General features: G+C 40.8%; 1 protein-coding gene, 1 long non-coding RNA gene and 1 pseudogene across 2 annotated transcripts; 1 reads left to right on the top strand and 2 right to left on the bottom strand.

Annotated features, from left to right (window-relative positions):
* Positions 1 to 1,276: 1,276 nt before the first annotated feature.
* On the top strand, positions 1,277 to 9,001 carry LOC131901725 (uncharacterized). The gene is made up of 6 exons (XR_009376855.1): positions 1,277 to 2,028; positions 2,348 to 2,616; positions 5,620 to 5,697; positions 6,017 to 6,370; positions 7,195 to 7,249; positions 8,909 to 9,001. It is a non-coding gene; the product is annotated as an uncharacterized LOC131901725 (long non-coding RNA).
* Positions 9,002 to 17,468: 8,467 nt separating this feature from the next.
* On the bottom strand, positions 17,469 to 18,297 carry LOC131901723 (14-3-3 protein epsilon-like; annotated as a pseudogene).
* Positions 18,298 to 46,985: 28,688 nt separating this feature from the next.
* Positions 46,986 to 47,959, bottom strand: LOC131901721 (periphilin-1-like). Its single transcript, XM_059252814.1, has one exon. The coding sequence runs from the start codon at positions 47,802 to 47,804 to the stop codon at positions 47,082 to 47,084; it is 723 nt and encodes a 240-aa protein (XP_059108797.1). The 5' UTR covers positions 47,805 to 47,959; the 3' UTR covers positions 46,986 to 47,081.
* Positions 47,960 to 65,320: the final 17,361 nt, after the last annotated feature.

Raw genomic sequence — 65,320 nt, 5'->3', positions numbered from 1 at the left:
GGCTCCTCCCCTATAGTCCAGATTGGCATGTGGTTTGTGGAGGATTCCCTTAGGGTCTGGTGCAGGCTCTAAAGAGCTTCTATGCCCACATCCACACACTCCCCACTTGGCCCCCTCCATCACACCGTCCACCACCCGCCCCCTCTCCAGGTACCACGTGATACCCTCAGGGGGGGCCTTCATGGGCTGCCATGTGCCCAAAGCCCAGTGTCTCAGGGCAGTGCAGGGCATGCAGGAACCTGTTAAGGTCGGTAACCTCCATTGCCCACCACACCCCCACTCACTGAACACCCTGGGATCCCTAGCAGCAGCCCTAGAGCCTCATGTCTGTCCAGTCCTGGTCTACATGGTTGGCCTCCATCTTGGAGCTTGGCAGGAGAATGCTGACTTTTTTTTTTAAATTTTTTAATTTTTGTTTGCTTTGCGAAGGGCAGAGGGAGAGCACCCTTCGCCCTTGGCCTTTGGCATTCTCGGTGCACTGCTGCCATCACGCGGATTCAGTTTGCCAATTCCGCCAGCAGGTCCCTGTGCTTCCCTGGAAATGGAGTCGGGCTGGCTAGGGAAGGGCTCCCGCCTGGGTCCCCCAGGACCAAAGCGGTTCTCTGGCCCACTCCATGACCCAGGAGAGCTGGAGGAGGAAGCAGGGTTCAGGTGACCAGCTCCAGGCAGGCGACACGAGGCTTGGCTTGCGGGTCACTGAAGCACAGCCTCCCGGATCCTACTGCCGCCATGTCTGGCAGCCTCAGAGGACCTCTCCGCAGGGGATTGTGCAGCCTGGGCTGCATTGGTGTCCTTGTGGGGAAATTTAGCCCCAGAGTGCCAACCCACCTGCCCTTACCTTGGTGCACAAGACCACCCAGGGAACCCCTAACTTTTTTTAGCCTCCCTAGCAGTATCCACAGCTCACTTCCGGAGACCACACAAACTCTGCCCTGCGCCTTTGGGAGGTTTTCAGGGTCTCAGGCCTGGTTGCTGGTAGCCACTGTGGCCAAATGTCTGTCATCCATTTAACTCCTCCTGCCATCCCCTCTCCTCTCTGGCTGCCAGGCCTTCTCTCTGGCTTGCCTTTTGTTCCTTTTACAAATGGCCTTCCACTTGAGGTGTGCTACAGGTGGAATTCAGGGACTGGGACCTGTCAGAAAAGGTTCCTGCTCCAGAGCCACATCCCCAGAATCCAACGATTGGTCTGGGACCCCCCCCCATCATCATCCTATGCAAGCTGGCAGTGTGTACCCAGTGATCCAGAGCTTAAGGCAGTGTGGTGGCTCAGGGTGAATCCCAGTAGAAGCATCCAGAGCAGGGTTTGGTCTCAGGGGTGCTCACAAACAGGCCAGGCAGGACTTAGGTACCATGGAGGCCAGGTTTCACGGCCCTTGCCTCCCCTGAGAAGCTTCTTCTCTGTCATGCAGGACACACATGCAGGCCGAATACTCCTTCCTGTGTTCTCCTGCTTAGCTCACCTTTGCCTTAAACCAGGTAGAACCCCCAGGATCAAAGGTCGAAAAGCCCCTTGTCCTGCACTGCCCTGTCCAGACACCATCTCAACAGGAAGAATACTTGGAGAAGGCTCTGAAATTAACAGAGGGCAGTATGTGGAGTCCTAGACCTGCTGTGTGTGTGTGTGTGTGTGTGTGTGTGTGTGTGTGTGTGTGTATTGGGTGTTTGTGAGTGCCTGGGTTTATTGTGGTGTAGTCCTGTTTGGGTCCATAAGAGGTGTCTGAGAGGCACAGTATATAAGAGTTATTGTGGTCAGGTCCAGGTTGATGGGGAAGGACAGGTTGGCATGTAGGGGAAGCCTTTTAGGGCTCCATCCTTCAGCTCCAGCTCAGGTGAGCACAATGTTTGGAGTGGTGCATTTTGTTTGTGGGTTGGAGCTCAGGGGCGTGCTGGGGTGTGTGTGTGCTGCAGGCATCCTGGTGTTAAGAGTGAGAATTGCTTCTTGTCCCTCAGCTTCTATGTTGCCTGTCCTTGGTCAGCTTGAATCTCTTGAGAGAGCTGAGTCCTGTGTGTGCCTAGGCCCTGCCACAGGTAGGTAGGTGTCCACAGAGGATACAGAGAGTTCCATGCCTGACAGGGTCTTGAGGAAGTTAGAGAACAGAAAGAGAAGTTTCCTGAGTGGTGCCTGGTATTTGGTGTAGGGTAGGGTCGGGAGGTGGGAGGTGAGGGGTGGGAGGTGGATGGCTGTGCAGAGGAGAGAGATTGTGACAGAGGTGGAGGTAGGTCAGAATGGTTGCCTGGTGCTGCCTAGGAGACTGTTAAGGTGGGGGCCTGAGCCCAGGGTTTGGTAAGCAAGAGGGCAGGTGGGTGCAATGTTTCTTCTTTTTATGTTTCCTTGTCCCCACCTCAGGGCCGTGGATGGCCTGCCTGTTGAGGCGAGTTTATGGATGTCCCTGGCCCCCAGTGGTCCCTGCTTTGGATGATTTGGGGCAATTCCATCTGAATGCACATCACTACCAAGTCCAAGGTTTTGGAAGGAAGCCCTTCTCCTCTCCCATCTCAAGATTACACCATGGGACCCTGGAAGAGGGGACTCAGGCCCCTGTCCCTGGATCCTTGACCAGTGCACACTGCTGCCTGCCTTTTCCTTGTGTCCATCCGTGAACAGCCTTCTGCCAGGTGAGAAGCCGGTGCTGGGCCTAGGGTCCCATTGAGTTGGGTGGTCGTCTCCCTTTGTTGTCACACTTCCCCGTGTGCTCTCGGTTCAGGGACTCCACCACTCCACTGCCCTAGCAGGACCGGGTTCAGCCTGGGAGGACCATCTTGTCTGGCCACCTTGACCTGGAAGCTTGGGTCAGCAGACCCAAGGCCATCCTGGCAGCTGTACTGGTCACCCTGGTGGGTGGAGTCATGTAGACAGCCAGTGGATGTGTGTTTGTGTGTGTGTGTGTGTGTGTGTGTGTGTGTGTGTGTGTGTGTGTGTGTGTTTCTGTGTGTTTGTGTGTCTGGGGTGAGGGCGGGGTGAGTCCAGGGATGCAGCTGTGAGAATACCCTGGTTTGCCTGCTAGGGGGAGATGCTCAGCCCCTGGACCCCAAACCCATGAATATGTTTGTGAGGCTCCTCCCCTATAGTTCAGATTGGCATGTGGTTTGTAGAGGACTCCCTTAGGGTCTGGCTCAGGCTCTCCAGTGTGCCTGCTCTCACATCCACACAGTCCCCACTTGGCCCCCTACATGACACCCTCCACCACCTGCCCCCTCTCCCCACACCCCACTATACCCTCAGGTAGGGCCTTCAGGGGCTGGCACAAAGCCAGTGTCTCAGGGCAGTGCAGTGCTTGGAGGAAACAGTGGAGGAACCAGTTAAGGTCCGTGAGCCCCATCTACACACCACATCCCCACCTGCTGAACACCCTCCGATCCCTAGCAGCAGCCCTAGAGCGGCACGTCTGGCCGGTCCTAGCCTACGTGGTTGGCCTCCATCTTGGAGCTTTGTAGACTAGCTTTGGCTTTTTTATTTTTTCTTTAGCTTTGCCAATGGCGGAAGGGGTGCACCCTTCTGCCTTGGCCCTTGGCATTCTCGGTGCACTGCTGCCATCATGCGGATTCAGTTTGCCAATTCCGCCAGCAGGTCCCTGTGCTTCCCTGGAAAGGGAGGCCGGTCGGCTAGGGAAGGGCTCCCGCCTGGGTCCTCCAGGACCAAAGCGGTTCTCTTGCCCGCTCCATGACCCAGGAGAGCTGGAGGAGGAAGCAGAGTCCAGGGGACCAGCTCTGGGCGGGCGCCAAGTAGCTGGCTTGGGGTTCACGGACGCACAGCCTCCCCGGGTCCTGTGGCTGCCATGTCTGGGAGCAGGAGAGGACCTCTCCGCAGGGGATTGTGCAGTCTGGGCTTCATGGGGGTCGTTTTGGGCAAATTTCCTACCCGTGTGCCAGACAGCCTGCCTTTACCGTGGTTCACAAGGCCACCCAGGGACCCCCTAGCTTTTGTCTGAACCTCCCAAGCAGTACCCACAGCTCACTTCCGGAGACCACACAAACTCTGCCCTGCATCTCTGGGAGGTGCTCAGGGTCTCAGGCCTGGTTGCTAGCCACCTTGGCCAAATGTCTGTCATCCATTTAACTCCTCCTGACATCTCTCTCCTCTCTGTCTGCCAGGCCTTCTCTCTGGCTTGCCTTTTGTTCCTTTGACAGGGTTTCCCTTTGAGCTGTGCTACAGGTGGAATTCAGGGACTGGGACCTGTCCAAAAAGGTTCCTGCTGCAGAGCCCCATCCCATGATCCCTACATGTGGTTTGCCAGCCCCGCCCCCCCATCCTCATCCTATGCAAGCTGGTTGTGTGTACCCAGTAAGGCAGTGTGCTGGCTCAAAGTGAATCCCAGTAGAAGCATCGACATTGGTGTGCTCACAAAGAGGCCAGGCAGAACTTAGGTACCATGGTGGCCAGGGTTCATGGTCCCTGCCTCCCCTGACAAGCTTCCTCTGGGTCTCTCAGGACAACCATGCAGACAGCATACTCCTTCCTGTGTTCTCCTGCCTAGCTCACTTTCCTTAAACCACGGAGAACTCCCAGGGTCAGAAGTTGGAAAGCCCTTTGTCCTGCACTTCCCTGTCCAGACATCATCTCAACAGGAAGAGTACTTGGAGAAGGCTCTGAAATTAACAGAGGGTACTATCTGGAGTCTTAGAATTGCTGTGTGTGTGTGTGTGTGTGTGTGTGTGTGTGTGTGTGTGTGTGTGTGTGTGTGTGTCTTTTGAATGTTTCTGAGTGCCTGGGTTAATGTGGTGTAGTCCAGTTTGGATCCATAAGAGGTGGCTGAGAGGCACAGTATATAAGAGTTATGGTGGTCAGATACAGGTTGATGGGGAAGGACAGGTTGGCATGTAGGGAAGCCTTTTAGGGCGCCATCCTTCAGCTCCAGCTCAGGTGAGCACAAGGTTTGGAGTGGTGCATCCTGTGTTAGGTTTGGGTCTCAGGCGCATGTTGTGGCATGGTGGATAAGAGCATTGTGTAGGAATCATCAAAGGTGTCAGGACAGTCCTTTGGAGTGGCGTGGCAAGCATGTATGGGAAGTCAGGGCCTCCACCCAAACCCCCAGCAACAGGAAGCTCCCCTTTTAGCCTCAGGACATGTCTTCAGGAAGCTTTGCAGAGAGGGAGAGTTGGAAGAGCATAGACAGGCTTGTCTCCAGGTGCTAGGGAGGGTGATTTTCTTCTAGGCTCAATGATGGAAGATGTCAGCCATGAACAGGAGGTCCTCTGGAGACTTTCAGTGCTCATGAGAAGGAAGGCTTCCTGTTGGGGAGTGCAAAGCATTTCCCAACTCATCATGGCCTAGCTACCCTGGATACCAGGGTTGGGACTGTACATAGGAGTGAGGCCTAGAGAAAGACAGAGATAGAGGTAGAGGTGGAGGTAGAGGAGGATAGATAAATGAGAGAGAGAGAAAGTGAGGCGAGAACAAATGAGAATCTTTTGTTGTGTTGTTGGTGTTTTTTTCATGCAGGCTGTTGGGAGGACCCACTGTCTATGGACACTTTTTTCTGTTCCATGGATCTGTGCCCCTGGAGGGAATTTTGTGTGATGACACCGGGAATGTTGTGGGAAATCCATAAGGACAGACAGGGTGGGTGTGTGCTGCAGGCATCCTGGTGTTAAGAGTGAGAATTGCTTCTTGTCCCTCAGCTTCTATGTTACCTGTCCTCAGTCCACTTGAATCTCTTGAGAGAGCTGAATCCTGTGTGTGCCTAGGCCCTGCCACAGGTAGATGGGTGTCCACAGAGAATACAGAGAGTTCCATGCCTAATAGGGTCTTGAGGAAATTAGAGAACAGAAAGAGAAGTTTCCTGAGTAGTGCCTGGTATTTGGTGTAGGGTAGGGTCGGGAGGTGGGAGGTTAGGGGTGGGAGGTGGAGGTCTGTGCAGAGCAGAGGGATTGTGACAGAGCTGGAGGTAGGTCAGAATGGTTGCCTGGTGCTGCCTAGGAGACGGTTAAGGTGGGGGCCTGGGCCCAAGGTTTGGTAGGCAAGAGGGCAGGTGAGTGCAATGTTTCTTCTTTTGATGTGTCCTTGTCTCCACCTCAGGGACCTGGACGATCTGCCTTTTGAGACAAGGTTGTTGATGTCCTGTGCCCCCGGTGGACCCTGCTTCTGGTGATGTGGGGCAGCATCCACTTGAATGCTCTTCACCACGAAGCCCAAGATTTTGGAAGGAAGCCCTTCTCCTCTCCTATCTCAATATGAGACCATCAGTCCATGGGCAGTAGTCTCCCCTGGTGTCACAACTTTCTGTGTGCTCTTGGTTCTGGGACACCACCACCCCACTGCTCTAGCAGGTCCGGGGGCAGCCTTGGAGGCCCCTTCTTTGCTCGCCGCCTTGACCTGGAAGCTTGGGTCAGCAGACCTAAGGCCATCCTGGCAGCTGTACTGCTCACCCTGGTAGGTGGAGTCTTGTAGACTGCTGCTGGATCTCTGAAACGTGCTATGTGTGTGTGTGTGTGTGTGTGTGTGTGTGTGTGTGTGTGTGTGTCTGTGTCTGTATGTGTATGTATCTGTGTTTGTGTGCACATGTGTGAAGGACCTCATGTAGAGGTTCAAGGACAACTTTCAAGAGTCAGTTCTGTCCTTCCACCCTGGGACTTGGCGCTTACACTATGGTTGTTGGGCTAGCACAGCAAACTCCTTTACTTGCTAAGCTTTTTGTTGCCTTGTGTTTCTTCATTTTTGTCAGTGTTATGGTTTGTGGGGGTCAGGGGTTTTCAAGAGGGGACATACAGGTCAGGGATCATTTCTGAATTTAGTAATATTTTAAAAGTCCATCCCAAAGGTAAATAACTTAGCATCCTTGGTGTAGTAGACGAATGGAACTAAAGACTCCAATTTTCAGTCAAGGATCAAGTCTCCTTTAGATTAATTTTTATGCAGTGTTATTCTAAGTAAAGTTTCCCCTGGGAACAAGTTAGAATTCTCTACTGCAGACCTACCCAGCAGTTTACATTTGAACATCATTCTTCAGGGATTCATGTACGTACTCAGTATTAAAGTACTGATATCTAATTGTTATAGAATGATAGTTACTGAGGTCACTTAATGGAGAGGAGGGGTACCATAATTGTGACTTTCATTGTGGCTGATCATCTCTTAAAGGAGAAAAACTGCTAAACCTGACTTGTAAACCCAAATACCATTGTTTAGAATAATTGTTACCGATGATAGAAGGCACCATAAGTTAGTATAAATTCTTTTCGTTTTTGTTTATACAGAAAATATTTATACAAAGATCAAGATTGTTATCCATTAAAAGTTCACATTTTAAGTGTAAGTTGATCATTAGATCGTTTCCTAGGATCCATGTAAGGGTGACGGGAAGTTTGGGGAAGAGTTTCTGTGTAAAAACAACAAGGCAGCGCTTAGGGCTGGTGGTGGGACTTGAGGGCCTATGAGGTTAGGGGGCTCTGAGAAATGCAGAGAGCAGGAAGAGAATGAATGTGAGGTCCAAGGGAGCTGATGGTTGGGATGCTTGGCCCATTGCAACTGGGCAACTTTCTCCATAAACTGGCCAAGAACGATGGTCCTCCTAAACCTTACCTAAGCTGGTTTATAAGGAAAAGACTTCATACTGAGAGGTAAAGAGGAGCCAGGGGTCTAGGGTTGACTTTGTCCTGACACTAAAAGGTACAGGTGGGAGAATAATAGACTTCTGCCTCCATCTATAGAGCAGTAATAAGCAATGCCTGCCAATGCTGGGAGTTAGGCTGTTAGAACAGAGAGCTCTATAATGCTTCCTAAGGGGACTAACTATTCTGAAGCAAGAATGAGAAGACTCAAATGCAAGGACCCCATTAAAATGTAGATCTTGCTGGCAAGCAATCAAGAGAAGATTAGCCACAATAGTGCTGGTAGCAAGTGAAAACAATGGATAGTTCCTCTTTACAAACAAGAGCATCAAGCAGCTGAGAAAACCCCTCTTGATGTTAGGAGAAAACCTCAAAGACCGTCTCTGCCTTAGAAAGCATCTGATTGAATTTCACTCTGGGGCTCCTGGTTTCAGAGTCAGCACTCAGACCATGACAGAAAAGACTAGGTAGAACGGTATGGTGGGAGAAGATGTGACAGATGTGTTCCGGGCTTAACATATCAGAAAGCAGAAAGGGGTCCAGAATCTGCGTAGGCTCTATCCTTCAAAACCCACCTCTAGTGATCTATATCCACCAGCTAGGAGACCCTGTCTTCCAAATATTCCACAGCCTCCCAAACAGCAGTACTATATGGGAACCAAGTTCTTAAACATATGAACCTGTCGGAAGCAACTTACATTCAAGTCGCAGCATTCACATTTATTTATATCAGTGTGGATGCATACATATTTATTCTATACTTTGTGTTATCATTCAAAATGTCTATATTCATTTTATTGTGTATATTGCTGCAATTTCATAGAGACTTTTTTTTCTTCCTTTGGCATACCTCCATCCTTGTAGGTGTGTGTGTTGGGGGGGTCAATATTTTGGAGAATAGTATGTCAATGTTTGGCATGGTATGGTGTTGTCACACCATTTCTAAAGTGGCATTCTTATTTTGCATTTCTATTAGAAATGGTTGTGTGTCCCTGTTGCTATGTGTCTTAACAAGCAACTAACACAATATTTTAAAAAAGATGACCATTTCTTTTCATTTTTGTGTCCTAGTACTGGAATTCAAGACCAGACGCTTGTATATGCAAGATATACTGTCTGATTTTTGGTTTTGTTTGTCAAGTTGGGAAGAAGGAACATTTGTTTAAGAACTGTCTTTATTAGCTAGCCTTTGGGCATGTGTGTGGGACATCTTCTTGACTGCTGATTGATAGAGGAAAGGTCTAGCCCACTGTGAGTGGTCCCTTGCTTAGGTAGGTGGACATAGGCTATATAAGAAAGGTAGCATAGTAAGGCAGAGCAGAAGCCAGCAAGCAACATTCATTCATATTCTCTGCTTCAGATTCGGCCTCCAGATTTCTGTCCTCAAACTCCTGCCTTGACTTCCTTCCACAGTGGACTGTCACCTGTAAGCCAAATAAACCCTTTCCCAGAATTGTTTTGGTCTGTGCTTTGTCACAGCAGTAGAGAAACAAGCTGCCACACCAGGGAACCATTTTGCCACTGTTCTCCAGGCTCTGCATTGGCATTTTGTTTTCTTGTTATACATTTTATTCTTTAAGACAATATTTAAATTCATACTTTGATCATGATTTCCCCATCCCACAAGTCCTTCCAAATCCTCTACCCTTCCCTACCCATCCAACTTTAAATGCTTTCTCAAAACAAACAAACAAACAAACAAACAAATAAATAAACAAAAACCAATTCTTAGAAAGTATGTAGTTATACTTGGTTTCAATTTTATGGCTTTACTTTGAGAAGATACTAATTTTAGATTGCCACTTTTTCTAACATACTGTATTTTATCATCATTATTTCCACAAGTATCTTATTTTTAAACTTTTGTTTCAGTAGAGCTAAAGCTTATCAGAAATTTGCTCTTATTTATAAATCCCTTTAATTTGTTAAATGAGTCCTCTTTACATACTTTAAGAAGGAATTGCATTTTAATGAGAGACAGAAAGTGAGTGGATTAGGATGGGATGGAGGTTGGGAGAAAAATGGGAGAAGAAGAGGGTGGGGAAATCTTAATCAGGATATATTATATGAAAAAATGGTTTCAATAAAATAAAGGACGAAAAAAAGGAAGAAAAAAGACAACATACAGATGGGCTGAAACACTGAAGAGGTGATGTTCCTAAAATGAATCCTAATCACTTTATCGTCTGTCTCCAGTACTGTATGGATTCTTAAAAATGGATTGTAGTTGTAAGTTGGCCTTTCCCAGTGGATCCTTCAACATTTAACTACTTCAGAGAAGAAAACAGAGGTACTTGTCTGAAACTGAAGGTCCCTTAGGAAGCTTGAGTTCAAAGTGATTGCTACTGTGATGGCGCTGACATGTGGAACTGCAGATAGGGAAACTTCCCTCGCTCCTCCCTTCCAGCTCTTGCCCCCTCACCTGGCCTTTCTGTCCTCATGATGTATCCCAGAATGTTACAGAGCAGCAAGGCAGTGCTACAGCAGCCCGGATTGGGAGGTCAAGTCTCCTATCCTCCAAGTCTATGTGTCAAACAATCTTCTGCTCAAGTAGGTTTCTGTGTCTGTTTGTTCCTTTGGGGATGCTTTCCCCTTTGTTTGTTGGTCCTATTCTGATGTGTTAGTTGTTTTATTTTAGTTTTCTATATTTCATTTTATTATTATCCCCTAGATGTCTGTTTTCTAATGAGAGACAAAAAGTGGGTGGATTGAATGAGAAAGAGGTGGGAAGAAACTGGGAGGATTATGTAGACGAAATTCTAAGGGGTCTTATTAAAAAAGAACAGGGAGCCAAATGTAGGGGTGAAAGCCTCAGGGATCAGAGAAATAGTGAGAGCCACCAACCACCTTACCTCACCAGCTCTGTAGCTTCCAAAATGCCATGACTTCCTGTCTACCCAGGCTTTTATTGCCCTGCTCTTCTGCCCTCTCATTGACTCTTAGCCCAGCTAGCTCACTTGCTTGTTACTGCCTACGTGTACAGACCTCCAGGGTCTCTATGGTTGGTACTGGAATTAAAGATGTGAGCCACCACGCTTGTATCTGTTCCCTAGTGTGACCTTGAACACACAGAGACCCTGCCTGCCAAGTGATCGGATTAAGGGCGTGTGCTACCACTGCCTGACTTTTGTGTTTACTTAAAACAGCTTGCTATTTCCTGTGATCTCCAGGCAAACTTTATTAACATGCAAATAAAATATCACCACATTTCAGCACAAATAAAATATCACGACAGGATTAGAGGGAGGAGAAACATTAATCAGGATATACTATGTGAGAAAAAGATCCAATTTCAATAAATGGGAAATATATACATATATTTATGGGGGAAAAAGAAGGATATTCTTTGGATTCATGTATATCTAAAAATATTTGGCTTTCTATTTAAGCAACACTTGCAACATATTGTGTTTTAAAGATTGCCTTGTTCATTCATGATTAGTGCTTCTAGATGAAGATTTGAGGTTAATATGATCTCCTTCTACATGTATGATTTTGGTCGGTTTCAATATATATTTTTTGTGCCTTGTAAATCAATAAATTTATTGTTCAATATCATTTTTCATAGCATGCCATGTGTTTTTTGATCAAGTGTTTTAAAACATCAAATAAATCATATATCCTTTGATCCAATTTGATATTTGGTTCAAATAATCAAACATGTTGAAACTAAGGAAACTGTCTAACACAGATTTGAGTAATTTTTGTTCCATTTTGCCCTGTCCCTTTTTCTGGAAAATCAATATGTATTGGATCTCCTATTTCTATCTTACAACATTAAGTTCCTATGTCTTTTATATTTTTCTTTCATTTTTATATTGCTTTTCTCCAACCAATCTCCCCTTTCTCCTTCTCTCTTTCTATAATCCAATCTACCTCTCATGATCTTAGTTATGTCTTTTCTCCTTTATGCTATCTTCGTTAATATCTGTTTCTGTTTGTCTGTCTCCTTTTCATTTTTTCCTGAGCTCTCTGATATCATTTCAAAATTTTCTATTGTTTTAACATTTCTTGAGCAATTTAATTTTGTTCTGAGTGTGTGTGTATGTGTGTGTGTGCAATTTATGTCAATGCATTTTTCCCATGAACTTTTAAAAATTATTAGCAATGTGTTTGGTCATTATTTGACTTTATTGCAGTGCAATTTGTTTCTTTGAGTAGGTCCTATCCATCATGCTATTTATTTCCCCCTTTCTTGCCTTTGTTTCCACTTGTAGCATATGTGCATATGCATTGGTTCCATTTAAATTCTTTAGAGTAGCTCTTCCTAGACCAGTTATCTGTGTGAATACACAGGGTACAGAGGCCAGGATAGAGCTCTAAGCCAGCAGAATTCTCTGGACTCAGAGTGAAGACCTATAGAGTACCAGCCTTTTGTGTCAGGGTGTGTGCTTAACTGCCTTCTAGTATATAGCATCTTTCTCCTCTTTCTTGTCTATTTCTTGTCTTTCTATATTGAAGAGACCGGAAAGTTGGAAGAGCTGCTGCAAGCCGCAAAAATACATGAAGAAGGATTTCACCTGATTATGACAAGCTAATACCTGGAAGAAGCCAAGGGCCTTCCAGAGGTCAAGCTGAGGCTCAAGGAGTCTTGGTGACACTGGCTTTTGATTGTAAGCCATTTCCTGCTATGAATTTCTCATGTGCTATTGTAGCTTTTCCATCATTCTTTGGGTACAATTTCCCCTCTATTAAAGGGATATTTAGATAACCTTCTGGGCAGTAACAGCCAGGATTCCTAATTTCAGGCCTTTCTGTAATTATTATCATAAGCAGCATCTGGCCAGGACCATCCCCAGATGGATGAAAATATCTTATCCTAGATACCTCTGTACTCTTTAAGAATAGAATTAAGCATCTAGACTATCTGTTTGAGAAGGCCTGGCAGATGTGCTAATTAAGTTTAACCTTCTCCTTTCCAAAATCTTACCTCTAGTTTTAGATCCACCCTTAAGAATTAACTCAGAACTAAAGGGTTCCAACTTACAGGTACATCTAGCTGTGATGAAAGTTGCCTAGTCAAGTTGCCTATCGACCGAGCATACTTGCCAGAAACTGTGGGAGCAGAGATATCTTGGAGAGATAAGAGTCAAAGAGATAAAAGGGCAGTTTTATTTTCAGAGAAGGACTAGATTTAAAAGAGAAAAGAGAATGGAAGAACTAGATTGGTAAGAACTGGAGAGGAACAAATTGAGATGGGAAAGAACTGGATTGAAGGGCTAGAAGAGAGTAATAGAGGAACAAGATGGAAGATGAGGAAGAGCCAGATGGGGAAGAACAAGATGAGGAGGAACAAGATGAGAAAGGAGGAGATGGGAGAGGAGCTGAAATGATGAAGAACTAGATGGATGAGGACCTAGATGGGGCAGAACTAAGATAAGAGAATTAAGAGAGAGCTTAGAGGTCAGCAGGTAAATGTAGAGAGAAATCAGGCAAGAAAGGAGCTAGGCATGAGAGCAGAACGGAAGCTGTGTAGACAGAATTTTATCCCAGAGGAATAAGGTAGACAGACAAAAGAGCTCGATGTACTTAGATTCTTTGCCCCAAAATAATTCTCGCCATTCATAGCTTCTCTTATGGGCCCCTGGGAAGACGATTATTAAGGCTGGTCCTTAGTAATATTCAAGAAAAAGCATTTCCAATCTCGTTGACATTTTGTTAATAAGACAGGAGACATACAAAGTAAACAGAAAGCAGAAGTATTTAATTTTTCTTAGTATTGACTGAAATGTTTAGCTTTTAGAGAGGCAACATTCAAATTCTCACATGACTATTCTACTTCAGTGAATCAGCCATTGAAACAACTCTCTCCCTCTCTCCCGCTCACTCTTTTTGGGAATACTGTCATCTGCTTTAAGCTTTCCATCTCTTTAGAAATTCTCTCTTCACTATTTCATAATCTCAGCTACTCTCTGATATTTCTTAAACTTAGGAAGTCTTCACTGGATGTGTTGCATACTCTAGACTTGTTATGGACAAAGTGTAGACAGCAATCTATTTGTCCTTTTGTCTATGCTTGTTCTCTGGAGCCAGAGATATCTATATATCTTCTCTTGTTGCAGGATATTTGATCACACTGTGACACTCTTAGACTATGTTAATAGTGTTAACATTAAATGAGGGGGTGGAACCAGTGGCTAACTGACTGGAATTAGCCATAGAGAAGCCAGGAGTACAGATAGGGAAGTTGGACAGGACGGAGAAAGGAGGGACTTAGAACTCAAGAGCTCTCTTTGACCTGGGACATGAGAATAGAAGGTGTACTGGGTGGGTCTCTGGTAAGAAAGAGAAGGTCAGCTGGTCACTCCTCCTGTGCTTCTTTGATCCATAATGTTTTGACCCAATATCTGATCCTCGAGTTTTCATTGGTAATGGACCCATTTAGCAAAACACAACATTCTCTTATCATTTCAAGATTTTTTTGTGCTTATGGTAATACATTGTTTATGATCATTTATTCCTTCAACAAAATATCGTAAGTACTCACTATGTGTTCTACTATCTTTAAAATGTTGAGGTTATTTAAATCATCTTAATTTTCCAGAAAGTATATACTTTTCCCTATTTGCCTGGTCTTTACTCGTATGTTTAAACATTTTGTTTTCATTAAGCTATATTTAACTACAGTTTATGTTTCATATCTAATAATTCTAATGTATAATGATCCACTAGCCTAAATTTTCTATTGTCTTTTTCAGTCTTGTTTCCTAAATTAGGTAAGAATTTTTGTATATATAACATTATCATTTCTCAGAAAAAATTCAATGGAATGTTTGAGAGCTGAGAGAAAGGACATTCCTCTAAATGATTTTAGTTTTCTTCTGTGAGTCTGGAATGTATATGAATTAAATTCTTGGTTTGAGGTTTTGTGGCACAATTAAGTTAGTGTGAATTAGACTTACTCATATGTACCTGTTTGTGGTTATGAATTCTGAGGCTTTATTTTTGTACTCACTAACAAGGTTGATACTAGCAAATTTACCTGTAGTTCTCCAGGCTTCTCTCTTGGGGTTGGATTGTCCATGAGGGTTTACTTCTTAGTTTGCCTTATGCTGGAGTAAATTTTCCTGTCCTAGTCTTATGGGGGATCTTCTCTTGGGCTTTGAAGCCCTTGAATTTCCCCATAATTCTGAGAGTTAACTCAATCTCACCCAATTCTCTTGGAAGCAAGTCAGTTGAAGTTTTCAGAAATTTTACCATCATTCATTGCTTAGCCTAAATATTCTTTTGTTTTGTCAGTAAGCAGGTATCGGTGGAGACTTTAGGTTATTTTTTAGTATTTTTATGTTTTGCATTTGAAGGTTTATCCACGTCATCTAATTCTCTATCAAGACCATTGTTCTTTTTTAATCCATCAGGACACTGTTGGTTTTAGACTGCATCACCATAAGATTCACCTTGTTTGAAGTCTCACTCTGAAATATCCACCATTAATATGTTCATCAAGAAAGAACTCATTAAAGGGAGATTGATTTAACTCATCCTGTTCTCTGACAAGAGTAATTCAATAGACACAAGTACATTAATAAGTTTTGATTTATTGGCTAAATATCAAATTACCTGACATTGTTGTTCAGCAAACAGGAGTATCATAAACTCATATTAGCAAAGTTTTTTATGGACTCAAAAGAAGACAAATATCAGATTTCAGAAGCTTTCTGGTTGTAGCGACGCCCGCGTTACTACCCATTCACCATGTCCGAGCGAGAGGCTGAGGATTAAAAAGAGAGACAAGACAGAGGGTCATTCCTCTCAGTAGAATGCCCCCTATTGAAGGTGGGAGGAGGCCTTAAATACAGACTTATAGCACAGTGGAAGAACCTGGGAGGGCAAAAGTAGGCTACAGGTGTTTTACATTCTAGCATTCCACCAATATGCAGGAATGAAACCGGCAGGGAATTAGCATAGGGAGGACATCTGATCAAGGTCAGCAAGCAAGGTAACAGCTCCCCAAAAACGGGGGCCAGGGCCCAACATCTGGTTACTGTGTTCCAAATTAATTTCTGTCTTTTCTAGGTAAAACAAAACAAAACAAACCAAAAGCCCCCTATAAAAAACCCAAACCCAAAACAAAACAAAAAATAAGGTCAATGTTGGAATAATCAGTCTGAATTCTAATCAATGAAAGTATCTGAACTCAACTCTGAACTCTGGATTCCTATTCCATTGTTTATACTACTTTGCATCTGAGGCAGTCTGTGGGAATTGCTTCATCCGCCATGTGGGTCCCAGGGATTGAACTCAGGTCATGAGGCTTGGCAGCAGGTGGGGGATTTGTAGCTTAAGTTTTTCTGCCTGGCCCACAGTCAGGACAAATCTCTCTCACCTGCCAGTCCCACAGCCACTCAGACCCGACCAAGTAAACACAGAGACTTATATTGGTTACAAACTGTATGGCCATGGCAGGCTTCTTGCTAACTGTTCTTAAGCTTAAATTAATCCATTTCTATAAGTCTATACCTTTCCACATGGCTCGTGGCTTACCGGCATCTTCACATGCTATTTGTCATCGTGGTGGCTGGCAGTGTCTCTCTGACTCAGCCTTCCACTTCCTAGCTTTATTCTCCTCCTTGTCCCGCCTACACTTCCTGCCTAGCCAATGGCCAATCAGTGTTTTATTTATTGACTAATTAGCAACACACTTGAAAAACAGACCATCCCACAGCAGGGATTGTGTGCCCAGCTCCCACTTCCATGCTGGGATTTGGTCTGCCTTGGGCTTGCACAGGTTTGTTTTCTTTTTCATGGTGTTGCAGTTTGTGTGAGTTCATATGTGCATCTGCCCTACTGTGTCCAGATGTTCCTTGTATTCCTCCACCACCTCAGATTATTATACTCTTTCTTTGTCCTCTTCCTCAATGATCTCTGAACTTTGTGATGGTAGGATGAGGTACATAGGTTCCCTTTAGGGCTGAGCATTCTTCTGTCTCTTATTCTCTGCACCTTGGCCAGTTGTGGGCCACGATGTTAACCACCATTTACTGTAAATCAAAGCTCCTTAAATGAGGGATAAGAGATACATTGATCTATGGCTGTAATGATGAGTCACTTTAATACTATGTCCATTTAGCAGCATGATAGTGGTAAGTTCTCCCCTAGGGCCTATGACTGCTAGCTGTATGTTCTTGGTCTGATAACTGTGCTAGTATGGGTTTCATCTTGTGGAGAGGAACTCAAATCCAATCAAATATGGTTGGTTACACCAATACTGTTTGAGCTACTATTACACCAATGGCCATGTGTCAGGCTGATCATTGTTGTGGCTCATAGGTTTCATAGATAGGTGTGACTGATGATTACTGCTCTCCTTTGGTAGCTTGCATAGCACCTTCCTGCACATAGCCAGCAGGGATGAAACATTTAGGTCATTACCAACTTGATTCTGCCATGTTCTATGACTCAAATATGGGTATCTTCAGCAATAGGGTTAGTGAAAATAAAAGACCACATTGTTATGACATTACGATTTTTTCCTATTATATAAATTAATTTTAATTCATTTTACATTTTCAATATTTTAAATAAATATTTTATAAGCTTGTATTTTAAGGTACTTTAATTTTTTCACTAGTGAAATTTATTAGAATATTATGATTTTTTGCTATTATATAAATTAATTTTAAAAATTCATTTTACATTTGCCTCTATCATGCGATTAATCTTTCTTAGATGCATCACCTAGAAGTCTAATGGCTTTCAAACGTCATTTCCATTTCTAATGATGATGTTGCTGCCTGTGGCTGGAGCAATACAGTAATGCTGAAACAGCCTCTATGCAGTCCTGTTAGTGTTGTAAAGAACCTAAAAGCTGGGACCAGTAAAATCCACAGAAATTCACTCTTGCCTTTAAGAACTTCTGAAAACTGTTTTTTGTTTTAAAAAAGGGGGAGGGGAAAAAAAAAAGAAAAACAACAGGGCAGGAACCTAAATTCTGAGACCAAATATGAAAGTCAAATTTGCTGGTTCTCAGTGACAATGGGGAACTTCCCAGGGAAGCGGAGGGGAGGGAGGGTGGTCAGAGATGTGTTCTCTTGTTGGCTTTATTGTGTCTCACTGATTTTCACCTTCCACATACTGCAGCACTTCTTTATTCTGCTCTTCACCATCGCCCTGCATGTCTGAGGTCCAGAGCGTCAGGTTATCAGGTAGCAGCTGCATGAAAAGCATAGAGTCCTTCTAGCTTTCTTCACTCAGTGTGTCCAGTTCTGCAATGGCGTCATCAAAAGCTGCTTTTGCCAACCTACAGGCATGGTCGGGGGAATTAAGAATTTTATAGTGGAACATGGAAAAGTTGAGAGCAAGACCTAAACAAATGGGGTGCTTTGGAGGGGGTTCTGTCATGGTGATGGCACTAGCAGCTTAGTAACCCACGAGGGTGTTTTCTGCAGCCTCCTTCCTGTCGTTTCCTGTGGCAAACTCGGCCAGATACCTGTGGTAGGCCCCTTTCATTTATAATAGAAAACCTTGGACTCGACAGTTTTAGCTGCTGGAATGAGGTGTTTGTCTTAGTTAGTCCTCTCCTCCCTTGTTTTCTTCCTTCTCTTCAATGCTGCTGATTATTCTCCAGGTTGCTCTTCTGGCTCCAATCACATTTTTATATACAACAGATATAAGGTTTCATTCTTCAACTGTCAGCTCCACGTCCATCCCTGCTGCTTTCTTCATTGATTCCATCATTTCATCATTTCGCCAGGCCTGCTCTGCCAGCTTTGCCTGGTACACCAGATCCTCCAAATCATCCATAGTGGCAGCGGCTCCAGCAGGGTATGCACAAAGGATGGAAGCAGATAACTTCAACTCTCAGCTTCTTGCTCCTAGACCAAGCAGTAAAAATGGCGGTGCTTCATATATTTATGTCTTACTTAATTTTTAAAATTTTAGAAGTGAAAATACAATCACATCCTTTCCTTTTCTGTTTAATTTTATTCCATATCCTCTGCTCCTGGGTGCCTCTCAAATTTATGATCTCTATTCCTTAATTTTCACACACACACACACACACACACACACACACACACACACACACACACGCAAATATATAAATACAATCTTCTGAGTCTATTTAATGTTGCTTGTATATGTATATGATTTCAGAACTGACCACTTGATATTGGGAACCAGTTAAAAGGATCATCCCTGGAAAAGACTAATTCTTTAGCAGCTGTGGTTCTTTTTTTTTTCTTTGTTTACAGGGGTTTTTTTGTTTATTTTTATTTATTTATTTATTTATTTTTGGTTTTTTGAGACAGGGTTTCTCTGTGTACCTTTGCGCCTTTCCTGGAACTTACTTTGCAGACCAGGATGGCCTCGAACTCACAGAGATCCCCCTGCCTCTGCCTCCCAAGTGCTGGGATTAAAGGCTTGTGCCACCACGGCCCAGCAGCCTGTGGTTCTTTGTTTAGGGGTGTAACCTTGTGAGATTTCCCGCTTTCAACTTAGCATATTGATTGGTATTTTCCCTGTTCAGTTTTTCTTTAGGCAATCATATTGTTGAAATATCGTGAAGCTTCCCTTTCATTTCTGGTTCCTACAATCTTTCCTCCTCCTCTTAATGATGCTCCCTGCACCTTAGGCACAGGAGTTGTGGAATACATATTGGGCTAGACTCCCCACAAACACTTGTTCTCTGAAATTGAGTGGTTGTGGTTGACTGCAATGGTCTCTCTCTGTTGCAAAGAGAAGCATTTTTGGTGAGGGGTGAGAGCGACACTTATTTGTAGTAAGTGGAATTCACTTAGGAATTGTACTGATTTAGTCAAGTGGTAGTACTGCATTCTCCTCTAGGACGCATGACCTCACTAGCCCCAGCTAATTTCCTAGCTTTCAAGGACCATGCATAATTTCCCTGCTGTTGAGTGGTCCTAAGTCTAATTAGAGAGCTGTTGGTGGGGTTTCAGCAGCAGCGGTGGAACGTGCGTGTTGGAGAGTTCCAAGGACGAATTTTTAGACAATAACACATTCTTGAACTGAGCCATGAGTATGGTTAGAAATTGAAAGTGAACAGGAAGGGAAGTGCACATTTCTGTTGGCAGAAGTCCAGTGGCTTCCACGAGATGAGATGTGGTCTGAAGGATGGTGTGACTACAAGCGACTTCCAGGAAATCAAGCACAGGGATGGTATCACTACAAGCGACTACCAGGAAAACAAGCGCCTCCTTGGAACCATCCCAGTGATGGCAACCGTTGTGCCAAAAAGACCGCCTCTGGGAGACAAGAGATCATCTCTGCTAGCCAGACTCGATGAAGGAGGCTACAGTAGATACTACCGTCACGTGGATTACCAAAAATGAGATAAGGCCGCTGTTTTTCTCAGAATCCAAGAAGTGGTCCACCCTACAAAAGAGGCCCTTATGGCTCCCCATGGTCAAGAGATGAGTATGCCACAAGCCGACAGCCTGAATACAGGGCCATAATAAACGACTTTAGAAGAAGACTTTTCTATTCTTCCCATTATTCAAGACAACGATCTCCCCATAAATGGGGCGCTCCTTTTTTGATAGAATCACATGTGGGCGGGAAGGACTCCCTACCCAGCAGATTTGGCTCCAGTCTCAGCAGTAGAAGCAGGATGCGCTCCTTCCATCAGTCTCGACTTCGATGTAAAGAGAGAGCCATCCAGTTTTTGAAAACAGCAAGAGATACTGTGCCTTCAGGTTCTTCATCCAAGGTGTTAAAAAGCCCCAGCCGGCTGACTGAGAAGGAACAGGCTGATGCTGCAAGCAAGTGGGCTAATGAAAATCCCAAGAAGTCAGAAGAAAATCACTTGGCTGAAATGTCCGAGTTTGAGACAGGATCCAAGGCACCGTTATATATCAACCAGACAGAAGTACCCGAGTCCAACACAACAGCTGGCACAGAATTGTGTGAAGACAGCCAGCTTAGCAGTTGCTCAAAAGCGATTGCATCAAAAATCACGGAGATTGAGAAGGTTTACCGACAAGTCTGTGAAACTTTCGGGATGGTGGTGGAAATGCTGGTTGAAAAGGATCATTCCTTAGAAAAATCTATACAGTTTGCAGTGAAGCAGAGTTTGCATGAAATAGGTGAGCAACATGTTGAAGAACTCAAGCATTTCATTATGGAGTATGATAATTCTACTCCAGATTTTGGAGGCCCTTTTTAGAAGAATTAGGGCTCAGTTCAAACAAATTTTTAAAGCTTCTAGATTTTTCCCTTTGGACTTTTGAAACCCTTACTATTTTGTGATAAAGAGAAATACTTTATGATAACTGACAACATTGCTAAGATCAAATAAACATCTACAATAGTTTTTAAAGTCTCTTAACTAGAATGTTTTCCCTATGTGTAGAATCGTCTAATCCATCTTCATACATCCCCTCCCTTCCAAAAATAATGTTCAATTAATTTTTTAATGTTTGAAAAGGCAGTTCTGGAGAGCAGCTCTCTGTACTTAACTCATGATCAATAGTCTTCCATGGTGTTCTGGTCTCCGGGGTATAATTTGTAGTTAGAGGTCATTCCAGGTTGCATCATAGGCATTGTTAGCATTTTGAGTTGAGTTTGACTTGCTGCCTGCTTTTTTTCTGCTTTGTAACTTTCAGTGATGTCAAAATATGCTATCTTAAGGAAGTAGAACTTAGCTGTCTTGCAATATTTGCTTTGAGAATAATTCTTCTTTTTTTTTTTTTTTTTTTTGGTTTTTCGAGACAGGGTTTCCCTGTGTAGCTTTGCACCTTTCCTGGAACTCACTTGGTAGCCCAGGCTGGCCTCCAACTCACAGAGATCCGCCTGCCTCTGCCTCCCGAGTGCTGGGATTAAAGGCGTGCACCACCACTGCCCAGCTAATTCTTCTTTTGTATAGGAAAGAAGCACTTAAAAAATCTCTAAAGGACACATTAAAACAAAAACCTTCTTCTCAAGTCTTTGAACATAGTGTGTCTCTTCTATGAAGTGAGGCTCCTAACTGCTCTCTCTGAACAACATTATAGATAAGACTGATAGGAGGGGGTAACCTGAGATAAAAATGCATTTTAATTTGAAGTTTCTCAGAAACCCTTCTGGTAGTGATAAAAAATTAGACTATACAACAACCTGGAGTTTTGTTTTAGGCCTGTTGTTTATCAAAGAGGGACCTGACAAGGAGCTCATGATTGGGATAAAATGATAGATTTCTTTGTTAATTTCCGTGTTCTTCGTTCTGTAGACTTAGAGAATCTCCCTCTTCACAAGTGTTATCAAAGAAACAAGGCAGAGTAAGGCATCACACCACAGGGAATGGGCTCTAAAAAGGCAGTTCATAAGCTAGAAAACAAGGAAGACCCTAAGGGGGGCACATGAATCACCTTGGGAAGGAGAAACAGAGGATATCTACATGAGTAAACTGGGGGTGAGGGGGGAAGTGGGGGAAGGGGATGCGGAGTGAGAACATGTTCAAGCTGGGGCAGTTGGATTGGGAGAGTAATGAAAGAGATATCTCAATAGAGGGTGTCATTATGGCGTGAGGGAGAAACCTGGTGCTAGGGGAATTCCCAGGAATCCACAAGAATGACCCCAGGTTAGACTACTAGCAATAGTGGAGAAGGTAGCTGAGCTGGCCTACCCTGGGAATCAGATCCGTGAATATCCTGTCATAGAGCCTTCATCCAGTAACTGAAGGAAGCAAGTACAGAGATCCACAACCAAGCACCAGGCTGAGCTCCAGGAGCCAGTTGAAGAGAGGGAATAAGAATGAGGAAGACGGGGTCAGGATCATGATGGGGAAATTTACAGAGACAACTGGACCAAGTTCGTGGAAACTCACGAACTTTAGACCAACAGCTGTGGAGCCCTCATGGGACTATACTATCCTCTGCATGTGGGAGAAACTTGGTCTCTTTGAGGGGCCCCTGGCAGTGGGATCTATCCCTGGTGCATGATCTGGCTTTCTGGATCCCACTACCTATGGTGGGACACCTTGCTCACCCTTGACGCATGGTGGAGGAGCTTGGTCCTGACTCAACTGAATGTACCAGGCTTTCCTGTTCCCACATGGAAGGACTAACCCTTTTGGAGGAGAGGATGGGGCATTGCGGGGGAAGGAGGAAGGAGATGCAGTAGGGATGAGAGGGGGATCTGAGGTTGGTATGTAAATTGAATTAAAAAATTAAAAAATAAGCCATTTCATGTACCCAGGATAAGATCTGTTCCCATTGCTAGGGGATGGGATGAGGAGAACTTGGGGGAAGCAGGAGAAGGGGAGGGAGGAAGAACTGGGGTTGGTAAGTAAAATGAATACTAAAACATATATAAAAAAATTAAAATAAAAAAAGAAACATGGCAGAAGACAGCAAGGCCAGCAGAGCTCCCCTCACCTTGTAAGTGAGTCAGTGAACAAGCGAAGAGAAAATTAGGACACTCCACTCACTTCTTGATCCTTCCCTGCATAGCACTGAACCAAAAATATACAATTTGTGACAATAGGTACATTAAAATCACGGTTTTAATTACTTCCCAATTTTTTTATCTCCTTTTTTTGAGTCAAAGTTTTATAGTCTACTCTTAGCTAGACTGAAAACCATTGTGTAGACCAGGCTGGCCTCAGACTCACAGAGATCCCCCTGCCTCTGCCTCCTGCATGCTGAGATTAAACACATGTGCTACCATCCTCAGTATTCTGTTCGTTATGGCCAAGATGTAACAGTTGATGGTGCATACTTGTAGGCAGACTTTTTTTTTTTCCTTTGGGCCTCCAGCTCACAATTTAAAAAATGACATGGAGACATACTATTAATTATGAAAAGCTCAGCCTATAGCTTATGCTTGTCCCACTAGCTCCTATAACTTAAATTAACCCATTTATGTCAATCTATGTTTTGCCTCATGGCTTTTTACCTCTCTTCCTTCTTGCACCTCCTGTTTCCTCTCCATGTGCCCTGGTGTCTGTCACACACCTAGATGCATCTCTCTTCCTCACTTTTTGCCCCAAAGTCCTGTCTAACCTCTTTCTGCCTAGCTATTGGCCATTCAGCTCTTTATTAAAGATATCAGAAGGTGCCTTGGCAAAGACACATCTTCACAGTGTACAAAACAACTATTCCACAATATATACTTAGCAATATTTTGCCAAGCTCTTCATTGTGGTACTTTGTTGTCACAGCTGGTTAGGTGTATTTGTTCTTTCCTTCCCTTGGCTGCTTGCACAGCACCCAGTACTATGAAAACTAGTCCTCAGGGTGCAGACTTTTAGGTCAGTTCCAGCTTGGATCCTTCCAGTCCGGTGTCTGAAGCACATTGTATTTTCAGCAAGAGAGACTTACCTCCAACTTCTGTGAGATGGTCAAGGGCAATGTCAATACCTCATATTGTTTTGGGACTCTCAAACTCCCCTTACCAACAACTCAAAAGGGAGTGTTTCATCCCTGGTACTGGGGATTTTGCTAGACAGTCTATGGCTTTTTGTAGAAACATTGACATCTGAGGTGGGGGAATTTTCATTTGAAGTACAGATGTATTCACACACACACACACACACACACACACACACACACACACACTCATCAACACATACATGTGATTTTAGATAAATAATCGTCTTTTTTAGGGTTTCTGTTGCTGTGATGAAGCACCATGACCCAAAAACAAGTTGAGGAGGAAAGAGTTTATTTGGCTTACACTTCCATATCGCTGTGCATCATCGAAGGAAGTCAGGACAGGAATCTGGAGGCAAGAGCTGATGCAAAGGCAATGAAGGAATAATGCTTACTTGCTTGCTCCCCATGGCTTACTCAGCCTGCTTTCATATAAAACCCAGAACCACCAGACCAGAGATTGTACCCCCCACAGTTTGCTGGGCTATACCCACCAATCACTAACTAAGAAAAGGCCCTACAGGCTTGCCTACAGCCCAATCTTATGGAGGCATTTTCTCAGTTGAGGCTCCCTCCACTCAGATGATGCTAGTTTGTGTAAAGTTGACACAAAACTAGCCACCACAATCGCTGTGGCTTTTTTCAAGCATCCTTACTGTTATTTCGACCTCTTCCCCTCCATCCCCATTTGTATTGACCACCTTCTCTCCACTCCAATAAAAACCTCCCCTGTTTTCACTATTTCCCCTCACATCATTTGTATATTGTTATTCTTCATTCTAGGGCTCCTTCCCATGTCCTCCCCTGTGTGCTACCACTTGACTTTCATAGTTTCTGCATTTACTCCAGGTTTCATATTCACATCTGAAGATTTGGAGGTAGGAATCACAGAAGAATGGGAACATGTGCCATTTGACTTTCTGTGTCTGGGTTAATTCACTTAATACAATATTTTCTAGTTCCATCCCTTTGCCTCTAGTTTTCATTTTCTTTACAGATGAACAGTATTCCACAGTGTATATGTATTGCATTCTCATTACCTCTTCATTAGTTGAAAGCTATTTAGGTTATTTCCTTTTCCTAGTCTATGTGAATAGAGTGGTAATGAACAAGACTGAGCAAGTATCTGGGGTAGGATGTCAAGAACTTTGGACACATGCCAAAGAACTGCATAGTTTGCTTATAAGGTACGTGTTTGCCTGCATGTGTGTTCACACTACATGTATGTCATGTCCACGGAGATCAGAAGTGGTGTCAGTTCTTCTGGAACTGGAGTTAAAGAATGTGTGAGCCTCTAAGTAGGTTATGGGAATTGAAGCTTGGTCCTCTGCAAGAGTAAAAATGCTATTAACCACTGAGACATGAGCCATTTGTTATTGAGAGCCGCTGGAAGCAAAAGTCCGTGAGAGCATACAGCATTGACAAGTAGAGTTGAGAAGGTCAACCTATCAGAACTAAGGGTTCTGTTACAGGAAACCATCACTCAATGCATTATGAAATTCCTGCCTTTTGAATGAATTAGCTGTCACTTGTTAAAAACTTCTTGGGCAATAACAGCTGTGATTCTCCCCATTTACCGTGCATCTCCATGTTATGTGTACATGTAATCTCATGATTGCATCTCAATCTTGGACACAAATTTCCCTATATATTTGGGGTAATTGGATAACTGTCCCCAGCTGTGTTTATTTTCATTACTATATATCTGGCCAGGGCCATTTTCTGGACAAAAGTATTTCAGCAAAGGTTCCTTTTTCCAAAGACAAATGCAGAGAAATAAACATTAGCTCCTCTCACTCACAGATAGAGAAAAGAACCACTAACAATTAAATCCTAAACACCTTACCTTCACCCCAGGTTACTTACACAAGACCCTAATTTAAGAGATTTACTTCTCACATTCCTGGGATGATGTTTTAGCCATTTGTTAGTTACTGAGTTAAGGCAGTTACTTCCCACTCACCCAAGGAGATTGCCTGCAAGGCAAGAGAGGAGATAGGTGCCAATCTTTTTTTTGTGCAAAATAAGTTTGAATTCCTCCTCAACCAGGTGCTATTCCTAGATTTTCTCCTCAGCAATTACTCTGAGTGAAAGTGCTTTTACTAACCAAATACTACATGCTCTGACATAGGTTGCTTAGCCACCTAGCATATGTCCCTCTTCCTATCAGAAAGCAGCTGCAGCTGGGACGAGCTGGAAAAGTGGCACCAAAGACAGTTTAATTTCTTGTGACTTGTTGACCACTAACATTCTACCTAGCCATTTCTAGATTATAGTTTGAGCACACAAATTCCCTAATTGATCTTAGCCTTTAGTTGACACTACCAGAGAACTCCCCTTTAGCCACTCCCATTTTGGGTTGTAATTGGAAGCTGACAATTATTGCTTTATGTGTGGATCCTTATCTCCTCTCTCTGTGACCCTGAAAACCTCAAGCCTTGCGTTGCTTTGCCAAAGAATTACTGTGTGGGTATATATACTGGTTCTCTGAGAGCACTGGGGAGAATTGATTGATTATTGCTCGAGCTAGAACTTCAATTACTATATTGAATAAATATGTGGAGAGTGGACATCCTTGTCTTGTTCTTGCTTTTAGTGAAATCACTTTGAGTTTTTTGATATTGGCTGTTGGCGGCCTTTATTATGCTTAGGTATGTCCCTTGTATTCCTGATCGCTCCAAGAACTTTATCATGAAGTGGTGTTGGATTTTGTCAAAGGTCTTTTCAGCATCTAATGAGATGATTATGTGATATTTTTTCTTTCAGTTTGTTTATATGGTGTATTACTTTGACAGACATCAGTATGTTGGACCATGCTTGCATTCCTGGGATGATGCCTACTTGATCATAGTGGATAATTTTTTTATGTGTTCTTAGATTCGGTTTGCCAATATTTTATTGAGTATTTTTGCATCAATGTTCATGAGGGAGATTGGTCTGTAATTCTCTTTCTTTGTTACATCTATGTTTGGCTTGGGAATCAGAGTAACTGTAGCCTCCTAAAAGGAGTTTGGTAATGATCCTTCTGTTTCTATTGTATGGAATTCTTTGCAGAGTATTGGTATTAACTCTTCTTTGAAAATTTGGCAGAATTCTGCATTGAAACCATCTTGTCTTGGGCTTTTTTTGGTTGGGAGACTTTTAATGACTTTCTATTTCCTTAGGGGTTATTGGTTTATTTAAATAGTTTATCTGGTCTTGATTTAACTTTGGTATGTGGTACCTATCTAGAAAATTGTCCATTTCTTTTAGATTTTCCATTTTTGTGGAGTACAGGTGTTTGAAGTATGACCTGATGATTCTCTGGATTTCCTCGTCTGTTTTTATGTTTCCCTTTTCATTTCTCATTTTGATAATTTGGATGCTCTCTCTCTCTACCTTTTGGTTAGTTTGGATAAGGGCTTGTGTATCTTGTTGATTTTCTCAAAGAACCAACTCTTTGTTTCATTTGTTCTCTTTGTTTCTATTTTATTGATTTCAGCTCTCAATTTGATTATTTCCTGGCATCTATTCCTCCTGGGTGACTTTGCTTCTTTTTCTTCTAGAGCTTATAGGTGTGCTGTTAAGTCACTAGTGTGAGAATTCTCCAAATTTTTTATATGGACATTTAGTGCTATGTGTCTAGCCAACATCAAGTCCAATACAGAGAAACTCAAAGTAACCCCAATAAAACCAGGAACACACAAGGTCGTCCACTCTATATCTATTCAATATATTACTTGAAGTTCTTGTTATAACAATAAAACAGCTAAAGGAGATGAAGGGTATACAAATAGGAAATGCAGAAGTCAAAGTATTATTTCCAGATGATATGATAGTATACTCAAGCAACCCAAAAATTCTACCAGGGAACTCCCACAGCTGATAATCACCTTCAGCAATGTGTATAATACAAAATTAATGAAAATAATTAGTAGCCCTCCTATTTACAGCTGACAAACTGATTGAGAAAGAAATCAAGGAAACAACAAGCTTCAGAATAGCCACAAACAATGTAAAACATATTGGAGTGATACTAACCAAGCAAGTGAAAGACTAGCACGATAAAAATATCAAGCCTTTAAAAAAAGAAATTGAGCAAGGTATCAGATGATGGGAAGATCTCCCATGGTCATGAATTGGTAGAATTAAGGCAGTAAAAATGGCCATCCCACCAAAAGCAATCTACAGGTTCAATGCAATCCCCATCAAAATTCCAATACCAAGCCGGGTGGTGGTGGCACATGCCTTTAATCCCAACATTTGGAAGGCAGAGCCAGGCATATCTCTGTGAGTTTGAGGTCAGCCTAGTCTACAGATTAAGATGCAGAACAGGCACCAAAACTACACAGAGAAACCCTGTCTCATAAAAAAAAATTCCAACACCATAATTTACAGACCTTGAAAAGACAATAATCAATTTCGTATGAGAACAGAAAAGCCAGACTAGCTAAAAATCCTGATAGCATAAAAGAACTTCCAGGGCTATCACCATCCCTGATTTTAAGCTGTACTACAGAGACATAGGAATAAAAACCACATGGTATAAGCATAAAATCAGACATGTTAGTCTATGGAATTGAATTGAAAACCCAAACATAAATCCATATACCTGTGGACACCTGCTTTTTAATAAATAAGCCAGAAATATACACTGGAAAAAGAAAACATCTTCAACAAGTGGTGCTGGTCATACTGGATATCTGCATGCAGAAGAATGAAAAGAGATCCAGTGGGAGTGTCTAACTGGAGGCCCAAGACACAGGAGGGAGGCCATGCCAGACACTTCCTAGATGGCCAGGATCTCTAAGCTGGATGGTTCAGAGACCTAGCATTGAACCAAACACTATTGGTCTAAAATAAAGTCAATGGAATGATTCCTAGTGATATTCTGTTATACTCATAGATCGATGCCTTGCCCAGTCATCATCAGAGAGGCATTTTCCAGCAGCTGATAGGAACAGATAAAGAGGTCCAATGACAAACATTAGGGGGAGCTCAGCGAACCCCACAGAAGAGGGGAGGAAGGACTGTAGGAACCAATGGAGTCAAGAACACCAGGAGAGCAAGGCCCACTGGATCAAATGAGCAGGGCTCACAGGAGTTTACAGAGATGGAAGCAGCAATCACAGAGCCTGCATGGGTCTGTGCTAGGTTCTCTGCATACATGCTGTAGGTGTTTAGCTTGGGGTTTTTGTTGTACTTCTAACAGTGTGAGTGTGAGGGAGAGTGTCTCTGACTCTTTTGCCTGCTCATGGGACCCTTTTCATCCTACTGGATTTCCCCATCCTGTCCTACAAACAGCTTTTTTTTTTCTTTTTGCTACAACTCACTGGAATCTAAGTGCTAACTTAAGCTGGAAACCTTCTAAACTGCATGGTTACAGCTGCCCTCATTTAAATAACAATGCCCTTAAATCACCCAAATATTAGTTATTTTTTAAAAAATCAGGCTTATAGACTGTTATAAGACCTTAAGAAGCCAGGCAGTGGTGGCTCATATTTTTAATCCCAGCACTCGGGAGGCAGAGGCAGGTGGCACTCTGTGAGTTCAAGGCCAGCCTGGTCTCCAAAGTGAGTTCTAGGAAAGGCGCAAAGCTACACAGAGAAACCCTGTCTTGAAAAACCAAAAAAAAAAAAAAAATAAAAGACCTTAAGAAATTAAATAAAATTTATTGAAGCCAAGGGTAATCTCACAAACTGACTTGACATCTCCCACGGCCATCCCTAGAAATCAAAATAGTAATTGTTATAGACTTACAAGATTGCTCCTTTACCATACCTCCTCACCCTAAAGATTGTCAGCATTTTATTTTTCACTTGCCATCTCTCCCTGCCACAATGGAGGCCAAAGCTGACATACAGTGCAGGAGATACAAATTCTGTTTATCCAGAATTCGTTTTATTAGGCAGAGTTCCTCATTATATGTACAGATTAACAATCAGAACTAACTGTCAATTATAGTTTCCTCAAAGTCACCCAACCCAATAATATATATATATACATGTGTGTATACATATATATGTATATATATATATTTATGTACATATATTACAATACATTTATTGCACAGGTGATATTATATTATATTTAACTATGAAATTCATGAGCACATAGATTGGAAGATAACTCTACAGGATATACTGGCACTTTTTCATATGTCTGTCCAAGAACTACAAATTTTCTCCCTATGGGAGCTTACCCAGGAGGCCGATGTCCTTATGATTTAATGGCTATGAAATGAGAAGTAATACAACATTTGTATCACTGCTTTTCAATTTTAGGAATGCCTAGTGCTCATAAATGGACAACGGCCTTACATATACTTCAAAAGCTCTTAAGAACTGGTGTTCAACTTTTCATATCTCCCACTACAGGCATTCCTTATTACCTGCCAGGTCAAGATATGATGGAAGGATCTCATCATACTTTAAAAAGCAAAATGTCCTTATTCCAAAACGGAGATCTTAAATATCCATCTCCCCATATCTTAAATCATCTGCAACCCACAGATCCAGGGAGGCTGCTTAGCAGGGGGAACCCTAGGATGACTGTGGCTTATAATAAGTTTTGGTTTTGCCCAATGACTGGGCAAGGTTTAGTAAAATATTTCACTATTAGGATGAGAATTTGTACTGTATCATGCTGATGAAAGAAAATGCTGGCCATACTTTCAGGAGGGGAGGCTAAAATCTTTTTAGATTATGGATTAGCCTATAGAAAAATGTCTGCCATAAATCAAATAGTGAAGGGGAAGATGAATAGGAATCTCACTTACACAACTTAAATAAAACATAGCTCTCTGAACAGATGAAGATAGGTTTCTTCTGTATCCCAGAATCTAATCAATATTTATATGTATAATTCAGCTATTAATTGGCTTAAATGGGCTTATTGGGAAATGTTATCATTTTTACTATTTTCTACAGAGAAAATATTTTACTGTTTAAAATAACTCTAGACTTTTGAATTATAACCTGATTTTATGTTCAAGCTATCTGTGTATTACTTCTCATGCTCTGTTTGTAATCAATACATTCTGAAGACTATATGAGTTCTTTCCTCAGTCATTTCTCCACAAAGGTACAGCTAAGTCTCTAGGACTTTCTCCCTAGTAATTGGAAAGGTCCGGATTTTTTCATAGTATCAGGAAGAAGATATGCTTACATATTTCCACAGGACACTGACTTGCCTTATGGATCCTGAATTGCCTGGTCACACCATATGAGCAGGCCGCTGCAGGACAAAGGTGCTCTAAAGCTCTTAGTCTGAATACAGGCTGTTACTTACCTCTAGATTCTTAAATATTGGGATTTGACTTTAGGAATAAAGTGATACAATTCCAGATCCTTCTGATGAACTGTTCATCACTGATATCAAAACTTATAAAAATATGATTAGAAATAATAATTCTGCAAGGATGACTAGACTGCTACTCACATCACAACGGGGCTACCTGGAAAACAGGACCCCAAGAAAGACAAAGGGATCACCCAATGACAGAGATATGGAATGAGATCTACATGAACAGCCTGGACATGAGTGGGGTTAGTGAAGGGCGAGGGTCGAGGGAAAGAGAGCTTGGGGGAGCAGGAGATCCCAGCTGGATCAACAACAGAGAGGGAGAACAAGGAATAGGAGACCACGGTAAGAGAAGACCACATGAGAATAGGAAGAAGCAAAGTGCTAGAGAGGCCCACAGAAATCCACAAAGATACCCCCACAACAGACTGCTGGCAATGGTTGAGATACAGCCTGAACTGACCTACTCTGGTGATGGGATGGCCAAACACCCTAATTGTCATGCTAGAAACCTCATCCAACTACTGAGGGATCTGGATGCAGAGATCCATGGCTAGGCCCCGGGTGGATCTCTGGGAATCCAATTAGGAAGAATGAGGAGGGTTTATATGAGCGAGAATTGTTGAGACCAAGGTTGGATAAAGCACAGGGACAAATAGCCAAATGAATGAAAACACATGAAATATGAACCAATGGCTGAGGGGTCCCCAACTGGATCAGGTCCTCTGAGTGGGTGAGACAGTTGATTGGCTTGGTCTGTTTGGAAGGCATCCAGGCAGTGGGACCAGAGCCTGTGCTCATTGCATGAGTCGGCTGTTTGAAACCTAGGGCCTATGCAGGATCACTTGGCTCGGCCTGGGAGGATGGGACTGGACTTACCTGGACTGAGTTTACCAGGTTGATCTCAGTCTGCACGGAAGGCTTTGCCCTGGAGGAGATGGGAATGGGGGCGGGCTGGGGGAAGGTGAGGGGGGTGGGAGGGGGAGAACAAGGGAATCCGTGGCTGATATGTAGAACTGAATTGTATTGCAAAATAAAAATAAAAAAATACTACTAAAAAAATAATAATAATTCTGGCCTAAATATATTTTATTAATTTTGATCAAATAGTAAACAAAATTTGATATATGTAAATGACACATTTCAGATTCCATTCTCTGGCTATCCTGCTGTTTTGTTGAGACTCCAAGGATTCATAATTTTGCTTTGACAAAATTCACCACTGTTATCATATTGCTAATATGTCTAAAGATTTTGACTTTTTAAGAAGGTTATTATAAACTTCAGGAGATCGAAACTCACCAGCACTCACAAGCCAAGAAGGACTAGAAGAATTAAAACCTGACTACAGATTATTTCTCCCACATACAAATTTTCTGTGTTTCTTCAGCTGGGGGCCGTTTCCTCTCACTCTGGGCTGATGTACTCTTCTCTCATCAGCTAAAACCATGCATTTAATATTCCATAGTTACACCTGTGGTGATATTTTATTTGTACTGAAATGTGATTTTATTTTTATGTTAATAAATAAAGTTGCCTGGGGGTAAGAGCTAATAGCAAGCCATAGCAGAAGCCTGGAAGTGGGGGTAAACACCTTTAATCCAGATCACATGACAGACAGATCTCTGTGTGTTCAAGGACACAGGCAGCATGGAGACACATGTCTTTAATCTCAATACCAACCATAGAAGTCTTGGAGATCTGTATAGACAGGCAGTGAAGAGGAGGTCATATGGTTGGGTTTACAACCAATGAGAAGGCAGAACAGAAAGTCAATAAAAAAACAGATACACAGGAAGTAGGTCTCTTTCTGAGGGGAAGGACAGTAGCAGCAGGAAGGGTAAGAAGGTGGTTTTAAGTCTCAGCTCTCAGCTACTGCTCTGACCTCTTAAGCTTTTAACTCTGCATTTGACTCTATGTTTCTTATTAAATAAGACTGTTCATCTACATCTGGTGCCCAGTGTTCGTGGTACAAATTCATGAAAAAGCCACTTGCCTGTGGCCTTTCGGGCCCCCGCTCACACCTGAGTTACACATAGCCAGTTGTGGCAGCTTGGCGGCCTGCCAGCTGACTGACTCCCTAGCTGGGGACAGCTCGGCCTAGGCCCCAGGGCTGACCAACTGAATGTAGCTACACCAGTGCTATGAAAAACTCAGGCCTGCCAGAACTACCGCTAATTGCAGTAGCTACACGCAACTGCAGATAGAGCTGCTGTTGGCTGAAATGTCAAAGCACCTGGTCGGAGCTTAAGGAAGCCTGAGCCCAGGCTCGACTAGACTCAAGCGGGAACACATGACTAGATATAAGCATTTAGACAGAACTCTTGGCTATGCTTTCTTGTTCTCTCTCTCTCTTTCTCTCTCTGGAATCACACCTCGGACACTAGGTAGCTGTTTTGAAATTCCCTCAGATTTCTACTGTTCTATGCAGACTTGGTAAGTCAATTAAGGTATCAGATATTTTAAAGGAAAAAACTATTTAAAAGAGAAAATTTTTTCCACATTAAAAAAAATGGGTTTTATGTGTACATTGGTAGAAAATTGGGCTTTGTTTGATAAAATTTTAGGCAGTCTGAAAATGGAACAACTATATGAGCAGATTAATGTTGATGGGATTATGCACATTATTACTTTCCTTATCCTTATTTTACTATTTAAAAAGATAGTCAATTTGAGTGCCAGGATAAAAGCTTCCAAAGACACCAACAGCTCTACCTTTAAAATGATTAACAGACAAGCCTGTATGGGTTCATCAATGGCCTTTAACAACAGAGAAACTGAAGGCTTTACAAGAGCTGGTAGAAGAACACTTACATGCTCAGCATATTGAAAAATCAACCAGCCCTTGGAATTCTCCTGTATTTGTTATTAAAATACAGGAGAATTAAAATATTCTTAATTATATTACATTAAATTAAATTATCATATTAATTATCATATTAGTATTAAAATTAATATATTTTTAATTATTATAATTATCATAATAATATTAAACTATTATATTAATATTAAAATAATTAAAAATTAATATTAAAAAGAAATCTGGTAAATGGAGAATGGTAACAGACCTTAGAACATTTAACAAAGTAATTCAGCCAGTGGGCTCTCTACAACTTGGAACTCCTTTGCCTACTCTGTTACCAAAAGGATGGCCTCTCATAGTAATTGATTTAAAAGACTGTTTTTTTTTCAATACCCTTACAAGAAAAAGACAGAGAAAGATTTACCTTCATGGTGCCTACTTACAATAATCCTCAACCAGTTAAGAGGTTTCAATGGAGAGTCCTCCCACAGGGAATGTTAAATACCCCAACCCTGTGCCAATATTTTATACAACAGCCTTTGGAAGTGACACGTAAAAAATTTCCTAAATCTCTAATTTATCATTATATGGATGATATTTTACTAGCTGACTCATATGCAGATACTTTAGAAAGAATGTTTGAAGAGGAAAAGAAAATTTCGCCTTACTGGGTATTACAAATTGCTCCTGAAAAGATGCAAAGAGGAGATTCTATTAATTATTTAGGATATAAAATAGGTCTACAAAAAAATTAGACCCCAAAAGGTGCAAATTAGGAGAGATCGACTACAGACTCTTAATGACTTTCAAAGATTATTTGGAGACATTTCTCATCTATGAAATATTGTTGGGGTAAAAAATGATGAACTGAATAATTTGTTCAAAACCTTAGAAGGTGACAAGGACTTAAGTAGTCCAAGAGAATTATCACCTGAGGCTGAGAAAGAACTGGCCTTGGTAGAAAAGAAAGTACATGAAGGGCATGTATATCATATTGATCCAAAGCTGGATTGCATTTTGGTTATTTTAACCTCTAGGCATTCTCCTACAGGAATATTAATGCAGAGGGAAGATATTATGTTGGAATGGATATTTTTCCCAAACAAACCAAATAAAAAATTAAAAACTTATGTGGAAAAAAATCTCTGACTTGATTTGGAAAGGAAAATTGAGACTTCATCCATTAGCAGGAATAGACTGAGTAGAAATTATCCTAACTTTAACTAAGGAGGATATTGAAAAATTATGGACAGAAAGTGAACCTTGGCAAAGAGCTTGCAGTAATTTTTTGGGAGAAATTAATAGCAAATATCCAAAACGCGATAGAATTAATCAAATAAAGAGAGATGATTGGATTTTGCCTTGAATTGTATGGAAAATACCCATATATGGAATTCATACATTTTATACAGATGCCAACAAACAAGGAAAGGCAGGTTACAAATCAGAAAATTTAAGTAAAGTGGTTCAAAGTCCTTATAATTCAGTTCAAAAATCGGAATTGTATGCTATTCTGTTGGTATTAATGGATTTTTCAAAACCTCTCAACATAGTTACTGACTCTCAGTATGCTGAAAGAGTGGTATTACCTATTGAGACTGCAGAATTTATCCCTGGTGCTTCAGAACTAACTTCAATATATATTCAATTACAAGATAGAATCAGGAAAAGGAGTCATCCTTTATATATAACTCAAATCCTATCCCATACTGGTCTGCCAGGCACTCTAGCACAAGGCAATGATAAGATTGATAAATTATTGATAGGAAATGTGCTGGAGGCCTCAGAATTTCATAAAAAACATCATGTCAATAGTAAAGGTTTAAAAAAGGATTTTTCCATTACCTGGCAACAAGCCAAGGAAATTATAAGGAAATGTCCTACATTTTCCTTTTACAAACAGACACCATTTCCAGAACAATGTAACCCAAAGGGTACTCAAAGGAATGAAATCTGGCAGATGGATGTGTTTCACTTTTCAGAATTTGGAAAATTAAAATATGTACACCATACCATTGATACTTATTCAGGATTTCAATGGGCAACTGCTTTGAGATCTGAAAAAGCTGATTCTGTAATCAATCATTTACTAGAAGTTATGGCCATCATGGGTATACCTGCCCAAATTAAAACTGACAATGCTCCAGCCTATGTCAATGTTAAAATGAAACAGTTTTTTGCTTATTACAATATAAAGCATATTACAGGTATACCACATAATCCTACAGGCCAAGCAGTTATAGAAATATCAAACAGAACTCTAAAGGATATACTAAAAAAACAGAAAGAAGTAACAAAAACCTCCAGAAATAGACTGCATAATGCTCTATTAACTTTGAATTTTCTCAGTCCTAATGAGAAAGGAACAACAGCTGCAGGGAGGCATTGCATAACAGAAAAAACTACAGAATTAAATCAGCCTATATACTTTAAGGATATGCTGACCTCAGAATGGAAACCAGAATATGTGTTCTGTTGAGGACGAGGTTTTGCTTTTGTTTCTACAGGAGAAGATAAGCAGTGGTTACCATCAAAATTGATAAAGGTTTGATTTGAACAAGGGAGACCTCTTAGAGGAGGTGATAGTTCATCAACCAACATGACTATACAATTTAAACTAACTTACATCTTTAACACATACTTTTTCACTTAATCAGACAATAACTTCTCGAAAGGGAACCTGCCCTAAATTAGTCTTGGGGAGAGGTTTTTGTTTTTGTCTTTTAGGAGAATGAAGGCTAAGGAATCTGAAGAACACTGGACAAATGAGACATCTGAAGAAAAAGGACAAATCATCTGTCCCAAGAAAAAGAGTAAAATGGCCTATTGGTATATCATTTATAAAATTTTATAAGTCTTCCTAAATGTTTGTTTCTGCTCTTCTCTAAAGAAATTTAACACTATTGGTCTTCCTGTACCCCAGTTCAATTAAAATTTAAAGCTGACTTTGGAGTTGGAGAATGGCTCTCTCCTTCTTTAAACTCAAGCAGGTTGTTAAAAGGAAAATGCAAACTCCCTGTATCATGCCAGAAGAAAGAGCCATCTTCTGCTATGGGACAGGAGAAAAACCAAATTAATTAAGGGACTATTCTATTACTACTAATCTAACTTCTTTGATTCTATTCTGATTTTTAAACTGTTCTTAAAGTATGAATTTTATATCAAAGTTTACAGAATTTATATATATTATGTATATATGTACATTTTAAACTTTGTTAAGACATTAATGGTCATATAGAGTACTAATTCTAGAAAAAAGGCTTCAATTAGCTGCTTATACATGTCTTTGTGTTCGAGTCTCTTATCAGTTTTCTTGCAGGAAATCACAGCCAGGCCTATCATCAACTGAAGTCTCCAGAAAGAAGATGGGGCCCCACAGCAACCACAATTCCACATGGACAATAATAATACCACTAAGCTGACAAACATCATCTACAGATCAGCTTTGCACTACAAAATGCTAAGAGCAGTTTTGAGAGGGCTAGCTGAGATGATCCACTTTCAAAGACTACTTAAATAGGACTTGAGATAAGTCCTTGACTTTGGCATTATGTTCAAACTGGACAACAAAGGAAATAGCTACCTTTCCTAGAATTTGACAATTAACCCAAAATTTTTCTTTTCAGAACAAAGATACATTCACCCACACCCAGCAGGAATCAATTTTAAGAATACAATGCCCACATTCCCAAAGAGGTGGTGTGGAGCAGGTGGATTTTTGGTCTTTTAATGAGTTTTGTGTCTGGGATAATTTTCATTGTTTAGGAGGGTTGGTTACAAGTTGTTGTTAAGGGTTAGGAAAAGGGCTAAACAAAGGAGAATAGATTTAAGGTTCTCGTTTAAAAAAAAGACAGTTACTAGTTTTAAATACTTTACAGTGGATTGGATTTTTTTATTGTATACAAATTATATATATTTAGATTGATATTGTTAGAGAATGATATACGTAAATTTCTAATCTTGTTCAAGATATTGTACTTATACTGTTCATTTAACAATGTAATGCAATTTGCTGATCCTTGAATGTCATTATTACCAACTATCAGGATATAAAGAAATGAAAGTTAGTAGTTAGACATTACAATAGAACTTGTAGTCATATTAGGTATGTTTTCAAGATTGAGCAGATATATTTTAGATACATAGGTCCTCTTCAAACCCATCAGAGAGCTACAGAATATGGCTTTTAAAGTGTTTTAATAACTTAGAAAATTTTTCTTTTTTGTTATGACTATGAGACATATCAGCTCCTGACAGTACCAATCTACTTCAGGTAAAACATGGGCATTGAAGAAACTGCATATGGAGTTAACTTTCATCGTGGCAAAAGTTAGCCACTGGACAACAAAGTATCCTCAAATTAACTGCTGACAAATAGGAAAAAGTGGACAGACAGGACACAAAACAAAGGACTACCAATTCTTGCCAAGACAAGTGTGGTTGTGGCTTTAAAAAAAGGCATCTTCTGAAGCCAGGATAATATGGCACCATCCCTGAAGTGGCCTTTGCAATCGGGAAAAGGTACAGTGCCCTTTTCTCCAAAGACAACTGAACAGGCAGTGGGCTGATGGCTTCTGATGTGCAGTGGAACAGCAGCTGAAAGAGTTATTCTTTTTTATTTTATTTTACAATATAATTTAATTCTACAAATCCGCCATGGATTCCCTTGTTCTCTCCCCTCCTGCCCCCTCCCCTCCCCCCCCCACAAAACAGTTATATTTGAAGAGTAACTAAGCTCACACCTCTCAGTGGTAGACTGGCATTTAATAGAGGGATGTGGAGAAGAATGGGATGCTGAGATGAAGTCACACACACACATAGCCAAGAAGAATGGACAGCTGAATTAAAAAAACATCAACAATCTCCAGAATTTAAAATCCTGAATCATGACATGACACTATTGGAATTCAGGTGTTTCTGGTATGTTGACTGCTCTCACCAAATGTGAGGTCGAACTGTTGACATTGTGTACATCCTAGTTCACAAATGAGTCTGTCAGATACGCTAAGCCTATAGGCTGAAGATGATGTCCCAACACTGTGGAGAAACCTCAGGTGACTGTCCAGGCAGCTGGCTGTTACTGTCAACTCACATGTTTTGGAAGTTGCTTGCATGCACTTCCTGTTTTTATTTTTGTTAGCTAATATTATTTCCTTCTTGGGTCTCGGAGGGAGTTGAAGTTTAGTTAGTTATAACTGAAGATTAGTTAGGATAGAAAGTGAATTAGGTACATTTTACACTTACCAAAATAGGATAGATAATGGAATTATTTTCTCTGAATTTGTCAAATAAAAATGCACTAGACATTTTTTAGGTATCTATTGCTTGTATATATGGTATATAGTTATTGTACTTTTGTATATAGTTTTCTTATATTATTATATCTGTTTTATTAAAATAGAAAAGGGGAAATATGGTGATATTTTATTTGTACTGAAATGTGATTTTATTTCTATGTTAATAAGTAAATTTGCCTGGGGGTCAGAGCTAATAGCAAGCCATAGCAGAAGCCTGGTGGTGGTGGTGCATGCCTTTAATCCCAGCACTTGGGAGGCAGAGCTAGGTAGATCTCTGTGTGTTCAAGGATACAGCCAGCATGGAGACTCTCACCATTAATCTCAATACGAACCATAGAAGACCTGGAGTCCTGTATAGATGGGCAGTCACAAAAAGGTCATGTGGTTGGGTTTACAACCAATGAGAAGGCAGAACAGAAAAAAGTATATAAAGACAGATACACAGGAAGTAGGGCACTCGCTAAGGAGGACAGCAGCGGCAGTGAAGGTTAAGGTTTTTAGCTCTTAGCTATTGCTCTGACCTCTTGGGCTTTTAAATCTGCAATTGACTCTGTGTTTCTTATTTAACTCGATGGTTACATCTACAAGCTGCAAAGGAAAAAGTTCAAGTAACATATGAAGGAAGACCTATCAGAATTACACCCAGCTTCTCAAAGGAGAGTCTAAAAGCAAGAAGGTCCTAGACAGACCTTTTGCAAACACTAAGGGATCACAGATGCCAGCCCAGAATACTATACCCAGTAAAGTTTTGAATGACCATAGACAGAAAAGCAAAGTATTCCATGATAAAACCAGATTAAACAATACCTATCCACAAATCCAGCCCTATAGAAAGTACTAGAAGGAAAACTCCAACCCAAGGAATTTAGCTGCTCCCACAAAAAACAAAAAGGCAATAAATAGCAGCAAATCTCAAATAAGGAAAATGCATACACACAAACACCACCAACAAAAAAAAATAACAGGAATTAACAACCACTGGTCATTAATATCTCTTACTATCAATGGACTCAATTTGCCCATAAAAAGACACAGGCTAACAGAATGGATATGAAAACAGGATCCATCCTTCTGCTGCATACAAGAAACACACCTCAACTGCAAAGAAACACACTACCTCAGAGTAAAAGGCTGGGAAAAGACTTTCCAATCAAATGGACTTAAGAACCAAGCTGGTGTGGCTATCCTAAATGTTAACAACATAGACTTCAAACTAAAATCAATCAAAAGAGATTGGGAAGGACATTACATACTCATTACAAGAAAGATCCACCAAGATGAAGTCTCAAATCTGAATATTTATGCCCCAAATACAAGGGCACCAACATATGTACAAGAAACATTAATAAAGCTTAAATCGCCCATCATACTCCACACATTAGTAGTAGGAGACTTCAACATCCCACTCTCAATACTGGACAGATCTGCCACATTGAAACTTAACAGAGAAATAAGGGATCTAACAGATGTTATGACTCAAATGGACCTAATAGATATCCACAGAATATCCCACCATAACAATAAAGAATATACCTTATCCGTAGCACCCCATGGAACTTTCTCTAAAGTCAACCACATACTCGGTCACAAAGCAAATCTCAATAGATACAAAAAAGTTAGAATAACATCCTTCAGTCTATCAGACCACCATGGTTTAATGTTAGATTTCAACAACAACAAAAATTACAGAAGGCCTACAATCTCATGGGAACTGAATAATGCTCAACTGAATCACCAATGGGTAAAGGAAGAAATGAAGAAAGAAATTAAAGACTTCCTACAATTCAATGAAAATGAATGTACTACATACTCAAACTTATGGGACACTATGAAAGCAGTGCTAAGAGAAAAATTCATAGCACTAGATGCCCACATAAAGAAATTGGAGAAATCTCACACTAGTGACTAAATAGCACACCTATAAGCTCTAGAACAAAAAGAAACAAACTCACCCAGGAGGAAGAGATGCCAGGAAATAATCAAATTGAGAGTTGGAGTCAATGAAATACAAACAAAGAGAACAAACCAAAGAATCAATGAAACAAAGAGTTGGTTCTTTGGGAAAATGCATAAGATAGACAAGCCCTTATCCAAACTAACCAAAAGGCAGAGAGAGAGAGAGAGCATCCAAATTAACAAAATCAGAAATGAAAAGGGAGACATAACAACAGACAACGAGGAAACCCAGAGAAGCATCAGGTCATACTTCTAACACCTGTACTTTTCAAAATTGGAAACAGACAATTTTTCTAGACAGGTACCACATACCAAAGTTAAATCAAGACCAGATAAACAATTTGAATAGACCAATAACCCCTAAGGAAATAGAAACAGACATTAAAAGTCTCCCAACCAAAAAAATCCCAGGACAAGATGGTTTCAACACAGAATTCTACCAGATTTTTAAAGAAGAGTTAATACCAACACTCTGCAAATTATTCCACACAATAGAAACAGAAGGGACATTACCAAACTCCTTTTATGAAGCTACAGTTACTCTGATTCCCAAGCCAAACAAACATTCAACAAAGAAAGAGAATTACAGACCAATTTCCCTCATTAACATTGATGCAAAAATACTCAATAAAATATTGGCAAACCAAATCCAAGAACACATTAAAAAAAAAGTATCCACCATAATCAAGTAGGCTTCATCCAAGACATGCAAGGATGGTTGAACATACTACATTTACTGTAAATTTATAATTTACAGCAAGGAAACAGCCAACATCAAAAAGTTCAAAGAGATTCTACTAAAAGCAGGAACAAGACAATGCTGTTCACTCTCTCCATATTTATTCAATATAGTACTTGAAGTTCTCTTGAGTTTCTCTCCATCAAGCTGTTGGCTTGCTGTAAATTGCCTTTATTATGTTTAGGTATGTTCCTTGTATATCTGAACTCTCTAAAACTTTTATCAAAAAGGGGTGTTGGATTTTGTCAAAGGCTTTCTCAGCATTTAATGAGATGATCATGCTGTTGTTTTCTTTCAGTTTGTTTATATGGTGTATTACATTGACAGACTTTCATATGTTCAACCATCCTTGCATCCCTGGGATGAAGCCTACTTGGTCATGGTGGATAAATTTTTTGATGTGTTCCTGAATTCGGTTGGCCAGTATTCCATTGAGTATTTTTGCATCAATGTTCATGAGGGAGATTGGTCTGTAATTTTCTTACTTTGTTGCATCTTTGTGTGTTTTCGATATCAGGGTAACTGTAGCCTCATAAAAAAATTTGGGCAGGCTTTTGGGAATCTGGTGCCTGTGGTGTGATGCCTTGTGCAGCCTTGGTGCAGTGGGAAGGGTCTTGGACTTGCTCGGGCTTAGTGTGCTGGGATCTACTGACTCCACATGGGAGACCTTGATTTGGGAGAGGTGGGGGTGTTGGGTGGCTTGGAAGAGAGGGCTGGTGGTTGGAGAAGGAAGGAGGTGGGATCTGTGGGTGGTATGTAGAGTGAGTAGACAATTTCTTAATAAAGAAAAATGAAAAAAGAGAAAGAAATGGTTCATGTCTCAGTGGTTAATAGCATTTTTCTCTTGCAGAGGACCAAGCTTCAATTCCCATAACCTACTTAGAGGCTCACAACATTCTTTATCTCCAGTTCCAGAAGAACTGACACCTCTTCTGATCTCCGTGGGCATGACATACATGTAGTGTGCGTATATATGCAGGAAAACTCATACCTTATAAGCAAGCTATGAAGTTCTTTGGCATGTGTCCAAAGTTCTTGACATCCTACCCCAGATACTTGCTCAGTCTTGTTCATTACCACTCTATTCACATAGACTAAGAAAGAGAAATAACCTAAATAGCTTTCAACTAATGAAGAGGTAATGAAAATGCAGTACATATACACTGTGGAATACTATTCATCTGTAAAGAAAATGAAATCTAGAGGCAAAGGGATGGAACTAGAAAATATTGTATTAAGTGAATTAACCCAGACACAGAAAGTCAAATGGCACATGTTCCCATTCTTCTGTGATTCCTACCTCCAAATCTTCAGATGTGAATATTAAACCTGAGTAAATTCAGAAACTATGAAAGTCAAGTGGTAACACAGAGGGGAGGGCATGGGAAGGAGCCCTAGAATGAAGAATAACAATATACAAATGATGTGAGGGGAAATAGTGAAAACAGGGGCGATGTTCATTGGAGTGGAGAGAAGGTAGTCAATACAAATGGGGATGGAGGGGAAGAGGTGGAAATAACAGTAAGGTTGCTTGAAAAAAGCCACAGCAATTGTGCTGGCTAGTTTTGTGTCAACTTTACACAAACTAGCATCATCTGAGTGGAGGGAGACTCAACTGAGAAAATGCCTCCAAAAGATTGGGCTGTAGGCAAGCCTGTAGGGCATTTTCTTAGTTAGTGATTGATGGGTATGGCCCAGCAAACTGTGGGGGGTACAATCTCTGGGCTGTTGGTTCTGGGTTCTATACGAAAGCAGGCTGAGTAAGCCATGGGGAGCAAGCTAGTAAGAAGTATTCCTTCATTGCCTTTGCATCAGCTCCTGCCTCCAGGTTCCTGTCCTGACTGATGAACAGTGATATGGAATGTAAGCCAAATAAACCCTTTCCTCCTCAACTCATTTTTGAGTCATGGTGCTTCATCAGAGCAACAGAAACCCTAAATAAGACAATGATTATTTATCTAAAATTACTTGTGTGTGTGTGTGTGTGTGTGTGTGTGTGTGTGTGTGTGTACATCTGTACTTTAAATGACAATTCCCCCACCTCAGATGTCAATGTTTCTACAAAAAGCCATAGACTGTCTAGCAAAATCTCTAGTAACAGGGATGAAAAACTTTCTTCTGAGTTTTTGGTAAGGGGAGTTTGAGAGTCCCAAAACAATATGGGGTATTGACATTGCCCTTGACCATCTCACAAAAGTTGGAGGTAAGTCTCTCTTGCTGAAAATACCATGTGCTTCAGACACAGGATTGGAAGGATCCAAGAACTGACCTGAAAGTCTGCACCCTGAGGACTAGTTTTCACAGTACTGGGTGCTGTTCAATCAGCCAAGGGAAGGAAACAACAAATACACCTAACCAGCTGTGACAACAAAGTACCACAAAGACCAGCTTGGCAAAAAATCATTAAGTATGTACTGTGGAATAATTGTTTTGTACACTGTGAAGATGTGTCTTTGTCAAGGCACCTTCTGATATCTTTAATAAAGAGCTGAATGGCCAATAGCTAGGTGGAAAGAGGTTGGACAGGACTTCCGGGCAGAAAGTGAGGAAGAGAGATGAATCTAGGCATGTGATAGACACCAGGGCACATGGAGAGGAAACAGGAGTTGCAATACGGAAAAGAGGTAAAAAGTCATGAGGCAAAACATAGATTGATATAAATGGGTTAAGTTATGGGAGCTAGTGGGACAAGCATAAGGTATAGGCTGAGCTTTTCATAATTAATAGTATGTCTCCATGTCATTTCTAAAATTGTGAGCTGAGGGCCCAAAGGAAAAAAACTAGGCCTATAAGTATGCATCATAACTCTTACATCTTGGCCATAACCAACAGAATACTGAGGATGGTAGCACATGTGTTTAATCCCAGCATGCAGGAGGCAGAGGCAGGGCGATTTCTGTGAGTCTGAGGCCAGCCTGGTCTACACAATGGTTTCCAATCTAGCTAGGTCCAGACTGTAAAACCTTGACTCAAAAAAAGGAGATAATGAAATTGGGTTGTAATTAAAACCATGATTTTTAATGTATCTATTGTCCCAAATTGTATATTTTGGCTCAGTGCTATGCTGGGAAGGATCAAGAAGTGAGTGGAATGTCCTAATTTTCTCTTTGCTTGTTCACTGACTCACTTACAAGGTGAGGGGACATCTTCTGGCCTTGCTGTCTTCGGCCACATTTCTTTTTTTATTTTAATTTTTATATACTTTTTTTTTCATTTTATTTACCAACACCAGTTCTCCCTCCCTTCCCTTCTCCTGCTTCCTCGCAAGTTCTCCTCATCCCATCCTCTGGCAATGGGACCAGGCCTTATCCTGGGTAATCGAAATGGCTTTATTTTTTAATTTTTTTAATTCAATTTACATACCAACTACAGATCACCCTCTCAATGCTCCTCCAATTCCTCCCTCCTTTCCCCCCAACGACCCATGCCCTCCTCCAAAAGGGTTAGTCCTTCCACGGGGGAACAGGAAAGCCTGGTACATTCAGTTGAGTCAGGACCAAGCTCCTCCACCATGCGTCAAGAGTGAGCAAGGTGTTCCACCACAGGTAATGGGATCCAGAAAGCCAGATCATGCACCAGGGTTAGATCCTGATCACACTGCCAGGGGCCCCTCAAAGAGACCAAGTTTCTCCCGCATGCAGAGGGTAGTATAGTCCCATGAGGGCTCCACAGCTGTTGGTCTAAAGTTCGTGAGTTTCCACGAACTTGGTCCAGTTGTCTCTGTAGATTTCCCCATCATGATCCTGACCCCGTCTTCCTCATTCTTATTCCCTCTCTCAACTGGCTCCTGGAGCTCGGCCTGTGGCCTGTTTCTTGGTTGTGGATTTCTTTACCTGCTTCCATCAGTTACTGGATGAAGGCTCTATGATGACAGGATATTTATCGATCTGATAACCAGGTTACGCCAGTTCAGGCACCTTCTCCACTATTGCTAGTAGTTTATTCTGGGGTCATCCTTGTGGATTCCTGGAAATTCCCCTAGCACCAGGTTTTTCCCTAGACCCATAATGACACCCTCTATCCAGACATCTCTTTCATTACTCTCCGACTCCAAGTTCCCTAGGTTAACCATGTTCTCAATCCCCAAACCCTTCCCCCACTGCCCCCCTCACACCCAGTTTACTCATGTAGATATCCTCTGTTTCTCCTTCCCAAGGTGATCCACGTGTCCCTCTAAGGGTCCTCCTTGTTTCCTAGCTCATGAACTGCCTTTTTAGAGCACATTCCCTGTGGTGTGATGCCTTATTCTGCCTTGTTTCTATGATAACACATGTGAAGAGGGAGATTCTTTAAGTCTACAGAACTAAGATCACGGAAACTAACCAAAAAATCTATCATTTTATCCCAATCATGAGCTCCTTGTCAGGTCCCTCTTTAATAAAGAACAGGCCTAAAACAAAACTCCAGGTTGTTGTATAGTCTAATTTTTTATCACTACCAGAAGAGTTTCTGAGAAATTTCAAATTAAAATGCATCTTTGTCTCAAGTTACCCCCTCCTATCGGTCTTATCTATAATGTTGTTCAGAGAGAGCAGTTAGGAGCCTCACTTCATAGAAGAGACAAACTAAGTTCAATGACTTGAGAAGAAGGTTTTGTTTTAATGTGTCCTTTAGAGATTTTTTAAGTGCTTCTTTCCTATACAAAAGAAGAATTATTCTCAAAGCAAATATTGCAAGACAGCTAAGTTCTACTTCCTTAAGACAGCATATTTTGACACCACTGAAAGTTGCAAAGCAGAAAAAAAGCAGGCAACAAGTGAAACTCAACTCAAAATGCTAACAATGCCTATGATGCGACCTGGAATGATCTCTAACTACAAATTATACCCCGGAGACCAGCACACCATGGAAGACCATTGATCATGAGTTAAGTACAGAGAGCTGCTCTCCAGAACTGCCTTTTCAAACATTAAAAAATTAATTGAACATTATTTTTGGAAGGGAGGAGATGTATGAAGTTGGATTAGACGATTCTACACATAGGGAAAACATTCTAATTAAGAGACTTTAAAAACTATTGTAGATGTTTATTTGATACTAGCAACGGGGTCAGTTATCATAAAGTATTTCTCTTCATCACAAAATAGTAAGGATTTCAAAAGTCCAAAGGGAAAAATCTAGAAGCTTTAAAAATTTGCTTGAACTGAGCCCTAATTCTTCTCAAAAGGGCCTCCAAAATCTGGAGTAGAATTATCATACTCCATAATGAAATGCTTGAGTTCTTCAACATGTTGCTCACCTATTTCATGCAAACTCTGCTTCATTGCAAACTGTATAGATTTTTCTAACGAACGATCCTTTTCAACCAGCCTTTCCACCGCCATCCCGAAAGTTTCACAGACTTGTCGGTAAACCTTCTCAATCTCCGTGATTTTTGATGCAATCGCTTTTGAGCGACTGCTAAGCTGGCTGTCTTCACACAATTCTGGGCCAGCTGTTGTGTTTGACTCGGGTTCTTCTGTCTGGTTGATACATAACGGTGCCTTGGATCCCGTCTCAAACTCGGACATTTCAGCCAAGTGATTTTCTTCTGACTTCTTGGGATTTTCATTAGCCCACTTGCTTGCAGCATCAGCCTGTTCCTTCTCAGTCAGCCAGCTGGGGCGTTTTAACACCTTGGATGAAGAACCTGAAGGCACAGTATCTCTTGCTGTTTTCAAAAACTGGATGGCTCTCTCTTTACATCGATGTCGAGACTGATGGAAGGAGCGCATCCTGCTTCTACTGCTGAGACTGGAGCCAAATCTGCTGTGTAGGGAGTCCTTCCCGCCCACACGTGATTCTCTCAAAAAAGGAGCGCCCCATTTATGGGGAGATCGTTGTCTTGAATAATGGGAAGAATACAAACGTCTTCTTCTAAAGCCGTTTCTCATGACCCTGTACTGAGGCTGTCAGCTTGTGGCATACTCATCTCTTGACCATCGGGAGCCATAAGGGCCTCTTTTGTAGGGTGGGCCACTTCTTGGATTCTGAGAAAAACAGCGGCCCTCATCACTTTTTTGGTAATCCAAGTGACAGTAGTATCTACTGTAGCCTCCTTCATCGGGTCTGGCTAGCAGAGATGATCTCTTGTCTCCCAGAGGCGGTCTCTTCGGCACGTTAATTAATCGATGGTTGCCATCACTGGGATGGCAACAAGGAGGCGCTTGTTTTCATGGAAGTCGCTTGTAGTCATACCATCCCTGCGCTTGATTTCCTGGAAGTCGCTTGTAGTCACACCATCCTTCAGACCACATCTCATCTCGTGGAAGCCACTGGACTTCTGTGAACAGAAATGTGTACTTCCCTTCCTGTTTACTTTCAATTTCCAACCATACTCATGGCTCAGTTCAAGAATCTGTTATTGTCTAAAAATTCGTCCTTGGAACTCTCCAACACCTACGTTCCACCGCTGCTGCTGAAACCTCACCAACAGCTCTCTAATTAGACTTAGGACCACTCAACAGCAGGGAAATCATGCCAGGTGCTTGAAAGCTAGGAAATTAGCTGAGGCTAGTGAGGTCATGCATCCTAGAGGAGAATGCAGTACTACTACTTGACTAAATCAGTACAATTCCTAAGTGAATTCCAGTTACTACAAATCAGTGTAGCTCTCACCCCTCACCAAAAAAAGCTTCTCTTTGCAAAAGAGACAGACCATTGCACAAAATCACAACCACTCAAATTCAGAGAACAAGTGATTGTGGGGTGTCTAGCCCCAAGATACACACACACACACACAAACACACACACACACACACACACACATATATATATATATATATATATATATATATATATATATATATATATATATATATATATATATCAACTCCTTTGCCTAAGGCTCAGGGAGCATTATTAAGAGGAAGAGGAAAGTTTGTAGGAACCAGAAATCAAAGGGAAGCTTCACGCATGATATTTCAGCAATATGACTGCCTAAACAAGACCTGAATAAAGACAATACCAATCAATATGCTCACTTGAAAGGGGGAAATCTCATAGAGTTCACCCCTAAACAAAGAACTACGGACTGCTAAAGAATTAGTCTTCCCCAGGGATGACCCTTTTAACTGGTTACCAATATCAAGTCGTTGCTCTGAATCATATACATATACAAGAAACACTAAATAGACTGGGAATTTTGTAATTATATATTTATGGGTGTGTGTGTGTGTGTGTGTGTGTGTGTTGTGTGTGTGTGTCTGATAATTAAGGAAAAGAGATCATAAATTTGAAAGGTAACCAGGAAGAGAGGATATAGAAGGGAAGGAAATAGAAAAGGAAAGAATGTGATTGTATTATCATCTTTAAAAATTTAAAAATTGAATAAAATATAAGTAAACATTGAAAACATATAAGGAAAAGAACATAAACACATAAAATATTTATTTAACAGTGAACAAATGTAAAATGATTTAAAATTAATTTATGTAATAGCAAAAAATTATAATATTCTAATAAAATTCACTAATGAAAAATATAAAGTATCTTAAAATACAAGCTTATAAAATATTTATTTAACATATTGAACAAATGTAAAATGAATTAAAATTAATTTATGTAACAGGAAAAAATCATAATGTCATAACATTGTATATAGTTTTTCTTACATTAGTTAAAACTTTTGTCCTTTAATAATTTCTTTATATTAAAATAGAAAAGGAGAAATATGGTGATATTTTATTTGTACTGAAAAGTGATTTTATTTGTATTTAATAAACAAAGTTGCCTGGGGATCAGAGCTAATAGCAAGCCATAGCAGAAGCCGGGCAGTGGTGGCAGACACCCTTAATCCAGATCACATGACAGACAGATCTCTGTGTGTTCAAGGATACAGCCAGCATGGAGACACATGTCTTTAATCTCAATACCAACCATAGAAGACCTGGAGGTCTGTATAGACAGGCAGTGATGAGAAGGTCATGTGGTTGGGTTTACAACCAATGAGAAGGCAGAACAGAAAGTCAATAAAAAGACAGATACACAGGAAGTAGGTCTCTTTCTGAAGGGAAGGACAGTAGCAGCAAGAAGGGTAAGAAGGTTGTTTTAAGTCTCAGCTGTCAGCTACTGCTCTGACCTCTTAAGCTTTTAACTCTGCATTTGACTCTATGTTTCTTATTTAATAAGACTGTTCATCTACATCTGGTGCCCAGTGTTTGTGGTACAAATTCATGAAGAAGCCACTTGCCTGTGGCCTTTTGGGTCCCTGCTCACACCTGAGTTACACATAGCCAGTTGTAGCATCTTGGCGGCCTGCCAACTACCCGACTCCCCAGCTTGGGCAAGCTCGGCCTAGGCCCCAGGGCTGACTGACCGACTGTAGCTACATCGGTGCTATGAAAAACTAAGGACTGCCAGAACTACCGCTAATTGCAGTAGCTACACTCAACTGCAGATAGAGCTGCTTTTGGCTGAAATGTCAGCACACCTGGTTGGAGCTAAAGAGACTCAAGCAGGAACACATGGCTAGATTTAAGCATTTAGCCAGAACTTGTGGCTGGGCTGTGCTTTCTTGTGCTCTCTCTCTCTCTCTCTCTCTCTCTCTCTCTCTCTCTCTGTCTTTGGATTCACACCTTGGATGCTAGGTAGCTGTTTTGGAATTCCCTCGGATTTCTACTGTTCTATGCAGATTGGTAAGTCAATTAAGATATCAGATATTTTAAAGGAAAAAACTATTTAAAAGAGAAATTTTTTTTCCACATTAAAAAAAATGGGTTTTATGTGTACATTGGTAGAAAATTTGGCTTTGTTTGATAAAATTTTAGGCAGTCTGCAAATGGAACAACTATATGAGAAGATTAATGTTGATGGGATTATGCACATTATTACTTTCCTTATCCTTATTTTACTATTTAAAAAGATAGTCAATTTGAGTGCCAGGATAAAAGCTTTAGAAAAACCTGTTAAACCTGTTAAAATGAATTGTAGAGAAATTCAGATTCAGACAGAAGAAATTAACAGTGAAATTGTTTCAGGATTGGAATTTAAGTTTACAGAAAGAAAGCCTGTTTTCACACAATCACCCTTAATTTATCTGGTAATCATACAGCAGCTACCTTAGGGCACTCGCTAAGGAGGACAACAGCGGCAGTGAAGGTTAAGGTTTTTAGCTCTTAGCTATTGCTCTGACCTCTTGGGCTTTTAACTCTGCAATTGACTCTGTGTTTGTTATGTAACATGAAGGTTACAGCTACAAGCTGCAAAGGAAAAAGTTCAAGTAACATATGAAGGAAGACCTATCAGAATTACACCCAGCTTCTCAAAGGAGAGTCTAAAAGCAAGAAGGTCCTAGACAGACCTTTTGCAAACACTAAGGGATCACAGATGCCAGCCCAGAATACTATGCCCAGTAAAGTTTTCAATGATCATAGACAGAAAAAAAATTATTCCATGATAAAACCAGATTAAACAATACCTATCCACAAATCCAGCCCTATAGAAAGTACTAGAAGAAAAACTCCAACCCAAGGAAGTTAGCTGCTCCCACAAAAACAAAACAAAACAACAAAAAAAAAAAAACAGGCAATAGATAGCAGCAAATCTCAAAGAAGGAAAATGCATACACACAAACACCACCACCAACAACAAAATAACAGGAATTAACAATAACTTGTCATTAATATCTCTTACTATCAATGGACTCAATTTGCCCATAAAAAGACACAGGCTAACAGAATGGGTACGAAAACAGGATCCATCCTTCTGCTGCATAAAACAAACACACTTCAACTGCAAAGACAGACATTACCTCAGAGTAAAAGGCTGGGAAAAGACTTTCCAATCAAATGGACTTATGAAGCAAGCTGGTTTGGCTATCCTAAATTCTAACAACATAGACTTCAAACTAAAATCAATCAAAAGAGATTGGGAAGGACATTACACACTCATCACAAGAAAGATCCACCAAGATGAAGTCTCAATTCTGAATGTTTATGCCCCAAATACAAGGGCACCAACATATGTAAAAGAAACATTAATGAAGCTTAAATCGCCCATCAAACTCCATACATTAGTAGTAGGAGACTTCAACATCCCACTCTCAATACTGGACAGATCTGCCACATTGAAACTTAACAGAGAAATAAGGGATCTAACAGATGTTATGACTCAAATGGACCTAATAGATATCCACAGAATATTCCACCATAACAATAAAGAATATACCTTATCCGTAGCACCCCATGAAACTTTCTCTAAAATCAATCACATACTCGGTCACAAAGCAAATCTCAATAGATACAAAAAAGTTAGAATAACCTCCTGTAGTCTATCAGACCACCATGGTTTAAATTTAGATTTCAACAACAACAAAAATTACAGTAGGCCTACAATCTCATGGGAACTGAATAATGCTCAACTGAATCACCAATGGGTAAAGGAAGAAATGAAGAAAGAAATTAAAGACTTCCTACAATTCAATGAAAATGAATGTACTACATACTCAAACTTATGGGACACTATGAAAGCAGTGCTAAGAGGAAAATTCATAGCACTAGATGCCCACATAAAGAAATTGGAGAAATCTCACACTAGTGACTAAATAGCACACCTATAAGCTCTAGAACAAAAAGAAACAAACTCACCCAGGAAGAAGAGATGCCAGGAAATAATCAAATTGAGAGTTGGAGTCAATGAAATACAAACAAAGAGAACAAATCAAAGAATCAGTGAAACAAAGAGTTGGTTCTTTGAGAAAATGAATAAGATAGACAAGCCCTTATCCAAACTAGCCAAAAGGCAGAAAGAGAGAGAGCATCCAAATTAACAAAATCAGAAATGAAAAGAGAGACATAACAACAGACAACGAGGAAATCCAGAGAATCATCAGGTCATACTTCTAACACATGTACTCTTCAAAATTGGAAACAGACAATTTTTCTAGACAGGTACCACATACCGAAGTTAAATCAAGACCAGATAAACAATTTGAATAGACAAATAAGCCCTAAGGAAACAGAAACAGCCAACATCAAAAAGTTCAAAGAGATTCTACTAAAAGCAGGAACAAGACAATGCTGTTCACTCTCTCCATATTTATTCAATATAGTACTTGAAGTTCTCTTGAGTTTCTCTCCATTAAGCTGTTGGCTTGCTGTACATTGCCTTTATTATGTTTCGGTATGTTCCTTATATTTCAGAACTCTCTAAAACTTTTATCATGAAGGGGTGTTGGATTTTGTCAAAGGCCTTTTCAGCATCTAATGAGATGATCATGCGGTTGTTTTCTTTCAGTTTGTTTATATGGTGTATTACATTGAGAGATTTTCATATGTTCAACTATTCTTGTATCCCTGGGATGAAGCCTACTTGGTCATGGTGGATAAATTTTTTGATGTGTTCCTGGATTCGGTTGGGCAGTATTCCATTGAGTATTTTTGCATCAATGTTCATGAGGGAGATTGGTCTGTAATCTTCTTACTTTGTTGCATCTTTGTGTGTTTTCGATATCAGGGTAACTGTAGCCTCATAAAAAAATTTGGGCAGGCTTTTGGGAATCTGGTGCCTGTGGAGTGATGCCTTGTGCAGCCTTGGTGCAGTGGGAAGGGGCTTGGACTTGCTCGGGCTTAGTGTACTGGGCTCTACTGACTCCACATGGGAGACCTTGATTTGGGAGAGGTGGGGATGTCGGGTGGCTTGGAAGAGAGGGCTGGTGGTTGGAGAAGAAAGGAGGTGAGATCTGTGGGTGGTATGTAGAGTGAGTAGACAATTTCTTAATAAAGAAAAATGAAAAAAGAGAAAGAAATGGTTCATGTCTCAGTGGTTAACAGCATTTTTCTCTTGCAGAGGACCAAGCTTCAATTCCCATAACCTACTTAGAGGCTCACAACATTCTTTATCTCCAGTTCCAGAAGAACTGACACCTCTTCTGATCTCCGTGGACATGACATACATGTAGTGTGCGTATATATGCAGGAAAACTCATACCTTATAAGCAAGCTATGAAGTTCTTTGGCATGTGTCCAAAGTTCTTGACATCCTACCCCAGATACTTGCTCAGTCTTGTTCATTACCACTCTATTCACATAGACTAGGAAAGAGAAATAACCTAAATAGCTTTCAACTAATGAAGAGGTAATGAGAATGCAGTACATATACACTGTGGAATACTATTCATCTGTAAAGAAAATGAAATCTAGAGGCAAAGGGATGGAACTAGAAAATATTGTATTAAGTGAATTAACCCAGACACAGAAAGTCAAATGGCACGTGTTCCCATTCTTCTGTGATTCCTACCTCCAAATCTTCAGATGTGAATATTAAACCTGAGTAAATTCAGAAACTATGAAAGTCAAGTGGTAGCACAGAGGGGAGGGCATGGGAAGGAGCTCTAGAATGAAGAATAAAAATATACAAATGATGTGAGGGGAAATAGTGAAAACAGGGGAGATTTCCATTGTAGTGGAGAGAAGGTAGTCAATACAAATGGGGATGGAGGGGAAGAGGTGGAAATAACAGTAAGGTTGCTTGAAAAAAGCCACAGCAATTGTGCTGGCTAGTTTTGTGTCAACTTTACACAAACTAGCATCATCTGAGTGGAGGGAGACAAAACTGAGAAAATGCCTCCAAAAGATTGGGCTGTAGGCAAGCCTGTAGGGCATTTTCTTAGTTAGTGATTGATGGGTATGGCCCAGCAAACTGTGGGGGGTACAATCTCTGGGCTGGTGGTTCTGGGTTCTATACGAAAGCAGGCTGAGTAAGCCATGGGGAGCAAGCTAGTAAGAAGTATTCCTTCATTGCCTTTGCATCAGCTCCTGCCTCCAGGTTCCTGTCCTGACTGATAAACAGTGATATGGAATGTCAGACCATGTCTCAAAACACACGTGCTCAAAAATTTTTACTCAATAAACTTCAGGGCTGTTAAAAAGATTTGACAAATAAAGTACTCACCTTGCAACTATTCCTTTACTTCTGTGTTATAAAAACAGTTGCCACAATGCATGCTTCTAATCCAGTAATTTTAAGGCAAGGTAAAAGGCAGACAGAAGAAATCTTGCAAGGTTATTTACATGTGATAGTAAACTAAGGACCCTGTCTCAAACATGCTAAAGGGAAAAGACCAACAAGCAAAATGTTCTCTATTATAACTAAACCACAAAACACATGAATACCTATCCCCATATAAATTAGGACACAGATAAAAACAGTCATAAGCAAATAAATAATAAAATTACAATTGGATGATGTGGCACATGACATTTATTCCAATACTTGGGCAGCAGAGGTAGGCAGAGTTATGGGAGTTTGGGGCCAACCTCATCTATATTCTGAGTTCACGGACAGCTAGAGATACACGTAGAAACCCTGTCTCAAAGTAAAATTTCAATTCTGATTTGTATTGTCTCATCCTGAAATCATTTTCCAAAATGAACTGAAATGTCCCAGCTGAACCTCTGCAGAAGTCTCATGGTTAAGGACAGTATCTCTTAAAATCCTTTCAGGTGTCAGCCACTGGTCCCTGTCAAATCATTCTCAGAAATAAATATAGCTTAGTATGGTAGCAGAGCCAAGCAGTTCTCCTTGAATTCAAGACATTTTGGTCTATGAACGGAATATGATAGTAAGACATTCCTCAATAAACACAGACACAGACACACACACACACTCAGACACAAACACACACACACACACACAAATATAGTTTAATATATTTTGCTTTGTTGTTTGAGACAAGGTCTCATTAGAAAGCTCCAAATAGAATAATCCTCACACTGTATAGTTTAATGGATAATATCTATTGAATATTTTTAAACAAATCTCAGAAAACATTTCATTCTATACCATTGGCTCATTATTCAAAGAATGACAGTTTTCTGAACAGGAGGGATCATTCAAACAATGGTCTTTATATTTCCTTAAACTTCAGAAGATCTGGAAGTGGGAGAAAATTTATACTGTTTACATTCCTAGGTTGTTTCCCCTCCATCCAATCATTCTATGAAATTAATATCCATCTTTCCTTGAACTTCTTCTAATTTAGAAACATTTTAACTAATTTATTTGTAAATTGAGGTATTTCCAGATTTTGTTTTAATGTTAAGACTCCAACTGTGGAAGCTGAAACAATGCCTATAAAAGTAAATATTGTAGCTACCAGTTACCCAGTGAATTTTTAAGAATATTTTTCTAAAATAGCTGGAAATTTTCCAAATATTGTATTGAAATTTTTGGAATATTCTTCTATTTTTAATTTTACTAGAATCAAAATAGGAGATTGTTGATAAACAATTTTACTATTATTTATTATGCTATCAACACTTTGAGTTAAATACCTGTTGTTGTATGTTACATGAAATAAAGAATGAGTATAGTGGATTACTAGGATTTCAATTAATAAAACATGAAGAGAAATCACATAAGCCTATAGATAATATGATTCTATCAAAAAAGAAAAGTTATCAGTGTTTCTCAAAAGTATTTCCTCCCTAAAGATTAAGGAATCATGTACTGCCTAAGTTAGGGTTTCTATTGTTGTGAAGGGACACCATGAACATGGCAACTCTTACAAAGGAAAAATATTTAATTGGCATGGCTTGCATTTTTAGAGGTTTAGTCCATTATCATCATGGTGAACATAGCAACACATAGGCAGACATGGTGCTGGAAAAGGAGCTGGGCATTTACACAATGACCTATAGGTAATCTGGGAGACTGGACATAGTTTAAACATATATGAGATCTCAAAGCCCACCTCCACTGTGACACACTTCCTCCAACAAAGCCACACCTTCTAATAGTGCCAATCCCTATGAGCTTATGTGGAAAAATTCCATCCAGACTACCACAGATACTAAGTATTAATGTTCACAAAGAAATATGATATGTCAAGTTTGAGAAAACAATGAACCCATTCTATTGAGAAAGACTAAAAGTATAAGTTTGTTTTTATACCATAATTTATTAGACCATGAAAATTTTGGTAGGGCCCACCTAAGGTCCCATGATAGATTATGTGAAGTATTCAGCTTACATTTAACCCAATGTGAGAATAATGACAAGGTTGCTCCTTGTCCTTGAAGTGAACAGGGAGTGTAGTTGTGCACTTCTTCAGCAAACATACTTAGAAGAGGTGAGCAGCCTTGAGGAAGGAGTCTTAGTACCTTAGTTAGAAATTAAGAGTATGAATTTTGTGTGATGACCATCAGCATCATAATGTATAATTTTTGTCATACTAACTACACATATCTTTTTTGCTCATGACATTACTCTTTTGCCCCAGTTCTTCTCCAGCACTTGTTATCAGTTGTTTGGCAGGTCTTTGCCATTCTGAATGTAATTACCACAACTCTTTCCAACAGACCAAAACCACAATCTATAAAAACAGCAATAATTGATAATATCAACAAGCTCCATAATTCTCATGGTAGCCAATATAACAAAAGTTTTAAATACAAAATAGTAAATGCCTCAAACAACAGTAATGAGATTATTTGCCTTATAACATTTCCAGTTTTACCAAGAAGCTCACCTATGAGGATCACCCATGCTGTCTCAGAAACATCCAAGACTGTAGCAATGTCTGAAGTTTCAGAAGCAATGGGGGCTCCTGGAAAGCTAAGTATGTCAGTTGGGCAACCAAGAAGTATTTGAAAGGCATATGGAAACAAAAAGGATCTGGAGATTGGCTTATAGACTAAAGAATCATAAGACAACCTGGAGGCAGAAAAATCCTTAAAAAAGGTGAGTGGATTTCTGTCTCACATTTCCTGCATCAGGTTCTCACCTATATGACCATGACAAGCTCTTCATACATTATTCCCACCACCCAGCTACTTCTAGCAACTACAGCAACAACACTGTGACCTTCACATCTCTGGGTTTCATCATCAGCCTCGGTTGACTCCTTGTTTAGCTGGATCCAGATACAGGGGTTTCCAGGGACTAGTTCCAGGGCTGCAAATGATCAGGCCAGGTGACACTCCATGATCACTTCCTTCAGCTCCACAGATATTTGAGATAGGCTAGAGAAGAGCAGTGCTGAAGCACAAGACCTGTGTGCTTTTGCAGCCCTTCATTCCTACTTCCCTGGGCCAAGCCCACAAATCACCTACTAAACACACCCTCTCCCTAAAGCAAACACAACAGAAATTCCTCCAGTCCTCTCCTCACAAGCACTGCAATCTCCAGATGCATCCCCCAGGCAAGTCCCTCACAGACACACCCAAAAAATGTGCTCACAGACATTCCTCCTCCCTGGAAATAACCTTCCAGACACTATTTTTTGACTGACTCAGAGGATATGGAAATCCTGAGGTGACATCAGTTTTTGGTAAGTAGCAGAATGGGGAGGGCTTGGCAGCTAAACTGGAGAGCTACTTTAAGGTCAAGGCCAGAGGAGACAACAGGGCAGCCTATCCACTACAACCACAGGGTTCTGGAATGCACAGCTGCATTCATACAGGAGCTGGGAACCCAAAGCCACAGCTGACAAAGTATACAGACCCTGAGCCCTGCAAAAAGATCTCATGTGGAAGAGAAAACATGGCCAGTAGACAGAGTAACATAGAAGGTTTGAAGGGATCTAATGAACCCTCTCTCTAGACCAAGAACTATGGGAAACTAATGACTATTGAGAGGCAGAATTGTTTTTCCCAGGGATGAGCCTCCTAGTTGGTTATCCAAAACAAAGTGGACTGTACTAAAATCATATAAATAGAAAAAATACCAAATGGACTCAGCACCTTATATTTATTTATGTTCATAGACATATAAATATATATGCAATAGTAATATCAAAAGAGAAAACCGCTTTGAGACAGAGTGAGTGGGGGCATGTAGCAGGCTTTCATTTAGGCCACCAAAAAGCTCGCAAATCATGACACGAAGACCTCTTATTAGCTATGAATGCTTCCTGGTCCCATGGATTATGGCACAAGATGTGGATTCTGCCCTATCCACCCACTCTACACCATGCACACCTGAGAAATTTCTGCTGATCAGAAACTGACTTTGTCCCCTGGAACTAAACTTCACCAAATCATACCACTATAGCTGGTTGTAGTAAAGTTAGAAGCATTCTAATGATATATTACTGAAAGATAATGCATAACACCATATTTCTATCAGTTTCTAAACTACTTGTAATATTTGTAAGACAAACATGAAAGTGGAGTGCAATGTTCAGAACTTCTAGACACCAGACTTTCAGTTTTTGAATATCTCTTCTAGCTACACACCAAAAGTTTGGCTGTGTGTGCATACTGGACAGTGATATTACAAGCATCATATCTTTCCATGCCAGGGCAGCATAGTCTCCATATACCCAGGAAATCCGTACACAGGAAGGCTCAGAGGACAAGGACTACTGCCCAAGTAACCACATGGACCAACAAAACCACAGTCTGGATCATGGTCCATCCAAGTCCCAGCAGAAATGATAGCTCAGCAGACCTGCTCTGAACATGCTACACTCACCACGGCATGGCTTGGACTTCCTTACAGCTCCCTAGAGCAGAACAAGAGGAGAATCCTGGAAAGAACTTAGAAGCTCCCTCATCAGATACATTAGTAGTTTCCCTACTGGGTCAGCAGAGTTCAAAGGACTCAGAGAAAAAACCCTCCCAGGTGGGTCCTTCCACACTGTGATTGGATAGGACACTAACCAGGAGATTTGGTAGTTTAGTAAAATTCTCTAATCCCCTAGAGCACTTAATGTGTTTTTCCAATGCACAGGGTCCTTTGGGTACACAGTTCTTTACATACTCAATGTCCACTGCAACCAACCTTTTGCTTCATAGCTGAGAAATCCTGCAACCAAATACAGGTCACATTCAAAGAGTAACTGTTCTTAAACAAAAAGAAGCCATGGATTAGAACACAATGAAAGTCTATGGGAGGGTACAAAAGCAGGGAAAACATAGTGATAATATTGTAAATATAATCACAAAACATTTTGTTAAAAAGTTGAAACAGGCTTTATGACCATGTGCTCCAGAACCAGCCATTTGTATTAGAGGACACCAAGTACTTCTCACACCATTTCTCCTGGGGTATACATCTTAAACCTGGAAAACACAGTCATGTTAGGCATGGGCCACACCATTCTATCCAGTTCTATTTCTTAGGTTCAAATGATGTAATTACTCTAATTTGGTTTCATGAAATATCAATTTTTTATCCAGATTCTTGATTGCCTGGTCTGTGGACCCAAGAAATGGCCAGTCAGAACATTTATTCATCTTGTAACATTGATTACCTCACTACTCATTGCTAAGGTCAACTACTATAAGAGCAGGAAAGTTTTCACCCTCTTTCTTGCTCATCCTCTCTGCTGTGACTACACCTGTTTTAGAATTGGTCAGTGAACTCAATTCTTATACAAGTTCCACCTCATTTGCAAATTCACAATAAAATCTAGAGAAGTTGGAGGATACTCATTCTCTGGTCTCTTTTTCCTTCCCACAGACCAGTCAAGGCCCAGACTGGAAGGAGTTGCAGGACTCTCTTTTCATCACTGGAAGGCAGAGGCAGGATTAGGTGTTCAAAGCAATTCTCAATTATATAGTGTGAGGCAAGCCTTGGTTACAAGCGATATTGACCTGAACCAATGGTTCACAACCTTCCTAATGCTGTGACTCTTTAATACAGTTTCTCATGATGTGGTGACACCACAACTATAAAATTTTTATCACTGCCAATTCATAACTGTATTTCTGTACCTGATATGAATTATAACATAAATATCTGCACTTTCTGACAGTCTTAGGCCAGTCCTGTGATAGGGTCATTTGATCCCCCAAAGGGAGCCATGATCTCCAAGGTTGAAAAGCACTGCTATAAACTGACATAAATAAATACATAAGCAAACACCAGTTAAGAAAAAGGTGGAGTAAAATTTTTAAACTGGGAAACATAGAAAAAATTATCAGTAGAGCATTGAAAGAAAATGAATATTAAAAAGGAAACCAATAATTGATGTTTTAAAGTGACAAAAATAGTTGAAAGCATATGTAGCTATACTGACTTTGAATCAGAGTAGGCACCTCCATGGTAGAGTGAATACCATTAATAAGAGACTGTATGACTTTGACCCATGTAAAATGATCGCCACTGAGTGTTGTAAGCTAACACATGGAGTTACAGCCAGTGTCCTGAATCTCAAACCTCTCAGCTGACTTCACTGTATCAATAAAGATTGCACATATATCCATAGAAGAATTTGCTATTTGGAAACTGAATACTTAGAAGTTCAAGATATCCTCCATAAACTGTACACCACACAATAGTGTCAGTCTTCATTCACATGGGAGGAATTAATACATGCAGGTAAATTATAGAGAAAGTCACTCACCACACCCCATCAGCTCTTCTTTGTAATGGAGACCCCTGCAGCTCACTGCACTCAACTTCTGTCTGTGATCAAGCTATTGCCTAGTCTAATGCCCCCTACAGTGTACACAGTGGCCCGTGCCCTGTCTACAGGTCCCAGCCCTGTCCGCATGTCAATTACACTCTTCAGTCCCTTCTGGTCAGAAAGAAGAAGCCATTTTCCACACACATTTCCTTTCCCTCTTGTGCAATGGACATTCCCCTATGTGACTCAAAGTGGTAATTTTAGAACTCTTGTGGTGCAGACATTTAATACAGAAATTAGGGTGATTAGTTGGGGATAATAAAGGCAATGCTTTATGGGGATACAGACAGGGTTCAAGTCCACCTCAACCAATGTAGGAGATCTTGACTTAAAACTGCTTTTCAAAAAGACTGGAGACTCCCTGTTCTAGAATTAATATGCCTCCATGGCATACCAGGACTTAATGTTAGTTGTGACCCTGTAACGGTCTCTTAAGCCGCATGTTACAGGCCAGGATTTTAGTGGAAGGATGTAGCTGGTTAATCCTGGGGAACAAACTTTTACATCTTATCATAGTAATTTCTAACCAGAATGGTTAGGATACTACTTAACTTTGGGGTATTTGGGATGCAGCCCTCTCTTACCTAAATTCTACTTTGTGAACTAATGTCTCCTAGAACTGGAAAGACCATGTACCATTAATTCTATTACCATCAATTCTACCCTTCTAAATCACAGTTTAGCATTGGAGTGCAACTTTACACAGGAAACACTGTTTACAAGCTCCTAAAATTAATTCTAGTTAGATTTTAAATCTTAATGTTAAATGTTCAAAGTGTAGAACTTCTGGAAGATAAGGGAGGGACCAGACCTCTTTGAGTTTGGAAATCTGTGTTCCATAGAAACAACACACACACATGGTGCTGGCATTTCATTGATGTCAACAAGGACATTTCAAAGCACAGTCATGCTACCAATGTCTGCAAAGGTGCAGCTCACAGAGAGAAGTTATTCGAAGGCTGCCATCTGACCCCAACAATTGCCGAGATTATGAGGGACCACATACTGGAGCATGCAGGATGAGCAGGACCATGCTGGACAACGCAGGACAAAGCAAGAACAAGCAGACCGCTGCATCTGACCACTTCCTCCCACCCAGCAGGGGGAAAACCCAACACACTGACTCCCATGACTCAACTGAGCACTCCTCCCAGTCTGGGGACAGCAGCCCCGCGATCACCATATTGTAGTTTTCCAGCTCTGCCCTGCTCTTTGCTCTGCTCACAGCAACAAAAGCAGCAACACTCACAGCATAGCACAAAAAACAACAGGGACAGATTTTCATCTTAGCCAATTCTGAAGCAGGAGGCCACAAAGACCCTGTAGAACTTCTGACTGGCAGATTGCCTAGAGTGCCTGATTGGCTAATGAGGCCTGAGTGACAGGAGAAGCTCCCATAGGGTTACACTGGGCTTAAAGACACAGCACAATGATTCCTGATCCTGCCTTCCACCCCAGACCCAGAACTTTTCTGAACCAGCAAAGATTTGCAATTCAATAGCACTTGCCCCTGGCTCTAGTAGCAGACAATGTGATCTTCCTGCTGTCCATAGGCACTCCCCTTCTTCCTCCTGGACACAATGTGGCTAACTAGCTTGTACAACCCACTATACTATGTGGGGTGGAGATTCACTATCACACAGGTGAAAGAATACCCAGAATATTAACAACTAAAAGAGATTTAAGAGACAAAGGGAAATGTTTTTTAGGTGGCTTCACAGGGAGGTCAGGTGAATTCAATGTACTTTTTACCTGCTTGCCACAGGGACTTCAGACAACTAGGAAAAAAAGCAGGGACTAGATCACTAACAGGATAAATAGGTCTTTCACCATCAGAAAGCTGGATCATGGTTTTATTGCTTAGGGAGTTTTATTCCTGAAATTCAGGGAAAAGTGTTGGCAAACTATATAATATTAAAGAGTAGTCTTCATGCAAAGTTGAATACTTAGAGGATAATGGAGTTAGGAAGAACACCTTTATGTCCACCATTGTTAGCCAGCACATCTTCCTCAGTGGGGAGATGAAAAAAAAATCTGTATTATTGAATCTCTCCATGTATGCAGAAAGTTGATTTCTTAGAATGTCTTACAAGTTGTGGTCCAGGTAGTCCAACAATGGCTGCCTACCAATGGAAATTTGAAGAAGCCAGTAGTTGTTCATTACATGAGGCTGCATGTCTCAGCTGGTCAGTAGTATAGATCAAAATACCAAGGAAGAAGGATCTAATGCTGGGAAAGTAAATTACTTGGTAGCCAGTGCTAGGGCAAAAAAGCAATGAGAGAGAACTTCCTCCTTCAATATGCTTCATATATGCAGGCTGCCGCAGAGATTCAATCCAGATTAAAGGTGGATCTTAAACTTCATTTGATTTTTACTTTTTTGGTATTTTTGAGACAAGGTTTATCTGTGTAGCCTGGGAACTCCTTCTTTAGACCAGGCCAGCCTCAAACTTGGGTAAATCCATCTGTTTCTACTTTCTGAGTGCTTTGGTTAAAGTGTACATAGACACCAAGCAGCTGAACTTGGATTTCACCTCAAATGATCCATATGAAAGATGGATCTTTTTTCTCAAAACATTCAAAAAAATCCATCACAGGTATACCCAACTCTTAGGGTTTTAGTTAATTCCACAAGGAGTAGGTGTGACTACCACGAATAGCCCTCACAACAGTCAAGAAAGAAGAAATGAGAAAAATTTTTACCTGCAGCAGGCAGGGAAAGCATGCTTTTCCTAAACAAAGGAAGTATGTGGATTTTACTTAGGAAAACTGGACATATTCACTTAGAATTCTCCCTATTCCTAAGCAGGCAAGTAAACAAATCTACTTCTGAACATGACAACAATGTAAAAGCAGAGACATTTAGGGGTATTCTTACTCCAATTACATGCAGAAATGTATATAAATTAAAAATGTTTGGAAAAAATTGTCTCTGTCATGCTGATTATCAATAAATCACACAGTACAATATGTAGATATAACCAACTGTCTTATTAAATAAGAAACACAGAGCCAATTCAGAGAAGAAAGCTAAGAGGTCAGAGCTAAGAGCCTTACCCTTCCTGCTTCAGCGATCCTCTTCAGCCAAGAGAGCTCCCTGAAGAGGACCTACTTCCTATGTGTTTGTCTTTATATAGACTTTCTGTTCTGCCTTCTCATTGGTTGTAAAACCAACCACATGACTGCCTCATAACTGCCTGTCTGTAGAAACTTCCAGGTGGTCTATGGTTGGTATTGAGATTAAAGGTGTGTGTCTCCAATGCTGGCTATATCCTTAAACACACAGAGATCTACCTAGCTTTGTCTACCAAATGCTATGATTAAAAGCATGTACCACCACTGCCCAGCTTTTGCTATGGCTCTAATAGCTCTGATCCCGGGGCAATTTTATTTATTAACATAAAATTAAAATCACATTTCAGTACAAATTAAATACCACCATATTTCCCCTTTTCTATTTTAACAAAAAAAAGGAAAAAGTTTATAACTAACATAAGAAAAACTGTATACAAAAGTACAATAACTATATACAATATATACAAGTAATAAATACCTAACAATGTCTAGTCCATTTTTATTTGACAAATTCAGAGAAAATAATTCCATTATCTATCCTATTTTGTTAAGTCCAAAATGTACCTAATTCACTTTCTATCCTAACTAGTCTTCAAATAGAACTAACTAATCTTCAACTATAACTAACTAATCTTCAACTATAACTAACTAATCTTCAACTCCCCAGAGACCCAAGAAGGAAATAATATTACCTAATAAAATTAAAAACAGGAAGTGCATGCAAGCAACTTCCAAAAAATTTGTGAGTTGTGAGTTGTGAGCCTGGACAGTCACCTGAGGTTTCTCCGCAGTGCTGGGGCATCATCTTCAACCTATAGGCTTAGTGTATCTGACAGACTCATTTGTGAAGTAGGATGTACACAAGGCCAACAGTTCAACCTCACATTGGGTGAGAGCAGTCCATATACCAGAAACACCTGAATTCCACTAGTGTCATGTCCTGGCCTCAGAAGATGCCTTTTGATAAAGCCATAACCACGC

Source organism: Peromyscus eremicus, unplaced genomic scaffold (genome assembly GCF_949786415.1).
Source record: "Peromyscus eremicus unplaced genomic scaffold, PerEre_H2_v1 PerEre#2#unplaced_240, whole genome shotgun sequence".
NCBI classification, from domain to species: domain Eukaryota; kingdom Metazoa; phylum Chordata; class Mammalia; order Rodentia; family Cricetidae; genus Peromyscus; species Peromyscus eremicus.
This window is presented reverse-complemented; position numbering and strand designations above follow the sequence as displayed.

Coding starts and splice junctions, on each gene's coding strand:
- LOC131901721 (XM_059252814.1), bottom strand. CDS start 47,804: ATGAGAAACGGCTTTAGAAGAAGACGTTTGTATTCTTCCCATTATTCA.